The sequence below is a fragment of the Salvia miltiorrhiza genome, chromosome 5 (assembly GCF_028751815.1).
Source record: "Salvia miltiorrhiza cultivar Shanhuang (shh) chromosome 5, IMPLAD_Smil_shh, whole genome shotgun sequence".
In the NCBI taxonomy this organism is placed as follows: Eukaryota; Viridiplantae; Streptophyta; class Magnoliopsida; order Lamiales; family Lamiaceae; genus Salvia; species Salvia miltiorrhiza.
The window spans coordinates 45,995,344-46,059,182 of NC_080391.1; the positions used below are offsets into that span (position 1 = coordinate 45,995,344).

Consider the following 63,839-nt stretch of genomic DNA (forward strand, 5'->3'; position numbering starts at 1 on the left):
AGCCCAAATTAATTAGATAAATTAGGTCTATCATGTTTTTCTTTGAATAAGGCCCAAACAATTAAATTAAAATAGGCCCAAATAAGAAAGCCCAAAATTTTCGGCCCAAACCCGGCTCAAACCCGGCCCAAACCCGGCTGAAACCCGGCCCAAACCCGGCTCCCTTTTCTAACCTAAATATACACACACAAACACCTCCCAACACACACACAAGCTGCGCCTCTTCTTTCTCACTCTCTCTCTCTCTCGCTTAACAGCCGCTCGGCTCTCTCTCTCTCAATCAAGAAAGAACGCTGCAACATCTCTCTTTCTCTCGCTCGATTCCGGCCATCTCCTCCCCGCGTCCTGGCCGTTCCGGTCGCCAGCGAGGCCGCCGCGTGGAGCTGCTGCCGCTGACTGCTCGTGGAGCACCAAGGCGAGCTTCTCGCCTGAAACCGCCGACTGCTGCTGTTCACGGAGTCGCGCCGACCGCTGCTGTTCATGGAGTCGGGGCCTGGAGTTGCAGAGCTCCGAAATCCGGCGAATCAGCCTCTATCGCGCCGAGGTCCGGCGCCTCCTTCTCTCTTCCTCAATCTTGCTCTAATCTCTCCTAAATCAAACGCTCCCTTCGGTTCTCTCTCGATCTGTATCCAGCCGAAGAATCCACGCCGCTGCAACTGGATTCCGGCGAGCGTCGCGTCGCCTAACGCCGCCGAGTCAGCCGTCTGGAACTGCTGCTGCTCGCCTGGAGTCCGCTGTCGCCGCCTGGAGCTGCTGCTGTTCGCCCGGAGTCGCCGCTGGCTGGCCTGCGATCGACGGCCAGCAGCTCGCTGGAGGAGCGCCGCCGTCAGCCGCTGCCGTTGGCAGCAAGAATTCGGCAGCCGCCTCTCCTGGTGCCGCCGTCGCCATGGACAGCAGGGCTTCGACTTTCCACCGTATCTTCCCTCTCATTTTATCACTCGGTAGGTTCGTATATTAGAATTAATTTTCAGAAAACTCAACTTTGTATAAAGACTTGATTTTGGAATGAAAACTTGGTTTTCTGTATTCTTATTTTCCTAGTGGTGAAAGAGTGCAGCCTGTTCTTGCTTTGCATAAGAGTTATTGGTGTTTGCAATATAAAGAGTGTAACTTTGCTAAGTTCATTATGCCTACAATGGTTTTCTATCATTGTGAAACTGATCATGCTTTGGTATGAATGCTTTACTGGAATGGATATTTGAGATAGAATCAATACCTTGAATGTTTGTGTTGGTTGTTGAATGAACTGAGATAATCTGGCAGTTTGGCAGAGTAATGAATAAACGATCTCTCTCTCACTTCTTCAAGTGTTAAGGTGTTACTGGAATGGCTTGAGGATACTTGGCAGAGCACCGAATGAAGAGCAGTGCAGTGTGGAATGGGAATGAAATGAAGATTAATAGCTGCTGAAATCTGAAACCACATGAAGGTGTTCGGGTGTGAAAATTTTACAAATATGCTGCTGGAGCTGGAGTCAAAGAATAATATTACATAGGCGTGGAGCTGGAGTCAAAAAAATGTCTAGAATAGATGGCTGAGCATGCGCTTAAGGGATAGCTGCAGATTTCTTTCACACACATACACTATTCCCTTTTTTTTTTAAGTGTTGGTAGATAGATAGAAAAATAGGGGTTTGTAAAGTGAAGTATAAACAGAAGCAATAATTCTTGTCTTGGAATTTCTATATCTGTAATATTGTATTGCATTTTTTTTTTAAATAAAATCCAACTACCGGGTTTTGTTAATATCGCGTGTTTATGAAACTACTCGATATCTGCTTCCTTTCTTAGCTAGAATAAATTCTAAATTAAATCCGTAGATTTAATTCTTCATAAACCGGAATAAATCACGACTCAAGAAATAATAATAGAAAAATAATTCTATTGTGATTAATAAATAACATGACTTAACTAAGTCAGTTATGAATCTGAAATAAATAATTATTGGCTTACTCAATAATTCTCATCGCGGTTTTATTTACGCGAAGCTACTGACTTGGTAATAAAATAATAATCCTGCTTAATTAGAATATAATCCAGTGTCATAAGTTGAATTTAAATAATAAATAATTACTGGGTTTAAATATAATAAAAGAGCGGGTTGTTACAAATATTCACTTAATTAATATCTCATAGTTTCCTTTAGTTACTTTTCTTTTATTTTAGTGTCTTTTCCGTTTCTTTTTCTTCTTCTTGTTTTTAATTCTTTTCTTTTCTTTCATTTTAGTATCTTTTCCGTTTCTTTTTCTTCTTTTTTTTTTTATTCTTTTCGATTTGTTTCCTTTTTGTTCCGACAAAATACTTTTCCTTTCATTTTTTTCTTTTCTTTTTCATTTTCTTCTTCTTTTTCTTCTTCTTTTTTCTTTTTTTCTTTTCTTTTTAATTATATTTTTATTTCAATCTTTTCTTCTTTGTGATAAATAATATTATTTCTCTTAGTAAATGACATTATTTTTCTTGATAAATGACACCATCGGTATTAATAAATAATATTATATTTATATTACAAATAACACATTTAATATATTTAAATGACACTACTTTTCTTAGTAAATGACACTTTTAATATATATCTAAAAATGATATTATTTCTTTATTAAATAACGCTAGTTTTTTAGTAAATAACATTTTTAATATATTCAAAAGAAACTATGTCATTTTGAAATGAAACTTTAAGATTTTCAATGACACTGCAAGATTTCAAAAGACACTATGATATTTTGAATGATACTACAAGAATTCAAATGACACTACAAGATTTTGAAATGAAACTTTAAAATTTTAAATGACACTACTTCGATATACAAATGACATTATAACATTTCAAATAACACTACTCCGATATACAAATGACACTTTAACATTTCGAATAACACTACAATATTTTAAATGACCATTTAATATTTCAAATGACACTTTAGTATTTCAAATGACACTACTCCGACATACAAATGACACTACAAGATTTGGAACGACACTATAACATTTCGAATGATACTATGACGTTTCAAATGACACTATGAGATTTCGAATGACACTATAATATTTGTAATGACACTATACCATTTTGAAAGATACTTTAACATTTCGAATAACACTTTAAGATTTCGAATGAAACTTTAACATTTGAAATAACACTTTAACATTTCAAAATGATACTTTAAGATTTTGAAATAACACTATGAGATTTCGAATGACATTACATGATTTCGAATGACACTATAACATTTTGAAAGACACTTTAAGATTTTGCATGAAACATTAACATTTGAAATGATACTTTAGCATATCAAAATGACACTTTAAGATTTTGAAATAACACTATTAGATTTCGAATGATATTACATGATTTCGAATAACACTATAAAATTTCGAATGACACTACATGATTTCGAATGACACTATAATATTTTGAATGACACTATAATATTTTGAAAGACACTTTAACATTTCAAATGACACTTTAACATTTCAAATGAAACTTTAACATTTCAAATAACACTATAATATTTGGAACGACACTTTAACATTCCGAATGACACTACATGATTTCGAATGACACTATAACATTTCGAATGAACGACACTTTAACATTGCGAATGACACTATGAAATTTTGAAAGACACTATAACATTTCGAATGACACTATAACGTTTTGAATGACACTATGAGATTTCGAATGACACTATAAGATTTCAAATGACACTATGACATTTCAAAGACACTTCGAATGACACTATGACATTTCACATGATACTATGACAGTTCAAATGACATTATTACAATTCAAAATGACACTATGACTGTCATAGTGTCATTCGAAATGTCATAGTGCCATTTCTTAGTGTCATAATGTTTAGGGTTTAGGGTTTAGTGTCACACCCCAATTCTTGAATGAATAAATATAATCGAGGTGCAACTAATTCATAGAAATAAACAAGGAACAACCTTGTAAAAATCCGAAATAGGATAGAAAGTCGGGCTATGCCCCTTTGGATCACAAGTTTTGTTTCATGTTTCTGACAACCAACATTCATTAGCATAAAACTAGAATTTCAAATTTAAGCTCGACATGAAGTCATCTTAAGTTGAGAAAACAAAAGATGTATAAGAGTAATTGCTACAGCGGAAGTCTAACATATGAATTTTAACTCTAGCCTCAGCTCCGTCCCGTCAGCACCAGCCAGCCAACCTGAAAACATTTGAAAGTATTTTTGGGCTAAGTACTAATGTACTTAGTGGGCATGCATTTTCATAAACATTTCATTATTTTCTTAAAGACAGTTTATCCAATCATACTTGACATGACTTAGAAGGTTTTAAATTGAAAGAAGTACTTCTAAGCATGTTAAAACATTTTCTTTCATTTGTGCGCACATGTCACACTCCCTTTCTGTTACTCGCTGTGATCCCGGACCTCTAGCCACCGACGGATCCATTTCTCCCATTGCACTTGCCCTGAGGACGTAACTCAGACAAGTTGAATTGACCTCGGGACGCTAACCAGGCAGGCCTTACATGATACATGCTCCGGAACACATCCAGCCAAGCACCCTTATAACGCCTCTTACATGAATTAGTGCCCGATGGAGATCAACCCACCGAAACAACTAACAAGTGTACACAATTCTCAAATAACGTGTTAGGCCATAAGAGAACCTCGATCGATCCATGAATTGCGAGCCTTAAACAGAGCAGAGTGCACATAAACATTTTATTGGATAAACAGTTTTCATTATATTAAATAAACAATTTGCATTTCATTGAAACATTTAGAGCTTAATAACTCAATCATACTTTGTACATTTGGAAAGTAAGCCCACCTGGTTAGGCAAAGCCTGAAGATCATAATCACATATAAACCTGTCTTGGGAAAGCAGCGCTAATCCCCTGGTCACAAAGCCTACAAGAAATTCTATTCTTAATAGGTCTCGTGAAGCTAATCTTAAGTCATGGTGTAGTGCTTAATATTCTATGATTCACTTAGCCGGGTTTTTAAACTTTAATGAATAAATAATTGAAAACATTTCTCTTGAGTTAAGAACACCAACAATATTCTTACTCATCTTTCTTTAATAATTGGAATTATAAATAAAACCAATTAAATCTTAAATACTCTTATTGCAAAAATATAATGCAAATTCATGTCATGCTTGGCATATAATAAGAAATTACTTAAAATATGCGTATAATAATAATTTAATATTATTATGAAAATTAAAAAAAATAATTAATCAAACTTAAAGAAGTCTAATTAATTTAATAGTGCAGTCCATTTAAAAAAAAACAAATCTGCATAGCTTAACTAAATAAAAAATGGATTGGGCTCAATAATTCAATTAATAGTCAACTCAAGGTTTTTTTTAAAAAATTTTCCTAGCCCATTTTAGATAAAAATCGGCCCAACTCCCATGGCCCAATCCTAAGCTAAGCCCTAGCCCATTTCTCCTCCCCCCTTTCCCATATCAAACACACGCACACACACATTCAGAAACACACACACACATGCAGCTGCTGCTGCTGCGCAGCAGCCTTCCCCTCCTCGCCTTCTTCTCTCCTCCGGCGGACGGTAGCAGCGCCGGCCGCCGCCGCCGCCATCCCTGACTTCCCTATCCCTCGCCCTTGCTCTCTCTTTCTTCCTCACCTCTCTCGACTGCTCTCTCGCCGCGGATGCTCGCCGGAGCGAGCGGCGACAACCAATGCCCCTCGGTTCTCCCTTCTCTCGGTTCAAAACAGAGGATCACCGCCTCCGTCCATCTCTCTCTCACCGTGGTTGGAAGGTAGCGGCAGAGCCGCCGTGCCCTATCCCCCTTCTCTCTGACTTCCGCCAGACCCCATTGCCGCTGCTACTCCATCGTGCCCGGCGACGAGCGCCGCTCCGGCTACTTCTCCCTCGAACCCCCCTGTCACTCCCCCTGCTCCCTCTCCTCCTTGACGACGACGGACGCCGCCGCCTGAAGCTCTAGGCTAAGCCTCCCCCGACTGACCCCCCATACCGACACCCTTCCCTTCAATATCCGGCGACCACAGCGGCTGCCATGGCCGCCTCTCCCTCACCATTCCGGCCGACAGCAGCAGGAGAACCACCGCCGCCGACCGCATCTGCCACCACCATTACTCCCCTGCCAGACTTTACACTTACAACCATACAGCCCACACCCGACAAAGCTCAAGACTCAAGTTTGATTCATATAGCATACAAAACATTTCTCTATTTCCCTTTTTATGGATCCATTGTAAAAGCAGTACATGAATTTATACTGTATGCATCATCAAGTAAAGTTCACATTTTTTTTTATCATGCTTATAAAAAATGAAATCTTATGCAGTTTAATGCTCATAAAAATTTGGTGAATTGCTAAAACGAAACTAGTTGAGTAGAATAGGCAAGGGAGTACATAGATGAACCTTTAGAAGTTTTTAGTTGAGCCGTTGAAATCTGAAATGGTTCGATTGCTTGATTTGCGAGGAGAATGAATTGCTTTCTGTCTCAACTTGGCTCAGAAAAATAATTTGTATAAATTGAGTAAAGGAGAGCTTGGATATGGTATACTTATGGATGCAGAGGAGTTATGGAGCACTTGATTGCGTTAAAGTGGTGGTAGTAGGAGTTATGGAGCACTTGATTGCTTTAAAGTGGTGGTAGTGGGTGACAGCTTATTTTGAGGGAGGTAAGTGGTGTATGTTAGGTGAGTAGTAGGTGGGAGTAGTGGAAGTAGTGTAGTCAAAAGTGGCTAGTGAAAAGACATTGAGTGTGAGTGAGTTGAATCATTGATTGGACAATTAAAATTTGTCAGGGTTGAATTATCGGGACTGTAAAAATCTTTCAAGGTTCGGTAAATAAATGGTTCATGTAAATAAAACTATATGAAATGCATATGAATTTAAATAACTCAATGAAATTAAATAACTCAAATTTTCAAAACTTTTAAAAATCATTTTTGTTGGAATTAAAATAAATCGTTTTTTTTTTTATTCGGCGTGAATCAATCTGATTCTAAGTTCAAAATAATTCTAAATTTAGCTAAGAAATAACGGGGTGTTACATTTAGTGTCATTTCAAATGTAGTGACATTTGAAATGTCGTAGTGTCATTTGAAATCTTGTAGTGTCCTTTGAAATGTCATAGTGTTATTTGAAATCTTGTAGTATCATTCAATTGTTGAAGTTTCATTTGAAATGTCATAGTGTCATTTGAAATCTTGTAGTGTCATTTGGAATCTTGTAGAGTCATTTGAATTGTTGAAGTGTCATTTGAAATGGTATAATGTCATTTGAAATGTCATAGTGTCATTTGAAATCTTGTACGTAGTATCATTTAAAATCTTCTAGTGTCATTTGAATTGTTGAAGTGTAATTTGAAATGGCGTAGTGACATTCGAAATGTCATAGTGTCATTTGAAATCTTGTAGTGTCATTTCAATGTCATAGTGTCATTTTTAAATCTTGTAGTGTCATTTGAAATGTCATAGTGTCATTTGAAATCTCGTAGTGTCATTTGAAATGTCATAATGTCATTTAAAATGTCATAGTGTCATTTGAAATCTTGTAGTGTCATTTGAAATATCATAGTGTCATTTAAAATCTTGTAGTATCATTTAAAAGGTCATAGTCTCATTTGAAATATCGTAGTGTGATTTGAAAGTTTGTAATGTCATTCGGAATGTCATAGTGTCATTTGAAATCTCGTAGTGTCTTTTGAAATGTCATTTGAAATCTTGTAGTGTCATTTAAAAGGTCATAGTGTCATTTGAAATATCGTAGTGTCATTTAAATGTCATAGTGTCATTTGAAATGTCATAGTATCATTTGAAATATCATAGTGTCATTTGAAATCTTGTAGTGTCATTTAAAAGGTCGTAGTGTCATTTGAAATGTCGTAGTGTCATTTGAAATCTTGTAGTGTCATTTATATACTACATACTTAAAAGAAAGAAACTACAAGTATTAAAAGAAAGAAACTATATATTTAAAAGAAAGAAACTATAGAAAAAAAATAAAGAAACTATAGAAATGAAATGATAAAAATAAAGAAACTATATAATTTAAAACTGAAAAAACAAAAAGAAAGAGAAAAAATGTGTATATATATGTCAAAAAAGTGAGAAAAATGTTAAATGAAGAAAGAAACTACATACTTAAAAGAAAGAAACTACAAGTATTAGAAAAAAGAAAAACACTACATACTTAAAAGAAAGAAACTACAAGTATTAAAAGATAAAAAACTACATACTTAAAAGAAAGAAACTATAGAAACTTATAAAAGAAAGAAACTACAAGTAAAAAGAAAGAAACTATATACTTAAAAGAAAGAAACTATAGAAATAAAATAAAAAAATAATAATTAAAAAATTGAAACGAAAAAGAAAAAAGAAGAAGACACTATATTTATATCTAAAGGACACTTTTAATATATCTAAATGATACTATTTTTCTTGGTAAATGACACCATTAATATGTAAAAAATACTTTAAACACAAAGAATAAAAATATTAAAAATCATGTTTGTCGAAAAGAAATTACACTATTTTTGTTAATAAAAAACACTTTAAAAATACTATAACAGTGACACTATTTTTATTACTAAAAAACACTTCAAAACAAAGAATGAAAATATTAAAAATAATGTGTAGGGAGCTGGGATTTCGAACCCACAACCCAGTGCCTACACATAGGCCCAGCCGCCCAAACCACTACGCTACCTCCTCAATTGTTAATAATTTCATTTACATTTTATAAAATTAGTAATAAAGTCATTGCAATTTTTTTTTAAAATATAAATTGGAGCCGGATCTCGGGTCCGACCCGACCCAGACCCGCGCTCACATACTGCGCGCAGAAATAAGCCGGCGCTCATGTAAGTGCTTCTCTTAATTTATTTGCGTACAAAAGATAATTTATGTTGTTTTTATCTTCGTTTAAGAGAAAAATTATACGATAGAACTCCAATCTAATTTTTGCATCATAGAACTCTAAAAAAAATCCAAACTTAAAAAAATGAGGAAAGCAATTAATCAATAGTTCATTTCATATAGTAGTTCTAAAAACTTTGCATTGAGGACTATACAATTATTTGTGGGATTTTCATGTGCATAAACATGTTTCTTTATCATATTACGATAGATGGTTATAAGTATTTTTCATATTACGATAGATGGTTATTATAAATTTAATTTAATTTGAGATTTTTATAATAAAAAATAATAAAATTTTAATTATTTATAAGTATTATTTTAAATAAAATCAGTCATCCTCAATTTAATAAAGAGGCTTAGCTTTACACGCAAGCCGAGGGAAAAAAATGAAAATTTAATGGGCAACAAAATCAGAAAACATTAACATCACATAAAATTAGAGTGTTAAGGAAATAAAAGTCATCCAATAAGCAACGTGTTCTCTCAGTCTCCACAAAATCCAACTCTTATGCCTGTCTTCCCAGTTCGAAAATGGACCATTGGGAAACACAATACCACAAACATATTTAAGGCCACAAAAACATTATAAACAATAATACTAGCAAGATAGATAAACAATACAACAAGTAATAATGAAGATAAAGGCCTCTACCATCCCACCACACAGTCACAAACACTTCCCCTTTCCCTCCAAAAATCGCACGCCACAATGGGGTGCACCTCATCCAAGCGAATCGAGGTCGCCGTCGACGCCTACCGCCCCCCGCCGTCGAGCTTCGCCGTCTTCGACGTCAACGCCATCGAGGAGCCCTGGCTCAAGGACGGCAGCGACGCCGACCGGGACGACGAGAAGCCTCCGCCCGTGCCGCCCCCACTCCTCGACAAGCTCAACGGCGCCATCGACGCCGCCCCCCGCACCTGGGATGAAGTCAGCAAGGCGCTCGAGGATCTCAAGCCCAAACTCGCAGCCGCGGCCCTGCCGCCGCCGCCGCCGAATCCAGTTGAGGCAGAATCGCCTGCAGCGGCGCCCCAGGCGATGCGTAAGAACTTCTCCTTCCACACCCTAGAAGAGCTGGAGACGAAAGTTGCAGCCAAACCAGTAAGCGAGAAGAAGCGAGTGGAGCCAGCAGCAGCGGTAGTAGCCGTGGCGAGATCGCTGAAAGACAACATCTTCATACAGAAGGACAGGGAGGAGAGGGAGAAGGAGGGGCGGGGGGCGGGGTTCGTGAGGCGGGACCCGCTGGGGGACTTCGAGGCGATCTGCCCGCCGGGAGGGGAGGATGCGGTGGTGGTGTACACGACGTCGCTGGGCGGGGTGCGGCGGACGTACGAGGACTGCAACCGCGTGCGGCAGCTCATGGAGACGTACCAGGTGGTGTTCGACGAGCGGGACGTGGCGCTGGACGGGGGCTTCCGGGGGGAGCTGCGGGGGCTGGTGGGGGAGGGGGCGGCCGTGCCGCGGGTGTTCGTCAAGGGGAGGTATATAGGCGGGGCGGAGGAGGTGGTGGGGCTCAACGAGACGGGGCGGCTCAGCCGGATACTCAACTGGGCCAAGGTGGAGAGGGGGGCCGGGAGGCTGGGCTGCAGGGGCTGTGGGGGGGCGAGGTTTGTGCCGTGTTTGGGGTGTGGGGGCAGTTGCAAGATACTTGTGGGGGGCGTCAAAGAGAGGTGTGGAGAGTGTAATGAGAATGGTTTGGTTCATTGCCCCATTTGTGTTTGATCAATTAGTGCTTTTCCTTTTTGCTTTTCAGATATAATTGTTTGTGGGAATTTCAGGTATGTGTTTAGTATATTACTGCACACCCATGGTTTTGTTAATAGTGAGTTTTTTGTTGTCTTTGTATTTTATCCTTGTGAATAAAATGAGATGATGAGTGTAGAATGGTGTCAAGAAATTGGGTTTATGAGATGATTGTAGAATGGTGTCAAATTTGGAAGGAAATTTTTTTTTGTTGAAATTCGAATAAGATGATGAGTGTAGAATGGTGTGAAGAAATTGGGTTTATGAGATGAGCATAGAATGGTGTCAAAATTAGAAGGAAAAAAGAAATTGTTGAAATTTATATAAAATTAAAAATATTTAAAAATAGGGCCCAACCGGGTTCGAACCGGTGACCTCTTGATCTGCAGTCAAATGCTCTACCACTGAGCTATGGACCCTTGTTAAAATAATTTAAAATCTAAGTTTATTAATCAGGTAACTCTTTAGTACTTTTTTATTAGATATTAATAGTACTAAATAAAGTAAATTTAAAGGCCGCGTTATGATGAATTCGAACCCAAGACGTTAGGTCTTAGACATCAACCATTTTACCCGTTTGACTAATACACGCATACAAAGAAGTATATTAAGCACTCAAGAAGTAGATGGATGTGGTACTACCATTATTGATGTTTCTTATGATCTTATCCAATACAAACATAGAAATTCAAAACTATTTCATTCATGTTCTTTAGTTTAGTTAAATTATTCATTAATGTATATAAATATTTCAACAATATTATTTTGATTCTTGTTCTCACTAATGTTTTTATCTTTAGGGTAAATTGCAAAATAAGTCACGAACTTTGACCCATTTTTCAATTTCAACATCACTTTTAAATCTTTGCAAATAAATACATATTCTTTTCAATTTTTGCAATTGAAGCTTCGACTTAAATTTCAGGCAACCGAAAAAATGACATGGCATCTCGTTGCCACAGTGAACCGAAATAAAATCACGTCATTCTCTCAACGTGAGAGAAACGACATCGTTCAAACAAATCGAATATATTAAAAATAAATTAGGATTCACATATTGAAAATTTCCCCTATCCCCTGGGCGATATAAACGCTCATGTTTCTGTTGCAGCAAATCACATATATCATTGTGTATATGATTCTTAAGTTTTTGTTGAGGAAATACAATATAAACCCCGAAGGAACTCTGCTTTGTAACCTCAAAACAGCCGGATTCATTTCTTAAGTACTTTGAAGGGAGAAAAAGATTTAATACGAGAATCTTTTTTCCTCTTTTTGGTGACAGCAGCGATTCCTTCGAAATCGTCCAGGGGATAGTGAAAATTTTCAATATGTGAACCCTAATTTATTTTTAATATATGCTATTTGTTTGAACAATATCTCACGTGGAGAGAATGACGTGGTTTTATTTCGGTCCAATGTGGCAACGAGATGTCATGTCATTTTTCCGATTGCCTGAAATTTAATTAAGTTGAAGTCTCACTTGCAAAAATTGAAAAGAATATGTATTTATTTGCAAAGATTTAAAAGTGACGTTGAAATTGAAAAATGGGTCAAAGTTCGTGACTTATTTTGCAATTTACCCTTATCTTTATTTCAATTAGGTAGTCTTTATTAGTCGTTGAACTACGTCAAATCATTAAGAAACAAGAAAAATCAAAGTTGGCAATGGCTCCTCCGTCTCTCGACTATCTCTGAATCACTCAAGCTTAGTATCCCACTTTATCTAATACTACTATAAACATTATATGACTACCGATTAAAGAATATGTACATGACAGTAATCCCAAAATTGACAGTAATCCCAAAATTGACATAAACAATTAAAAAAACATTGGGAAACGAAGCTCTAATTTGTGATTTCGTTTTAAAGCCAAAGTGGTAATTAGTTTATACGACTTCACAGAATAGACGATGCAATTTATATCGAAATAGCATTAAGTATTTAGACATGTGAAAAAAGTGAGCTCATTAAATCCAAAGCCACTACTCATTTCCAAACAATACTAAAACAGAAACAGGTATGAAGCACTTTAGTTACAAAGTAGTATCTAGCAGATCTATCTCATCAAACATGCCAATAATAGAAGGCAGATGTGGCCATTTGTTGAGCTAATGTAACACAGTACCAGTGCAAATACTGAAAGGTTTCCAATAGCATGAGTGCCTACAATATCCAAAGCAATGCAAAATTAAATATATACTCCATATATAAATGATGAGTTTATATATATATATATACCTGAGACACACTCAACTCTTGATGATATCTGTTAGCAGCAGAGTGTCCGACTAATGATCTGAACACGGCACGGTTTAGAGGCGGGCAGGCCATCCTGCATCGTACACGAACCTGCAGCATTGCCAATTAAACCCTCCTCTCAATCATCCTAAGATTAAAAACAGAATTGAATGCGTAGCTACCTGAGCAGGATAGAATGATCTGCCCGGAATCTCAGGGTGCGGCCAAGCTTCTGGATCGATATTCATGCCTCCAAAGCTTACTGCCTGCTCATCATCATCACATTAATTTGGAATTTGGAGAAGAAGAGGCACACAAATTAAATCTACCTCGAAAATTCCATGCAGTAGTCTAGTGCTATAATTATAGAGGAAGACAGGTGTTCCAGGCCTTATTGCTCTAACCGATTCTCCAAAACGATCAGGGAGTCCTGCTCAATCGAAAACATCCACTTATTACAACTTCAACACTCAAATTCATCACAAACTATAATCAGATTCATTCAGTTATGGGTTTAGAGAAACAAAAAGAGGGGAAATTACTCATCATGCATCATCATCATTTCGTATTTTGATGGAAACATTAAAGAATTATATATCAATGCAAGTTGCAACGCAGGATTAAATCTTTTTCGTCGTCGGAAATTTCTGGAATATATATTCTCATCTTGCAACTACACCCAAAATACCAAATTTCTGCAATTAATCCACGCAATGCGCAAAGGGTTTTGAGTGGAAAACGAAAAGAAAGTAAAACAAGTATGTATGAATTCAAGAAAGAGAGAAAATAATTTTGTCGAACCGAATATATTTCGCCGGAGACAGTCGAGAATGGTCCCATTATTGCAGACGAAGATATAGCCGCCGAGAGCCTCACCCAGCGGCAAGAACTCCGAGTATGCCCGCCGCTTCCGCGCCACCGCCTTCACCTTTCTCTTCTGAGTCTCCTCCGCCTTTCTCTGCTGAGTCTCCTCCATCGCTTTCTTGTTCTCGCCATTACCATCTAACCCAAGCTCCTCCTTTTATAATCGCTCAAATGTTCAGTTGCGATTTCCGTTAATTAATTTTATATTTACTTATTTTTCAGATGAAAATTCCGTTGGGCGGTATTGTTAAACCAACTAACTAAATCGTTTAAGTTTGAGGGAAAAAAATAATTACATTTATTCTTTTTCACTTCGATGTACATATACTTTGAATGAGTTGCATTGCTAAAAAGAAAAATGTTAGAGCACTCCCAGCAGAAATCCCAAAATTATGCTCCTATATTCCTCCCTAAAGCTTCCCTATTTAATTTTAGGATCTCGATTTTATAAATGCATACATCAAATCTCCTATTTTCTACATAAAAATAATAATTATGTGTGGGCCCTACTAATTATAAGCTTAAAATAAATTTAGGGTGGATGTAAATTTAAGATTGAATTTAGGTAGGTGTAAAATTTTTTGTGGACCCCATCTAATTTAGGGGATCTGCTGGATGCATTTTTTATCTCATTTTCAATTATTTTAGCCTAAATTTAGAGTTAGTGATGCATTTAGGTGATCTGCTGGGAGTGCTCGTATTAAACCATGTAAATAACTTGAGTTGACTTAGAGTCAAACTCGAGCATTAATCGTGTATTAATCGTGCGAGTTTGAGCTACCTTTTTTAGATGATTCTTTAAATTTGGTTAAATTTATTTATATTTTTTAAACACTTCACTCGAGTAGAAAAGATTCAAGTTCTATGAAATGAAGAAAGAGTTATTTCTCGAATCTCAAATAAAAGGATAATATTAGATTGATATAAATGAATCGAGTCCGAGCCTTAATCGTGCGAGTTCGAGCGAGGTGTTACCATGGCATGCAAAATCCTATGCAATTTATTATGCTGATTAAAACTATTTCGAGCCTATAGTAAATGTGTGTAGAGGAATATTCTACATCTTATTTATACTCATTAATACTATTATGAGCCTATAATATATAGGTTTCGAGAGTACCGAATCTTTTGTCATGAGTGTACGTAGTATTTTAAATTATCCTATAACTTTTAATAATCGGATAAAACTGAATTAATTTTAAAATTAATTATATAAATAAGTTAAAACAAAAATTCAAATAACTAAATATAAACACTATAGCTTGCTTCATAATTAACAAAACACTGTATTAGTACAAATAGTAAATTTTTGTGATTCGGTTTTTGAAGCAACATATATTGTAACAGTGTATAGATGTAAAGCTTGAGCCCAATCGTGCGAGTTCGAGTGAGTTTTCTTTCAAGTGGTTTGTAAAATCTGACTTAACTTATTTATACTCATTATATATAATATTGTTACTCGAAAACTATAATTAATTATGAGTTTACTAGATAAGTCTAAAGGATTCAAGTCGAGCTCAATTGAGTGGAACTTGAGTCATAATCGTGCTGAATTGTAGCGAGTTCTTTCTAAACACCATGGGTTATGTTAGACGAGCGAAGATACTAATCTAATGATGATGTTTGCCTTCTTCAATGTCTCGTTGATGAGATCCATCCTCCTCGATTTCTCCAACATAAGCTCAATGCAGTGTGAAGCACACACCGATTGTCTGGTAACCGGCCTAGCTAGCCTCCTTCATGAAGGCCGAGGTGGAGTATGTGATGGGGCATATAGCTCGCCTAATTAATCATTATTCGTGCATGTCCAAGTGTTAATTAGACGAGGATCATGAGCGTGGGTGAAGAAGAGAGCCGTATAATTCTTATTGCTAAATCCAATGTTTGAGCTTCTGTGGTGCTCCCAACTACCGCAAATTCTTGAATTGAAGCCTCTTTCTTTGTATAGCACTCACCCTTTTCTGTTGAAGACTCTATGTCATAACCTTACAGCATATTATTGCATGCCATTATTTATACTATTTTGAGCATATACTAAATGTGTGTAGAGGAATGTTCTGCATCTTATTTATACACATCAATATATTGCCACCCCTCAAACTGTTTTTTGTGATTCAAAGTATATGTAACTATAATTATTTAAAGGGGTTATTGCCGAAAAATACATGTAGTTTGTCAATTTTCTGGTTTATAACATGACTTTATAATTTGACCAGAAAATACATCAATTTTCAATTTAATCGCAATTATAACATGACTTTATAGCACAAAGTTTCAATTTATTCTCAATTATAACATGACATTGTAATTAATTTAGTATAATAATATCAAATTTTAATACATTAAATATTTTTAATTTTCTTTTCATCTCACAATATACTATATTTGATAAATATACATCTATATGTAAATAATATATAATATTATTTACTTTTTAACATAGTTTCTATTATATATGTACCTAAATTATTTATTGGTCCTAATATTTTATAATTTCATAATTTAAATAAATAAATACTTATTATATATGTAATATATTAATAGAATATTAAAATCAAATTTATATATATATATATATAGAGGTGTCAATATATAAAAGTATCCACTTTCATATTGTAAAATTAAAATCTAGCCTATGAAATAAAAACATAAAATTTTAGCCAGTTTTTGCGTGAAAAGACTAAAATGCCCCTCCTTAAATATTTGCAATTTCTCTTTCTCTGTCATTAGCACTCTCTTCTCTCTCTCTCTCTCGGCGATTCACCGGCTTCTCTCTTCTCTCTCTCTCTCGGCGATTCACCGCCAGATTTCCGCCCATTCCTTCACCGCCATTCACCTCCGTGAAGACTATGGTTATTTGCGCCCCGCCGCCGCCTTCGTCTTCATCGTCGTCCGCAACAGAGTTGGCGATTCCGGCGGCGTGGTGGTCGCAACACCACCGCTGGCGAAGATCTCCCATTTTCTCTCTCTGGCGAACAGATCGAAGTTGCACCGATCTGTTGGACGGATAGCAAGCCCCTCCCCAGCCGAAGTGCCTCTATGGCAAGGAGGCGGCGGCGGACGAGGGTACGGCGGCGTGGTGGCCGCAGCACCACCGCTGGCGAAGCTAGATCTAGCTCCTCCGCCTTGGTCTCTCTCTTCACCCTCTGCCGCGAAGCGCCGCCGCCCCCAGCCTCGTCGCCTTTGCCATCTTCTGCTTCACCCCCCACCGCGAAGCGCCGCCGCCCAGGCCTCGTCGTCTCTGCCCCGGCCTCGTCGCCTCCGCCATCTCCGACGTCAGGTAGGGGCGGCGCTCCTTCGGCTTCTTCTTCTCCTCCTCTTTCACGGTACAACATCGACTGCAATTTCTCTTCGTTTTGAGCCATTGCCGAGTAATTTTGGGGATTTTTCAGGCAAAAAAAACCCTAGTTCCATATCTGAGTAATTTTGGGGATTTTTGTTTTAATTCCTTGAAAAAAAAGTTTAGATCTGATACGTCTGTGAATGATTTTCGTTCTAAGATCTGTTGATTCGGATATTGAATGTTGAGATTGTTGATTCGAAGGAATTGTTGTATTTTAATTGTAGATTGAATTGATTTGAATAATATTTTGTTGTATTTTTATTGTTGATTTAGAGGAATTGATGTATTTTGATGGTAGATTGAGTTGTTGTATTTTGGTGTTGTACAGCAATTTGATTGAGCTGTATAATTATTTTTTTAATATTCTTAAATTCACAACCAAATTTATGAATTCACAATTTAATGTTCTTGAATTCACGACCATATTTATGAATTCACAACTAGATTTAAGAATTCACAACTAGATTTAAGAATTCACAATCAGGTCGATGAATTCACAACTTAATGTTCTTGAATTCACAACTAGCTCGATGAATTCACAACTTAATATTCTTGAATTTACAACCAAATCTATAAATTCACAATCAAAATAAATTACAGTTTTAATTGTGAATTCAAACTTTAAAAACTCAAATTCACAACTACTTTAATTAACAATCAAAATAAATTCTAATTGTGAATTAAATTCAGGTTGTGAATTCGACTGATTGTGAATTCACAACCAACATAAATCTGGTTGTGAATTAAATTTTGGTTGTGAATTCGTTTGTTGTGAATTCACAACCAAAAAATTCTAGTTGTGAATTAATTTTTTGTTGTGAATTCGACTGGTTGTGAATTAAAATTTGGCTGTGAATTCGACTAGTTGTGAATTCACAAACAAAAAATTCTGGTTGTGAATTCGACTGGTTGTGAATTCTCAATTCACAACCAGTGTGAATTCACAACCAAAAAATTTTGGTTGTGAATTCACACTGGTTGTGAATTGCGGGATTTTTTAAAGGGGTGGTGTAAAGTGGCCATTTTTTTAATTTTTAATGTGGAAGGGTATTTTGGTAACAGTGGCCATTTTTTTATGTTTTTATTTCATAGGCTAGATTTTAATTTTACAATATGAAAGTGGCCATTTTCAAAATCCACTCTATATAGAGGTTCAAATAAGAACCACTAATAAAATAAGAACGGAGAACCATTTTAAGCCATTCGATCATCAAGATCTACGGTAGATGCATCATCTTGGTGGATGGATGCAGGTGCTGGGTTCGAATCCTGAAGGGAGCAAAAAAATTATTTTTTTCAGATGCATTAAATTTAATAGCGGATGCATTAATTTGTATAGCAGATGCAGTAATTTTATTGGTTCTTATGTTCTCACGATAATTGTGGTTCTCACTATAACCGCACCCTATATAGGGATATATATATATATATATATATATATATATATATATATATATATATATAGGGTTAGGCTAAAATAAGAACTAGTTTTAGGATATAAATTAAGAACCAATATAAACCATTAGATCTTCAATTTTGGACGGTTAGATAGTGCCCATAATTAGGTGATCAATCACACGCTGATTACATATTAGGGGTGAAAGGTAATTTCATTTTTTGGTGTAATTATTCTTTCCTTAATTTAACGAATCGTGGGATACACTTCCGAAAACAAATTTGATCTCAATTCTTTTCTATCGTTCATAAACAATTTATATGAAGAACTTAAAAAAAAAAAAAAGACCTGTCTATGCAATACGATAGCATACGGTAGCAATCTTAATATTGTGATTATCTACACTGAACTATTCATGCAAACTGACAAAAATATTCATGCAAACTGACAAAACAATTCGTGCTCATTATACATACTGCTTGATTCACATACGGTAGTAATCTTAATATTGCGATTATCTACACTGAATGGTTCACGTTTTCATTCCGAGATATAAAGATTGTACATGGTGTGTTGAAAGTTTAGTCTGTATTTTTTAAAATTATACTATTCAATCATAAGTTATTTCATAGGTACATGCAACATCAATCGCATAACTTCAAATAGTATGTATACTTCAATAAAATTCATGCTCATATACGGCTTAATTCACATACGATAGCATTCTATTCACGTAGAGTTATAAAGATTACACATGGATCTCTTCTGTAATTAAATTCTCGTGGATAGCACACTCAAATGACATACATAGTTGAACAATTAGGGAAATTAGTAAAAACACGAAAAGAAAGCTGGATTACATAAATGCATAAAAAAAGTTCTGTAATTGTGGTTTCATATTGATTTTGAACATAAATGACACGAGAAAAAAAATACATTATACATGCATAAATGAATAAAACACATATTGGTTTCATAATAATATCATGAGCATAAGTTAATTCAGTGGTACATAAAAAATCAATCACGTAGCTTCAAGTAATGCATCCTATATTCATGTCGAGCTATGAAGATTTTACATGTTGAGCTAAAAAAAATATATGTCGATCTTTTTAAATTTATAATGGCATCCAATTCATGTGCATAACATTAATTATTCATATATTTATGCATTTTATTAATGCGCATACATTAATTATTTATATACTATATACATTCTATTCATACAATATATTATTCACATACTAATGTATCATATTCATGCGCATTTTTGAATAATTCATGTGCGATTGCATCATCTTCATGTCAAAGACTGTGAAACTATTTCATACATGATTTGTGAACCCTACTAATTCACGCAAATATACGATTGATATAAATATAAATTAATCTCAATCACATCAAATAATTATTCCAATTAAATATGGCGTCGTTTTCGGAAATGCGCTACGGATGCCAAAATTACCCTCCGGGTGAAATCAGGCGTGAATTGATTTGTAAAATAAAATGAATTAGTGGGAATCTTCAAAAGTTGATCCCAACCGTTAGATACGAAAGATCTAAGGCTAATATTAGGTCTTAATTTATATACTAAGAGGGGTTTGTGGCTCCAATGAGACCCCCTAATTTTAGTGAGATCTAAGGGCACGATCTGGTGCGTTTATTTTATCAATCCTATGGCTGATATTGTATCTGGAGGGTGATTTTTTTTTTTGCAGAGTTCGAATCCTGGAGGAAGCAGAATATTTTAAATTTTGTTATTCATCAATATATACTGCATTGTTCATCAGTATATACGACCCTGTTCATCAGTATATATGTCTTATTCATTACGAATTTTTTAAATTTTATTTTTCATCAGTATATACATCTTGTTCATTAGATATACGTTTTGTTCATTAGTATTATATGTCTTATTCATTGTACTCATATTACACGAAAAATAGGGGGTCTCACTGGAGCGCGCCCCTATATATATATATATATATATATATATGTGTGTGTGTGCATTTGTGTGTTGAAAATGTAGATATATATATATATATATATATATATATATATATATTATGAAATAATTAATCATTTAACTTAATTTTTATAAAAATTAATCAATTAATTAACAATATTTTATACATAACAATTTAATATAAATACAATAAATATTAATACATCTATGATGAAAAATAATCTAAATAGGGTCATGTTATAATTGAGAATAAATTGAAACTTGGTGAATTTTCTTGTCAGACTATAAAGTCATGTTATAATTGCGATTAAATTGAAAATTGATGTATTTTCTGGTCAAATTATAAAGTCATGTTATAAACTAGAAAATTGATAAACTACATGTATTTTCCGACAATAACCCCTTATTTAAATATGTTTGAATCCAACAGAGATGATGATGATGATCTGCAGGCACACGTAGTAAGCTTTGGAGGCAGTAAGTTTCTGGGTAGATCATTCTTTAATTCCAGCTGAGGTTCGTATACGATGCAGATATCGCAAAGAGTTGAGTGTGCCTCAGCTAAATTAAGGTCTGCCGCATCAATTAATTAGGCCAACACATTTAATCCATTGCTTTGGATATTGCTGCAGGCACTTGAGTTGTTAAGAGATAATCGACACTTTTTCTTATTTCTTAATGATTAAACAATGTAAATTATTCGAGTCGCGCGAGTTGAGTCAAACTTAAGTGTTGGAGTATTCTTTCTACATACTCTAAAGGTGATATCGTCATTGTGTAACTCAAAACATGTTTCTTTGGATGTCTCTCTTGAGTCTCTTGTTGGGTTTCTTGTTCGGTTGCAAGGTTATTTCTGGTTTGTTTCCTTGCGGGTTTTTTGAAGCTTTTTGGTAAGATATCTTTAAGATATTGCTTTTGCTTGAAGAGTTCGTTTCTTAAGGGTATCTTTGTACCCTAGGACTCGCAGCCTTATAAAAACCCTACATGGGCCCTGCGTTGGTCTGGTCTAGCAGTTCATGGGCTCTCTACTTCTTGGCAAGGGTTTTCATATTTAAAGAGTGCTTGACGATCATAGGCTGCTGCTGCTTTTCCGTTTATTCTCTTTACTTTGTGAGAGTATTTTTCGTGCATCCAGAGAGCATACCATTGGTGAGTGTGTGCTGTTGTTTTACACTTTACTTCTTTGGAAGCGTGAGTTGGTTTGATGTTCGTTGATCTGTACTCCAGCGTATTGGAGTGTTTATTGTCGTTGGTTTGAATGTGGATTGAGAGGCAATCACGTTTGTTGAGAGTAAGTTCTATCTTGCTCTCGGTAGTTCACGTAAGTGACGATTTGGGAAGATATAGTGGTTGGGAAGATATAGTGGCTAGGAAGATCGAGTCTTCGCTGTAAGTCCGTTGTATATCTTATATCCTCACTAGTGAACAGTTTGAACTGGGCGAGGCCCTCCAGACGTAGGTGTTTTATCACCGAACTGGGTAACCATTGTTGGTGTCTTGTGTTCTTTACTTTCCGCTTGATTTTCTTTGAATATTGCTGCTTACTCTACTTTGTGTGTAGCCGAGACAATTGATTATTGGATAGGTACAATTTCATTAAGCCTTAATCGTGCGAGTTTGAGCGAAGTATAAAATCTGGTTGAATTTATTTATACTCATTTATACTATTCCGAGCCTATAACAAATTAAAATAAGGCATGTCGAGCAATGCAGTGGTTTGTGACTAATTGATTTAATTTGTGAGAAATTTTATATGACTGATCAATGGTTAATATGTTATTGTTAGGTATTGATTTTCTTGTTTCCTATTTCGTTGTGCACCGCTCAATCTTATATAGATATATAGGAAAAAGGTTTGCCCTACGGGAAATACGCCCCCTGATGGTCTCACATCAAGACCAGAAGGTCCATCTTCATCCATGAAGCAACATTCCTTGATTTATTCACAATCCAATCATCGATAAACACTCCAGTTGAGTAGAAAAGATTTGGGTTCAAGTAGTAAGGTGCGGAGTGAAGAAGACTTTAATCATGTGAGTTCAAGCGAGATGTTACCCATGGCATGCAAAATCCTATCCAATTTACTTACACTCATTAATACTATTTTGAGTGCCACAAATAAGGGGAATATAGCTCAGCTCGCCTAATCATGAGCATGGGTGAAGAAGAGAGCCGTATAATTCTTATTGCTAAATCCAATGTTTCAGTTGTGTGGTACCCAACTATCGCAAATTCTTGAATTGAACCCTCTTTCTTTGTATAGCTATCACCCTTTATTTGTGTAGATTACATCTTATTTATACACATCAATACTATTGCCACCCCTCAAACTGTTTTTTGTGATTCGGTTTATGAAGTAACATTGTAACGGTGCATTAGCTAGGCATAAAAGATTCGTCCCGATTCCAGTAGAGTTGAGTCAAACTTGAGCCCAATTCGAGCAAATTTTCTTTCAAGTGACTTGTAAAAGCCGACTTATACTCACTAATATTGTTACTTGGAGACTATAATATTTAATGTATTTACTAAATAAGTGTAAAGCATCCAAGTCGAGCTGGTACGAGTGGAACTTTGAGTCATAATCGTTGGAGCGAATTTTTTCTAAACACAATGAATTATATCAGACGAGCAAAGATACACACTCTACCTTTGGGAACTAAATTTGTAAATATCTCGTTGATGAGATCCATCCTCCCCGATTTCTACAATGCAGTGGGAAGCACACATCAATTGGCCTAGACTCCTTCATGAAGGCCGAGGTCGAGTCTGCATCGCAACATTCACCAAACTCAGCATCATCTACTCGTTCCTTCATTTCCTTAATTACATCTTTCAAGATTCATCCTCTTAAAAGACTTCCGTTTAGAAGGTGTTAAATAATGGGAGACCGACTCAAATAAAGTGCGAGAGTTTTCAGTGGCACTCAAAATCCGATCTGGCCTTATTTGGTTACACTCGCTAATATTATTTCTAGCCTATGATAAATATGTACATCTTTAATCAGGGTGTGCTGAATTTTTTATATTTGCTTTTTAATTAATTGAACTAGCATAACATTGTACGCATAATTAAACTATTTTCATTCACGTTGTTTTGTTTAGTTAAACTATTCATTAATGTATATAAATATTTCAACAATATTATTTTAAAACTTATTCTAAAAATATTTTTATCTTTATTTTAATTAGCTAGTCTTTATTAGTCTTTGAACTACGTCATGCATATATATATATATATATATATATATATCATTAAGAAATAAGAAAAATATATCAAAGTAAGCTGACTATCAATATTTGCACCATGCATCTCATAGCATTGAGTATTTACATATGTGAAGAAAGTAAGTCAGTTTGAACATTATTAAGTCCAAAGCCACTACTCACTTAGCACTACTCCATTTCCAACCAAACAATACCAAAACAGGTATCAAACATTCAAATATCAGGCAATGCAATTGCGGCTGCTATAACTTCTCGAGCTAATGCAACACAGTAGCAGTGCAAATACTCATAGATGTCCAATAGATTGAGTGCCTGCAGCAATATCCAAAGCAATGGATTAATTAAATATGATTATGATTATGATGATTGGCCTAATTGATGCATGCAATTGCAGCAGAGCTCTAATTAATTTGTTTACCTGAGTCACACTCAACCTTCTACGATATCTGATAGGGACTCCGACTATTAGCCTGAAGATGGAATCGTTTAGAGGCGGCCGGATCACCCTGCATCGTACACGAACCTGAGCAGGATACGCTGATCTTCCCGGAAAGTTAGGGTCCGGCCAAGCCAATGGATCGATATTCATGCCTCCAAAGCTTACTGCCTGCAGATCATCATCATCATCACATTAATGTATATATATATATCCAACATATATATTTAATTTGGAGAAGAAGAAATATAATCTACCTCGAAAATTCCATACAGTAGTCCAGTGTTAAAATTATAGAGAAAGATAGGCATTCCAGGCCTTATTTCGCTAACCGACTCTCTATTACGAGCAGGGAGTCCTGCACAAATTCATTTATCACAAAATTGATTCATTCATTCATTTTCCCACTCACAAACTATAATCAGATTCATTAGCTTATATGCATACAAATTAAGGGTTTAGAGAAACAAACAGATGGGAAAACAAAGAAACTCATCATCATCATCTTTTCGTATTTTGATGCAAGGCAACATGATTAAAGAATTAATGAAATCTTTTTCGTCGTCGGAAGCTTCTGGAACATTCTCACCCTGCAACTACTACTTCCTACACCCAAAATACTATCAAATTTCTAATGCGCGCGCGATGGGTTTTCAGAGGAAAACGATATTAAAGAAAAGAAAATAAAAGAAGAACGTCTGAATTCAAGAAAGAGAGGAAATGATTTTGTCGAACCGAATATCCGTCGCCGGAAACAGTCGGGCATGGTCACATTATTGCAGACGAAGATATAGCCGCCGAGAGCCTCTCCCTGCGGCGAGTATTCCGGGTTCCGCGCCATCACCGCCCCTTTCTCTGCTCCAGCGGTGTCAACTAACTCAGCTTGTCGCCATTGCCATCCAACCCAAGCTCCTCCTTTTATAATCGCTGAAAACTTCAGTTGCGATTTCCGTTAATTAATTTTAACACTTTATTTTATTTACTTATTTTCCAGATGAAAACTCCGTTTAACGGTATTGTTAAACCAACTGACTAAATCGTTTAAGTTTGAGGGGAAAAAATAATAACTGCATTTATTCTTTTTTCACTTCGATGTACATATACTTTGAATGAGTTGCATTGCTAATTAAAAAGAAAAATATTTGTATTAAACAATGTAAATAATCCGAGTAGAGTTGAGTCAAACTCGAGCCTTAATCGTGCGAGTTTGAGCGAGCTTTTTTCAAGTAATTCTTAAAGTTTGGTTGAGTTTATTTATATTTATACTCGTTAATAATATTATGAGCCTATAACAAATAAGGCATGTCGAGCAATGTACACCTTTTGTCAATCAGCTACTCCATTCCAAGTAAGTGGTTTGTGACTTAATTTTCTGAAAAATTTATGTGACTGATCAATTGTTAATTAATATGTTAGTTATTGATTTTATTTCCTATTTCATTGTACACCGCTCAATCTTAATATAATATGATATCCTCATTATAAGTAAAATAACACGAGAGCAAGAATATAATATCTCCTCTACAAAAACAAACAGTCTATCATAACAACAAAACAAATGAATTATATATATATATATATATATATATATATATATATATATATATATATATAGGGAGCGGTTATTCAATAAACCACTCTTATTTTAAGAATTGCGAACCAGCCAAAATGCATGAATTTTATGCATAACATGCATGAATAAACTGTATAAAGGTACGAATTGCGAAAAATAATTTTTTGCTACCTTTGAGATTCGAACTCAGGACCATGAATTTATCCAACAAGGTGATGAATCAACCGTAGATCTTGATGATCTAAGAGCTGAAAATGGTTCCTAATTTATATTTTAAGAAGCATTCTTATTTTAGCCTCCCCCTATATATATATATATAGGGTTGAGTTCAATAGAGAATTATCTTTTTCGAGAGAACGAACAAATCTATATATTTTACGAACAGATCAACATAAGTAATGAACAGACATATTTAATAAAAATATAGAAAAACTCGCCACCATCAGGATTCGAACCCGGGGCAAATTGTTGTTCATGCGGTACATTGATCTGTTCATTAAAACTATAGAGCTGTTCGTTTTTATTTTGCGAATTCTCTATTCTCCACAATATTTAGCTTCTCTGTTGAACCCTTCTCTATATATATATATTTATGACCAAAATATACACGAACTTTGGAAAAAGTTGTACTTTTCATCTGAACTTTTAATTAAGTAAAAAAATACATTAATTAATATTTTTATTACAATTTTCACATGAATTTGACTTTCGAAGAAATTAGTGCTTAGTTGGCAGTCGGAAGTTGGCCTAATGTTGGTCTAACTTCTGATGATTAGGAGTATTTAAAAGCTTGTAGGTCTAAAAAGAAAAAAACTAATATATTTGACTTAATTTCGACTGTCAACTAAGCTCTAATTTTATTGGGTTACAATGATTTTATTGTTAGTGTAATTTTATATTTCAACAATTTATAATATATTTAATTAAGATTTTTAGATCATACGTGTAGTATTTTAAATTATCCTATAACTTTTAATAATCGGATAAAATTGAATTAATTTTAAAAATAATTTATAAATAAATTAAAACAAAAATTCAAGCAACTAAATTTAAACATTGTAGTTGGCTCCACAATTAAGACAACACTAGTACAAAATGATTTTTGTGATTCAGTTTATAAAGTAACATATATTGTAACAGTGTATTAGATGTAAGACTTGAGCCCCGCCAATCGTGCGAGTTCGTGCGAGTTTTCTTTCAAGTGGCTTGTAAGATCCGACTCAACTTATTTATACTCATTATATATAATATTAATACTTGGAGACTATAATTAATGAGTTTACCAAATAAGTTTAGAAGATTCAAGTCGAGCTCAGTGAGTGGAACTTGAGTTATAATCGTGCTGAGTTGAAGCAAGTTTCTTCTAAACACAATGAGTTATGTTAGACGAGCGAAGATACTAATCTTATGATGATGTTTGCCTTCTTCAATGTCTCCTTGATGAGATCCATTCTCCCCGATTTCTCCAACATAAGCTCAATGCAGTGGGAAGTACACACTGATTGGCCGGTAAACGGACTAGCCTCCTTCATGAAGGCCGAGGTGGAGTATGTGATGATCTGCATGCAACATTCACCAAACTCAGCATGATGGGCATATAGCTCGCCTAATTAATCATTCTTGAGGATCATGAGTGTGCGTGAAGAAGAGAGCCGTATAATTCTTATCGCTAAATCCAATGTTTCAGCTTGTGTGGTACTCCCAACTGTCGCAAATTCTTGAATTGAAGCCTTTTTTTTTGTATAGCACTCACCCTTTTCTCTTGAAGACTTTATGTCATAACCTTACAACATTATTGCATGCCATTATCATTACTATTTCGAGCATATACTAAATGTGTGTACACTGTAAGAAACAGTGTCGGACACCGACGGAATCAGCGACGGAAATATGTCCGTTGTTAAATAACGACGGAATCGCCGATCGAAAACGACGGTTATAGTAGCTCCGATTCACCGTCAAATTTAACGACGGAATATTTTTACGACGGACGGATTCCGTAGTTAAAGATGTTTTTTTATTTATTTTTTAATTTTTTTTCCAATTAACGTCGGAATAGTGATCCGTCGGTATTTTGCGACGGACATCTCCGTCGTTGTTTAAGCGGTTGAATTTAGAAATTTTTTAATTATTGATTTTGCCTACGGAATGGGCCTCCGTCGGTGAGCCCTAAATATTATTTCACGGGAATCACTTAGTCCGGCCTCACTTTCACAAAATTCCTTCTTCTAATTTTCTTCCTCCTTCAAATCCCTCCTCCGCGTTCCCCCCCTCCGATTGCCAATCACCGGCGTCCGGGCCGTCTCCACCGTCACCCGCGTTCGCCCCCTCCGCCTCCCACGTATCCCTGCCTTAGAAAGCCATCACCGAAGCTCTGCCTCCGCCGGAAACGACGACGCTGCCTTCGCCGCTCTGCCTCCGCCGGAAACTACGCCGCCTTCCTTCGCCGCTCTGCTGCGCTGCCGGAAACGACATCGCGAAGCCTTCGCCTCCGCTTCCGTTGTGACTATACGCCACTGCTGGAGAAGGTCAACCCCCGGAACTACGCCGCTGTCAAATCCGCCGTCGATCGGAGCCTGCCGCCGCGAGAGAAGGTCCGCTCCTGCCGCCGCCACTGAAGAAGCTCAGTCGCTGCTGCCGATTATTCCTCTTCGCCGCTGAAGAAGGTTAGTGGTATAGTTCTTCAAAATATGTGCAGACTTAGAAAAGATTTAAATGAAGGTATGAATTGAGGTTTAAATTCGCGAACCTTCAATTTTGTTGGTTGGCAATTGAATTAGGGATTGGATATTTTTTCACAAAAAAATGTGTTCAATCGACTTGATTTTCTGACCTTATTCTCTTGCTCTAACTTTCTAAAAGTTTATTAATATATCTTGATTAAATATTTGATTGTGTGAATCCACTCTTGACAGAGAGAGGATCAGCTTAAAAAGAAGAGTCGAAATCATAATAGTAATAATAAGGAACAGTGTGTTTGCATTTGCATGTTTGGGTTCCACAAATTAAATAGTAGGAGATTAATTAGTTTTATTAAATTAGTTAGTATTGTTGGTGTGATGTGGAGTAATTGTAAAGGATGAGGGGTGGTGAACAGAAAACGTGCACGCTTAGATTTGTTTGGATTTTGGAAGAAGCAAAGGAGAAGCAGAGAGGTTTGTTGATACTCTGGAACCAATACTAATTGGATAAACTGTAGAAAATATTTCTTACTTGACCATATATTTTTGTGCTTAAAAAGTAAATTCTTTGAAAGAAGCATCAATTATTCATATAATCTAATACGTATATGACTTATTAATTTTTAATTAATACTTGTCTTTTAATATTCAGCTATATTTATTTCTCTCTTATTTGAACTATTGTTTTTGGATCGTCTGTGTATAATTGGCATTTAACAAATATGTTCTATAAACTTGAATATTTTGAGTTCCATAATATGCTATGTCCATATTATTCACATTCCTCTATGCATCGAAATAAGCAGGGTGTGAATAATAAAAAAACACAAATTTTAGTGCGTGCATTGCGATTGTGTGTAACATTTTGCAAAATTATAGTTCATGGCGAAAAGCTCTAGAGTGAAGAAACAATGTATAAAAAATTTGATCATCGCTCTTCTCATATGTTTTAATCAGTTCGTTAATATCCATTTACTCTAAAAAAATTAGATAATTTCTAGACACACAACGTTGGTTTCTCAGAGCAACTGCAGCGCCTGTGTCGAAGCCGGGATCGACCCGCGTCAAAGGAGACGGCCGCGCGCTGGAGACGCGGCCAGATGCGAGGCGAGGTCGAAGCCTGGACCCGGGGCGAGAGAGGAGAGAGTATGGCGCGTCCGCGCCCAATTTTTTTTTTTAAAAAAAAACAAAAATCGTTAATTTTGAATTAATTCGACCGTTTGCTATTTTTTTTTTTTTAAATCGACCGTTGATTTCAACGGCTATTTTGAATTTATTTTTTTTTTCCTTTTTTTCCCCTTCTATAAATACCACTCTTCCACTCTTTCAAATTCACCAATATCTTCAACTACAATTCTCTCTTTTACATTTCCACCTAAGACACAATGCATTGGAGAGGGGTGTGTCTTAGGTGGGGCCCACTCCTAAAACACCCCTCTAAGCAACAAGCATTGTGGATGCTCTCAATAATATACGCTACTAAATATAAATAGGCTACTAAATCTTAAAGCTTTGATTTTTTGTAAAGTTGAATTAAATGCTTCGTCCCCCAATTTGATAAATTGTTTATTTTGTTAAATTATAATTTTATATACTTTGGTTCTTGTAAATAATTATCAATCTTGAATAATTATTTATTTTTTAAATTTTTGTTTTGCTTTGGATTAATGGATGGGATTATCCTTGTGGTCATGCACGAAAACTTATTTGACAGCCGCTAAATATAAATTAGACTAAGTAATGTTTGTTATCATTGTTAGGGGTCATTCTTGATTTGTGAGAAAGAAAGGAAGAAGTCAAGGAGAACAAAAAAGACGAAGGAGGAAAAAAACAAGTAAGTTTTCACTGCATTATCTTTTGCTACTATGGCTCAAATGGTAGCCATAGTCATAATTTTAAAATTTAGATGAGCATGTATCTAGGTTTTTATTTTTTATTTTTATTTTTGGTATATATTAGATGAGCATGTATCTAGGTAGTAAACGGAGATTAGGTTGGGGGATGGCTGTGTTTCATCCCATTTTGTTGCTGTGGTGATGGCTTGGAGCCGCGTACGTGTTTTTGTGTTTGATTTATAGAATTTGTGTTGAACATGTGTTATAATATCATAGTATCTTTTGATGTTCTATAGACTTAAAGATTATTAAAACTTTAAATATCAGTAGATATAAAATTGCTAACACGCTTAAATGAACCAAAATTGTAGAAATGAGTGAAAATCGTGAGTGGATGTATCAACGTTTTCTACCTGATGGAGCTTTGAATCCTGATTTTCAAAGAGGTCTTCAAGGTTTCATTGATTACACTAGCAGTAGACGAGATTTAATGGATGGAGAAAAAATTAGGTGCCCGTGTAGGAGATGCGATAATATACGTTTCCATACTAGAAACAATGTTCAATATCACATTGCGAAGAATGAATTTGTGGGGGATTACTATATTTGGAGGTTTCATGGGGAAATTGAAATGGCCACGACTGAATATCATAACTTGGAAGAACAAGAGGCCTTCTTTTATTCACGAGGATCACTGGCCTAATTGGCTTAAGTACTGGGACTCTGATGAATTCAAAGCCAAATCAGAGATAGCAAAAAAGTGTAGGATGTCTGAGCCTTTAGGTCCTGGAACTGGTCAAGTGAAGCACAAGGGAGGTTCGAGGTCTATTCTTCAGTATGCTGAAGAAGTGGTACGTTGAAAATGTATTCATATTATTTTTTTCATTGAAATTCATATTAATAATATTTATATTTGTTATATTTTTTAATAGGCTAAAAGGAAAGGAGTGGAGCCGACTGAATGTTTCTACGATGCTTATCAGATCCTTCATAAGAACAAGGATGATACTTATAGGGGTGAGCATTCGGGCGGGTTGGGTTGAAACCGAACCGAAATACCCAACCCGAAACTCAAACCACCTAAAAAATTTTGAACCAAACCAAACCGTTTGACTGGTCAAAACCGAACCAAACCGAACCGTAAATTTTCGGTTCGGTTCGGTTTGGCCAAAACCGTTTTTTTTTTTTAAAGCTATAAGCAAAAATTAAAGTACTATGAATAAGCAAAAATTACCACGTCTAGATAAGTCCATTTACTTCTACAATCAAGAGTTTGTAAAAATTAAAGAACAAGCACAGAATAAAAATCTTATGTACTTTTGAATTTAATGTAAAGTGTAAAATTCTAAATTTAATTTTTAACTATTTATTAATTAATTATTTAAAAATAAATATTTATTAATTATATTTAAATCGGGCGGGTTCGGTTTATAAACCAAACCGTTTTTCTCAAACCGAACCCGAACCGTTTTCTGGCGGTTTGAAAATTTTCAAACCAAACCGAACCGTTTTCTCTACATAAACCGAACCAAACCGCCCGGTTTGGTTCGGTTCGGTTCGGTTTGGCGGTTCCGGTTTGGTTTTGCTCAGCCCTAGGTACTTATACAGACGAGAAGTCTAGACAGATTGGAGTACGTAGTAAAATATTAAGTACTTGTTTAAGTATTATTTTTATTGCTCTAATTCTTAAGTATAACTCATTTTTTATATATATTATATTGTAGGAAAGAATGGATGAATTAGTTGCTTCTCAGAGTCAGCCTGTGGATGATGATTCTGATCCGCTAGAGATCGATATGAACAAGGTGTACGTGGAGGCTGTTGGTGGACTCGACAAAAAGAAGAGAATGTTTGGAGTTGGTGGACTTGCAGCCAGCTATAGGAGTAGTGAGCGGTCGAGTGGTACATCTCAGTTTCAGGGCCCCACTGTCGATCCACAACGACTTGTGGATGTGGAGTTGCAGGATGCCTTAGCGGCGATAGAACGTCAGAAAGAGGAGATGAGGCTGAAAGATGAGCAGACCGAGCCTCGATTTGAGGCTCAGCAACGTATGTTCGAGCAGATATTGGCTAGGCTTCCACCTGGACCGACTCCACCCTCTGGACCATCATCTTGACTATTATGTTTGTGTTTTTGTATTTTGAATACTTGAATGTTTCTATTATGTTTTTGAACAGTTGGATATTTTATGTTATGTTATGAAGATTTGAATGCTAGTTTAAATTTTAATATTTTACATATTTGGTGTTTTGGAGATTGATATATTGATAATAATAGGACGTCGATAACTAGGAATGGTAAATTATATATTTTTTTTAATTTTTAGTGACGGAATCGTGGTCCGTAGCTAATTGTAGAGCGGCCGAATAGCGACGGAATTGTAATCTGTCGTTAGCGTTGGGAAGCTGAATAGCGATGGAAATTTCGTCCGTCCCTAATTTACCATTCCTAGTTATCGAGGTCCTGTTATTATCAATATATCAATCTCCAAAACACCAAATATGTAAAATATTAAAATTTAAACTAGCATTCAAATCTTCATAACATAAAATCTCCAACTGTTCAAAAACATAATAGAAACATTCAAGTATTCAAAATACAAAAACACAAACATAATAGTCAAGATGATGGAGTCGGTCCAGGTGGAAGCCTAGCCAATATCTGCTCGAACTGTAATACCCGGGCTTTTGATGACGTGTTTAATTTCTTGAGTTTGAGTAATTAGGGTTTAGATCCCTTGTTTGATTTACTTTGTAAAGAGATGAAGAGTTATATGAAGTTTTGTTGTTATATTTTAAAAATGTTGAGATGTTCTTTTGATGATGTGAGAATGATGTGGGATTTTATATCCGTATTTGAGTTTGAGTATTCAAATAATTCTAGATAATTATTTGAATGAGAACGGTGAACTCGGAAGTGAAATCTGAGTCCGTTAAGACGTTTTTGAAATTTTTGACTTTTTGACGATGAATAGTAAAATACGGCTATTTCGTCTTTTTGTCGACTTTCAAAATCTTACGTGCACGTCGTCGAGAAATATTCTTAGTTTTTCGATACGAGTCCAATAATGAAAGTTTTTATTTTTGGACGACGAGTGATTAGTAAACCGGGATTTCTCGATAAACGAACTGAGCTCGTTTATCAGAATTTCGAGAACGAGCTTGCGTTTTCTATATTTATATGGAATTACGAGTGTAATGAAAGTGAGTAGAGGTTGAGAGGGCGAGTAACGAAGAGTATGGGTTGTTAGTCGTTAAAACGAGACGAGACGAGACGAGACGAGACGAGACGAGACGAGATATTTAACGACTAAATATCTGTCACAGCCCGCCCTAACTAGGGATAGTTAGGCCGAGTGATCCACGACTAGGGATGGGGTTAAAGAAGAAGGGGAAGAAAAGGGGCGTCATTTATAGCCGTAAAACTTACTCATCTTAATAAAACTCGTATTTTTTTTTTATTCATTAATACTCAATTGAAAACAGTCTATGAAAGACAGCATAAAACTTAATTAATATCATTAATCAAGTTATACATCGTATGAAACCATTCTCTTAAGACTCAAAGTATGACATAACATACTATAACATCAACAACATCTTGCAGCGGAAAGTAGCTAGACATATGTATGAAGACATATTCTAGACAGGTTAACTATTTATTAACAACCCTGGAGACTCCGCTCATTGCAGCACCATCATCACATCAGCTCAACCTGCACATTTAGAAAACATATGCAGGGCTGAGTACAAAAGCACTCAGTGGGCACATATGCCTAGGTATAAAAATACATGCTTCAAAACTATAAATTGTCATGCCATCATAATCAGTACAGCAAGGGAGTTTTTCGCTAAAAAGGCCCAAGCTTACTAAGTTCATTTGTGATTCTTAAAGTTCGTCTGATCAGACTAAGTTCTTTTGTAATCTATCATATCTGAAACTGTGTGCCGGAGAGGTGGCCACCTCTCACGGTCACTTGACCGGCCAACCCGCTAGATGACTCACGGTCACTGGTGTACACTAGCCCTGGCAGGATAGCTATCAACTGCTCAGGACCCGAATTCGATTGCATCATTGGCAAAGCCAAAGCAGATAGATATCATACTAAAATTTAAACATTTTATGGCAAGACAATACTTGAAATAACTTTAACTCAAATATTTTGTAACGAAATAACTTGCTCAAATGTAACATTAAACTCATTTGATAGATATATATAAAACTGAAATTAACAGTTAAATCATCTCATGCATTCATTCGTATAAGAGGCCTACGACACGCAGGGGATCTCTATATACGTATAGTAAAAGTAATGCCCACCTCGTTGTGTCTCTGTATCAATGAGTAACGTCACTCTCTCCCTCAAGTCGTTACTTCCCAAAAGGACCTTCATCGTTATGAAGAATTGGTGAGAAGTTATAAAAGAAACCTCGATTAATAATCTAATTTCTTTTATGAAACATTAGTATCTCTAATGTTCATCTCTCTTGATTGTTAATCAATATAACAATTATTATCTCTCGTCATTACTCATTAATTATAACATCCTTATGTTATAATTAGCAGCGCTTCAATTAAAAGAAATATTTAACACATCGAAAAGTCCACTTTCTTAGCAGATCTATTCGCTCTCATCTCGTCTAATTAACCAATTAGAAAGTTAAACTTTCCATTAGGCATGTATTTGAGTCACGGGTCAACAAGAATCGACTATGCTCAAATTCTAATTTCACTAAAAATTTCGGCATGACCTATTCATATATAATGTCAGCCACGAGATTTCAACGCGTGAATCTCACTACGTGAACTCGTCTCTCGACTCAAAACTTAACATCTTGACATCTTTTCAACGCAAACCAAACAATTCAAAATCATCAAAACTCTTTATCAGTAAACTATCATTTATACTCGACACCAATTGTTCGAGTGTCAGATACCAACATTTATGTGCGTTAATCATAACTCTCACAACTCACACCATTTAGTCATATCGTATCATCCATCAAAACAAATATAATCAAGTTGTTTTCTAGAAAGTTTTGCTGTTTTTGTGTCATCTTTAAAAATTCATAACAACCAACTCAATCATCATAAACTATCATACCAATTGATCTCAAAAACTTCATGAAGTGTAGTTCACTCTAAAAATGGTAGTTAACCAAAAAGGTTAAAGGTTTTTGGAGATATTGCTCTTTTAGTGCAGGCTGTCAAAGATTGACAGTTTCTGCCAATTTTGTTTAGGCCATTAGAAACCAAGGCAAACCTTAATAAAATTCCATCAAATTTAATCATCCAAAACTAAAGGTATCCTTGAAGATTTGGTTAAATTTTCACAAGAGAAAACGTTCATATGATCTGCCAAATAAACAATGAAACTCATACACTTTTACTGTTGGACAAATATGACAGCAGAACAGGGCATTTTTGAAATAATAAACTGCTCTGTTTCAGAGGTCATAAAAATCGAAATCTTATGTTTTTAGAAAATTATTGAAGTCTAGTTTCGTTTAAAAAAAACGGTGATGCAAAATCCTTCATGGATTAATAGATATAAACGTTTTTGTGAAGTCTACCAATAGTTGACAGATTCTGTCAAGGATTTTTTCAAAATATCTTTAAAATAGCAAACATCATCCAAAAGACATGAAATTTTGCAGAAACGAAATACACATATCATAGATAAACATACTAAAATTTCAGAGCCATCAAGCAATGAAAACTCATCGAAACATAAGCTTGAAACTGCTGTAAAATTTTGACAGAATTCCAGTTTTAATCTCGTTCAACAATTATCATCCATAAATTGTAAATCAATTAGCATGCTCATGTGATATCGTAGAACACATATACGCAATAATATTCATTATGCAACGTCTCAAACTTCACGAATTTAAATAATCATACTCTAAAAATTTATACAATTTTCGTGCTTGGAAAAATACGAATTTAATATATATCGATTCTAGCATACCCCTAAGCACAAATATCAAGTCAAAACGATCAAACAAAAATCGAAAGACAAGCTAATATGTGAAAAACGGGGCTGCCCTCATGGGTTTCATAGCTACGGTTCGTTCCGTTCTTACTCCCTTCATTAAACATGCTCAACATCTACCCAAGAACAACATACTAAAATTTCACGACGATCCGACGTCGTTTCAAAATAAAGTCGAGAATCGACGTTTTTCGACGTCGACGAAAATCGAAAAGAAAACCATCAAAACGTAGGTAGAGATCTTACCTACTTAGATACGTGATCGAAAAGATGATCGGCGCTCGTCTCGGTGCTCAAATCGGAAGTCAAAAGCTCTAAGCTAATGTTTTCGTATATTTTCATATATCGATTCGTAAGACCAAGCTCCCTTATTTATAAGCGAAGAAGACAATTCTAAATTGTCTTGTCTTCCTTAGTCAACAATTACGACTAAGGAATTCACACTTGAGTCAACAATTACGACTAAGGAATTCACACTTGAACTGTCTTACTTAGTATTAGAATATATCAAATATATCCTAATCTAGTCCATAATATCTTTCAGTTTTGGTGGGGTAGCCTTAGATATTTAAGATATTAACCCGTTAGTCGTTAAATATCCCGTTTCGTCTCGTTTTAACGACTAATTACCCACATTCTTCGTTACTCACCCTCTTAACTCCTACTCACTTTCATTACACTCGTAATTCTATATAAATATAGAAAACGCAAGCTCGTTCTCGAAATTCTGATAAACGAGCTCGGTTCGTTTATCGAGAAATCCCGATTTACTATTCACTCGTCGTCCAAAAATAAAAACTTTCATTATTGGACTCGTATCGAAAAATTAAGAATATTTCTCGACGACATGCACGTAAGATTTTGAAAGTCGACAAAAAGACGAAATAGCAGTATTTTACTATTCATCGTCAAAAAGTCAAAAATTTCAAAAACGTCTTAACGGACTCAGATCTCACTTCCGAGTTCACCGTTCTCATTCAAATAATTATCTCGAATTATTCAAATACTCAAACTCAAATACGGATATAAAATCCCACATCATTCTCACATCATCGAAAGAACATCTCAACATCTTAAAAAAATAACAAGAAAACTTCATATAACTCCTCATCTATTTACAAAGTAAATCAAACAAGGGATCTAAACCCTAATTACTCAAACTCAAGCAATTAAACACGTCATCAAAAGCCCGGGTGTTACAATATCTAACCCTACCCCACCAAAACCACCCCCCAACCGCCCAAGTTCAGTCAAACACTCTTAACTCACGTTGATTTTCAGCCCACACACAACTCACACACACTAACACCTAAAACACACACACCATTCACGCATATACCATTTTTAGCTTGAGCTCAAGCTTTTGAGCTCCGATTTGAGCACCGAGATGAACGCCGATCATCTTTTCGATCACGTATCTAAGTAGGTAAGATCTCTACCTACGTTTTGATGGTTTTCTTTTCGATTTTCGTCGACGTCGAAAAACGTCGATTCTCGACTTTATTTTGAAACGACGTCGGATCGTCGTGAAATTTTAGTATGTTGTTCTTGGGTAGATGTTGAGCATGTTTAATGAAGGGAGTAAGAACGGAACGAACCGTAGCTATGAAACCCATGAGGGCAGCCCCGTTTTTCACATATTAGCTTGTCTTTCGATTTTTGTTTGATCGTTTTGACTTGATATTTGTGCTTAGGGGTATGCTAGAATCGATATATATTAAATTCGTATTTTTCCAAGCACGAAAATTGCATAAATTTTTAGAGTATGATTATTTAAATTCGTGAAGTTAGAGACGTTGCATAATGAATATTATTGCGTATATGTGTTCTACGATATCACATGAGCATGCTAATTGATTTACAATTTATGGATGATAATTGTTGAACGAAATTAAAACTGGAATTCTGTCAAAATTTTACAGCAGTTTCAAGCTTATGTTTCGATGAGTTTTCATTGCTTGATGGCTCTGAAATTTTAGTATGTTTATCTATGATATGTGTATTTCGTTGCTGCAAAATTTCATGTCTTTTGGATGATGTTTGCTATTTTAAAGATATTTTGAAAAATCCTTGACAGAATCTGTCAACTATTGGTAGACTTCACAAAAACGTTTATATCTATTAATCCATGAAGGATTTTGCATCACCGTTTTTTTTAAACGAAACTAGACTTCAATACTTTTCTAAAAACATAAGATTTCAATTTTTATGACCTCTGAAACAGAGCAGTTTATTATTTCAAAAATGCCCTGTTCTGCTGTCATATTTGTCCAACAGTAAAAGTGTATGAGTTTCATTGTTTATTTGGCAGATCATATGAACGTTTTCTCTTGTGAAATTTTAACCAAATCTTCAAGGATACCTTTAGTTTTGGATGATTAAATTTGATGGAATTTTATTAAGGTTTGCCTTGGTTTCTAATGGCCTAAACAAAATTGGCAGAAACTGTCAATCTTTGACAGCCTGCACTAAAAGAGCAATATCTCCAAAAACCTTTAACCTTTTTGGTTAACTACCATTTTTAGAGTGAACTACACTTCATGAAGTTTTTGAGATCAATTGGTATGAGAGTTTATGATGATTGAGTTGGTTGTTATGAATTTTTAAAGATGACACAAAAACAGCAAAACGTTCTAGAAAATAACTTGATTATATTTGTTTTGATGGATGATACGATATGACTAAATGGTGTGAGTTGTGAGAGTTATGATTAACGCACATAAATGTTGGTATCTGACACTCGAACAATTGGTGTCGAGTATAAATGATAGTTTACTGATAAAGAGTTTTGATGATTTTGAATTGTTTGGTTTGCGTTGAAAAGATGTCAAGATGTTAAGTTTTGAGTCGAGAGACGAGTTCACGTAGTGAGATTCACGCGTTGAAATCTCATGGTTGACATTATATATGAATAGGTCATGCCGAAATTTTTAGTGAAATTAGGATTTGAGCATAGTCAATTCTTGTTGACCCGTGACTCAAATACATGCCTAATGGATAGTTTAACTTCTAATTGGTTAATTAGACGAGATGAGAGCGAATAGATCTGCTAAGAAAGTGGACTTTTCGATGTGTTAAATATTTCTTTTAATTGAAGAGCTGCTAATTATAACATAAGGATGTTATAATTAATGAGTAATGACGAGAGATAATAATTGTTATATTGATTAACAATCAAGAGAGATGAACATTAGAGATACTAATGTTTCATAAAAGAGATTAGATTATTGATCGAGGTTTCTTTTATAACTTCTCATCAATTCTTCATAACAATGAAGGTCCTTTTGGGAAGTAACGACTTGAGGGAGAGAGTGACGTTACTCATTGATACAGAGACACAACGAGGTGGGCATTACTTTTACTATACGTATATAGAGATCCCCTGCGTGTCGTAGGCCTCTTATACGAATGAATGCATGAGATGATTTAACTGTTAATTTCAGTTTTATATATCTATCAAATGAGTTTAATGTTACATTTGAGCAAGTTATTTCGTTACAAAATATTTGAGTTAAAGTTATTTCAAGTATTGTCTTGCCATAAAATGTTTAAATTTTAGTATGATATCTATCTGCTTTGGCTTTGCCAATGATGAAATCGAATTCGGGTCCTGAGCAGTTGATAGCTATCCTGCCAGGGCTAGTGTACACCAGTGACCGTGAGTCATCTAGCGGGTTGGCCGGTCAAGTGACCGTGAGAGGTGGCCACCTCTCCGGCACAAAGTTCCAGATATGATAGATTACAAAAGAACTTAGTCTGATCAGACGAACTTTAAGAATCACAAATGAACTTAGTAAGCTTGGGCATTTTTAGCGAAAAACTCCCTTGCTGTACTGATTATGATGGCATGACAATTTACAGTTTTGAAGCATGTATTTTTATACCTAGGCATACGTGCCCACTGAGTGCTTTTGTACTCAGCCCTGCATATGTTTTCTAAATGTGCAGGTTGAGCTGATGTGATGATGGTGCTGCAATGAGCGGAGTCTCCAGGGTTGTTAATAAATAGTTAACCTGTCTAGAATATGTCTTCATACATATGTCTAGCTACTTTCCGCTGCAAGATGTTGTTGATGTTATAGTATGTTATGTCATACTTTGAGTCTTAAGAGAATGGTTTCATACGATGTATAACTTGATTAATGATATTAATTAAGTTTTATGCTGTCTTTCATAGACTGTTTTCAATTGAGTATTAATGAATAAAAATGACGAGTTTTATTAAGATGAGTAAGTTTTACGGCTATAAATGACGCCCCTTTTCTTTCCCTTCTTCTTTAACCCCATCCCTAGTCGTGGATCACTCGGCCTAACTATCCATAGTTAGGGCGGGCTGTGACAGAGTGGTATCAGAGCGAAGGAAAGCTCTGAATTAGAAGTCTTGAGTTTAGTCTAGAATGAGTCACTAGACTAATAGTTATTAACAACCGTGAGCTCAGCGCACCATCACACCAGGCTCAACGAGGTATGTAAAATTTCAAAGTTTATTTGACGTTAAATTTTGAAGAGCACGATGTTGAGGTTATATGATGAGTTATGATGTTATGCTTTGAAGATGCATAGTTTGAGTTTGAGGATGACAACATGATTAATAATGAGTTATTATGTTGTAAGAGCATATGTTGACGTTACATGATGAATCATGAGAGCGTTTATATCATATGATGTTATATGATTGAAGATGCATAATTATGAGTTATGATGTGATGTATTTGAGATGTTTTGTGATGAGAATTGTTTGAGCAGTTGTGATAAGTCACGATGATTTAGATGAAGGAATCTAATGTCATTGTTAAGAGATATTTTCTACTAAGTAGAAGGATGAAATGAGAACTTAGAGCTAAAGCTTGAGAGAATTAGCAATTGCTTTAAGTACTTGTTGGTTTGAGTTATGAGTTTGAGTTATGAGCTTGAGTATAATAGCATGATTAATGATGAGTTATTAGCATGCTGCAATGAGATATTGTACGATATGTTGAGTTGTTTGGTGACGCGAGTTTTGCTCACGCAACCTTAATGGTACTTGAGGAGGTATCATGAGCCATAGTCTTTGGAGATGGCTTTGAGAGAGAATTGTTGAGTTGTCTTACTGAGTCACGATGATTTAGATTAAGGGATCTAATATCATTGTTTAGAGAGATTCCCTACTAAGTAAAGATGGGACGAGATGAGAATTTAGATGTTTTGAGCTTGAGTTTTAAGATAACAGTACTACTTAATAGGAGTTTTGCTAAGTTATGTTTTGTTTATTTCTGTTGCTGGAGCCAAGTAGAGTTAGTTCCTAGAGTCACCTTTAAGTTCTCCTTATAGGTTGGCCAGCACTGTTGGCACTGCACGAAAGTGGACTGTTGTGAGATCGAACTCAGGAAAGATCGGATACGAGGACGAGGCGTACAGTATGTGGTACAGAGATACCCTAGCAGATTTTCAAACACATGTTCATAGACTATGAAAGGATGAAAGCCTTATGGTTGTTACTAGACTGGATGGCATCGTGCACCTAGTCCCCGTGCTACCAATCGAGTGGTAGGATTGAGCAAGGAAGAAAGCCACTCAATATGATGGGACATGTCGTCTTGAGCATTGGACCCACAGGAGATGGGATTTGTTACAGATACCCAGATTTTCTATGCGGATCTACTGACCGGATGCTTGTTTTCTACCAGGGACTCTAGAAGAGTGTAGTAGATATCGAGTCGATCCTTGAGTATCAGTTACCAAAGATGATAAAATGATAAACGATAATGAGGATGAGAAGTAGCCGAGGAGGGCTAGAGTTGATGAGGATGAGAAGAGAAGTCGATGTAGGCTAGAGCTAAGGATGATCTTGAGAGTATGCGCGGTACACCCTCGTTTTTGATTAGTTGCAATTACATTGCGATGTATATAACTTACTTAGGAGATACTGGTACTTGAGATTTTGACATGATGATAGATAAGCATGCGAATTTAGTACCCTACTGATGTTAAATAGATGGATGTTCCTAGTGTGCTAAAGTAGCAACTAGATGAGTTAACTGGTAGCAATTACCGTAGGAGGTCCAGACCGAGACATAGTACTATTAATGGTGTCGGTTTAGAAGGGACATCACGATAGATACTATGGTTTTCGTAGGGTTTAAATAACCCCTTTATGTAAGCCCTCTAAAAAGAGGCATTCTACTAATGGATATATTAGGTTGACCAGAGTGGTCTTTTTGTTAGCATTTCGTGAGTGCTTATTGCCTTACAGATGAATGTTAAGGTGACCGTGAGGGTTTCCTTAAAGTTGAGTTAGTAAATTGAACTTGAGTTTCGAGGATGCTTAGAGCGTTGGTCGAGTTGAGTTTTCCTTTTGTGATTTCAAAAATGCCTCAAAGATGTCATCAAGAGTGTGATGTGAAGGATAGGCGGGATAATACTCCGCCACCACCACCGCAACATGAGAGGAGAGTAAAAAAATATTGAACTTTCGAAACAAGCGTCTAGAACATAGGACCCTGAGTTTAAGCTTTTAGCTTGCTGGTGTGAACTTAAGTTTTGTTATGTATAGTATGTTGAGGGTTTAGAAGACACAGAATTTCCAAGTTCGGGATAGTATATCCCGTGTGACTGGGGAGTGATTATGTTGGACCTGGCCAGTCCGCATGATCCAAATCTCAGTAGACGTGTTTTGGGTTTATAAACCCACGTGTTTCAACTTTTGGTTGAAAAGCCAGATGGGTTCTTACTCTAGGTTATTTTTGTTCGACCTGGTAGTTACTTCATTCTACCCTCGGGTCATTCATTTGAGTCTCTTGAACAATTTGTTTTGATGTCATTCTAGGGTTGAACCCTTACAACTTTTGAGTTATCCTAGTAGATTCTTTTGATGTATAAGACTAGTGAGAGGCACGTCAGAGGACTTTAACACCCGAGCAACTGGTAAACTACACCTGAGAACAATTGAAGACTACTCTTGAGAAGTATGTACCGAGGAGTACACTAAGCAGCGAGAGGCTGATTATCGAAGTTTGATGCAAGGAAAGAAATCGGTTGTAGAGTATAATCGAGAATTCTGTGAGCTATCACGATATGCTCATCAGAAGATGGATACTGATGATGAGATGTCTGAGTTTTATGTGCCAGTTTAAGGCAGAACTTTAAGGTAGTATGGGCAAGTTATTGGATGCACCAGTTAGAATCCTGTTTAATACAGGAGCCTCGCATTCTTTAAGTGTTTGAAGCATGTTACCTTCAAACTCGAACCAAAACGAGCTAGTCCCAAGTTGAGAGTAATCACTCCTGTAGGAAGAGCTACTACAGTTTCTCACATGATTTCTAACTTAGAGCTTGAGTTAGGACCACTAAAGATGAAAGCAAGAACCTTGCACTTAATGCCTATGTGGAACGTAGACATTATTCTAAGGATGGACTGGTTAGCAGAAAACTTTGCCCCGATTGATTGTAAGAAGAGACAGATAACTTTCCAACCACCTGGGAAGGAACAGACATGTTTTCACGACATTGATAGAAAGAAGAGAATTCCAATCATTTCGGCACTTCAGGCGTCGAAATTGGTAAAGAAGAAAGGAGCACAAGCTTACCTAGTTTACTTGAATGATGAAGGAGAATCAAGTAAAAACTTTGAGGATGTAGTAGTGGTAAGGGAATATAGAGATGTATTTCCCGAGGTCTTACCAGGATTGCCACCAACAAGATAGTTGGAGTTCACTATCGACCTAGAACCTGGATCAGCACTAGTGTCGAAGGCACCCTATAGAATGGCGCCTAAGGAGCTACAAGAGCTGAAGATTCAGCTACAAGAATTGCTCGAGTTAGGTTTTATTAGACGTCGTGTATCCCCGTGGGGAGCACCAGTCTTTTTGTCAAAAGAAGGATGACACGTTGAGAATGTGCATAGATTATCGAGAGCTGAATAAATTGACACTCAAGAACAAATATCCTTTGCCGATGATAGATGACTTGTTTGATCAATTACGAGGAGCGAGTTTTTCTTGAAAGTTGACTTGAGATCATAATACCACTAGTTCAAATTTTGACAGGAGGATACACCTAAGACAGCTTTTCAAATGAGGTATGAGCACTATGAGTTCATAGTTATGCCATTCGGTTTGACGAAGGCACCAGTAGTTTTCATGGATCACATGAATCGAGTGTTCCATCAATAACTGGATAAATTTATCCTAGTTTTCATAGATGATATTCTCATCTATTCGAAGAATGAGCAGGAGCGCCAAAACATTTGAGAACGATGTTGGAAACGCTAAGAGTTGAGAAGTTTTTTTTGCCAAATTCACCAAGTGCGAGTTTTGGTTGAACGAAGTAACTTTTCTAGGACATATTGTATCATCCGAAAGAATTAAAGTTGACCCCGTCAAGGTACAAGTTGTACATGAGTGGAGATCACCAACTACGCCTAACGAGATTCGCAACTTTTTAGGTTTAGCAGGATACTATCAGAGGTTTATTAAAGGATTTTCCATGATAGCAAGACCGAGAAAAGAAGTTAAGTACAATTGGAAAGAGGAGTGTAAAGAGAGTTTTTAAGAGCTTAAAGGAAATTGACTACAGCACCAGTGCTGCTAGTCCCGGAAATGGATAAAGAGTATACCATCTACACAGATGCGTCAAAGAATGGGCTAGGATGTGTTTTGATGCAAGAAGGAAGAGTTATAGTCTATGCATCACGACAACTTAGATCCCACGAGATAAATTATCCAATGCATGATTTAGAGCTTGCAGCCGTTGTGCATGCCCAAAAAAAAAAAAAAAAAAAAAAATTTGGAGACATCATCTCTACGGAGTTAGATGTGAGATTTTCACGGACCACAAAACTTTGAAATACTTTTTCAAGCATAAGGATATTAACATGAGGCAAATGAGATGGCTCGAATTAGTAAAGGATGTTAACTGCGACATTAATTATCACTCTAGCAAGGCCAATGTAGTAGCCGATGCATTGAGCCGAAAAGTCTCGTCAAAGTTAGGATGTCTTCTCACGAGAGAGGATGAGCTTATAAAGGACTTTGACAAGATGAGGATAGAGATGATAAAACCACCAGGGACGATAGCGAGTATTGTTGAGACGATGCCTAGTTTGAGGAAAATGGTGATTGAAGCACAAGGAAAGATGAGACAATGAACAAGTTACGAGAAAGGATAAGAGCAGGAGATCTCAAGAGTTACAAAAAAAAAAAAAAAAAAAATCAGACAATGCTATCTTATTTGAGGGGAGAAGATGCATTCCCCGCGATGATGAACTTAAGAATACGATCATGAGTGAGACTCATGACACGCCTTACACCGCCCACCCAGGAGGCACACAGATGTATCAGGTTGTGGAAAAAAAAAAGAGATTTTTGTGGGACGGAATGAAACGAGACATAGCTTTGTTTGTAGAGCGATGCTTAGCTTGTCAGCAAGTGAAAGTATTACACCAACGACCCTATGGGAAGTTAAAACCGTTGGAGATTCCCGAGTAGAAATGGGATCACATAACGATGGATTTTGTGACAGCTTTACCCAAAAGTCAAAGAGAAAATACAGCAATTTGGGTGATTGTAGATCGACTAACAAAATCTGCACATTTCATACCGATCCTAATCGCGTATGGACCAGATAAGTTAGCACAATTGTACGTTCGTGAGATTTTAAGATTGCTTTGAGTACCGGTGTAGATCACCTCAGAGAGAGATCCAAAAAAAAAAAAAATCATCACGTTTATGGATGAGTTACAGAAAGAGTTGGGTACAAGGATGAATTTTAGCATAGCAAACGATAGAAGATATGATAAGAACTACTATCCTTGATAGAGGAGTACATCGGGAGAATGTGTTGCCACTAATTGAGTTTGCCTATAAGATGTGAGACAAAGTATCGAGATAGGAGACGAAGTTTTCTTGAAGGTTTCACCCTCAAAGGGGATGAATAGATTTGGAGTTAAAGGACAGCTTAGACCCAGAGTTATAAGTCCTTACGAGACATTGCAAAAGATAGGTCCAATAGCGTATAGGTTAGCTTTGCCACCTAGCTTTGGAAATGTGCATAACGCGTTTCACGTGTCACAATTGAGAGGATATATATTTTCGACTCAAACCATGTGGTTTACTAAGAAGAAATGATCTTAGAACCAGACTTGAGTTATGAAGAGAGACCTCAGATGATGCTAGATCATAAAATTCGGCAATTGAGTAATAAGTCGATTGCATTGGATAAGGTCCAATGGAGATATGATAGTTAGAAAAAAGTGGAAAGAGAGCTTGAGGATAAGATGTGAGAGAAGTACCCGAAACATTTACAAGAGGTACAAATTTCGGGACGAAATTTATTTTAAGGGGGAGGGTATGTAATACCCGGGCTTTTGATGACGTGTTTAATTTCTTGAGTTTGAGTAATTAGGGTTTAGATCCCTTGTTTGATTTACTTTGTAAAGAGATGAAGAGTTATATGAAGTTTTGTTGTTATATTTTAAAAATGTTGAGATGTTCTTTTGATGATGTGAGAATGATGTGGGATTTTATATCCGTATTTGAGTTTGAGTATTCAAATAATTCTAGATAATTATTTGAATGAGAACGGTGAACTCGGAAGTGAAATCTGAGTCCGTTAAGACGTTTTTGAAATTTTTGACTTTTTGACGATGAATAGTAAAATACGGCTATTTCGTCTTTTTGTCGACTTTCAAAATCTTACGTGCACGTCGTCGAGAAATATTCTTAGTTTTTCGATACGAGTCCAATAATGAAAGTTTTTATTTTTGGACGACGAGTGATTAGTAAACCGGGATTTCTCGATAAACGAACCGAGCTCGTTTATCAGAATTTCGAGAACGAGCTTGCGTTTTCTATATTTATATGGAATTACGAGTGTAATGAAAGTGAGTAGAGGTTGAGAGGGCGAGTAACGAAGAGTATGGGTTGTTAGTCGTTAAAACGAGACGAGACGAGACGAGACGAGACGAGACGAGACGAGATATTTAACGACTAAATATCTAACCCTACCCCACCAAAACCACCCCCCAACCGCCCAAGTTCAGTCAAACACTCTTAACTCACGTTGATTTTCAGCCCACACACAACTCACACACACTAACACCTAAAACACACACACCATTCACGCATATACCATTTTTAGCTTGAGCTCAAGCTTTTGAGCTCCGATTTGAGCACCGAGATGAACGCCGATCATCTTTTCGATCACGTATCTAAGTAGGTAAGATCTCTACCTACGTTTTGATGGTTTTCTTTTCGATTTTCGTCGACGTCGAAAAACGTCGATTCTCGACTTTATTTTGAAACGACGTCGGATCGTCGTGAAATTTTAGTATGTTGTTCTTGGGTAGATGTTGAGCATGTTTAATGAAGGGAGTAAGAACGGAACGAACCGTAGCTATGAAACCCATGAGGGCAGCCCCGTTTTTCACATATTAGCTTGTCTTTCGATTTTTGTTTGATCGTTTTGACTTGATATTTGTGCTTAGGGGTATGCTAGAATCGATATATATTAAATTCGTATTTTTCCAAGCACGAAAATTGCATAAATTTTTAGAGTATGATTATTTAAATTCGTGAAGTTAGAGACGTTGCATAATGAATATTATTGCGTATATGTGTTCTACGATATCACATGAGCATGCTAATTGATTTACAATTTATGGATGATAATTGTTGAACGAAATTAAAACTGGAATTCTGTCAAAATTTTACAGCAGTTTCAAGCTTATGTTTCGATGAGTTTTCATTGCTTGATGGCTCTGAAATTTTAGTATGTTTATCTATGATATGTGTATTTCGTTGCTGCAAAATTTCATGTCTTTTGGATGATGTTTGCTATTTTAAAGATATTTTGAAAAATCCTTGACAGAATCTGTCAACTATTGGTAGACTTCACAAAAACGTTTATATCTATTAATCCATGAAGGATTTTGCATCACCGTTTTTTTTAAACGAAACTAGACTTCAATACTTTTCTAAAAACATAAGATTTCAATTTTTATGACCTCTGAAACAGAGCAGTTTATTATTTCAAAAATGCCCTGTTCTGCTGTCATATTTGTCCAACAGTAAAAGTGTATGAGTTTCATTGTTTATTTGGCAGATCATATGAACGTTTTCTCTTGTGAAATTTTAACCAAATCTTCAAGGATACCTTTAGTTTTGGATGATTAAATTTGATGGAATTTTATTAAGGTTTGCCTTGGTTTCTAATGGCCTAAACAAAATTGGCAGAAACTGTCAATCTTTGACAGCCTGCACTAAAAGAGCAATATCTCCAAAAACCTTTAACCTTTTTGGTTAACTACCATTTTTAGAGTGAACTACACTTCATGAAGTTTTTGAGATCAATTGGTATGAGAGTTTATGATGATTGAGTTGGTTGTTATGAATTTTTAAAGATGACACAAAAACAGCAAAACGTTCTAGAAAATAACTTGATTATATTTGTTTTGATGGATGATACGATATGACTAAATGGTGTGAGTTGTGAGAGTTATGATTAACGCACATAAATGTTGGTATCTGACACTCGAACAATTGGTGTCGAGTATAAATGATAGTTTACTGATAAAGAGTTTTGATGATTTTGAATTGTTTGGTTTGCGTTGAAAAGATGTCAAGATGTTAAGTTTTGAGTCGAGAGACGAGTTCACGTAGTGAGATTCACGCGTTGAAATCTCATGGTTGACATTATATATGAATAGGTCATGCCGAAATTTTTAGTGAAATTAGGATTTGAGCATAGTCAATTCTTGTTGACCCGTGACTCAAATACATGCCTAATGGATAGTTTAACTTCTAATTGGTTAATTAGACGAGATGAGAGCGAATAGATCTGCTAAGAAAGTGGACTTTTCGATGTGTTAAATATTTCTTTTAATTGAAGAGCTGCTAATTATAACATAAGGATGTTATAATTAATGAGTAATGACGAGAGATAATAATTGTTATATTGATTAACAATCAAGAGAGATGAACATTAGAGATACTAATGTTTCATAAAAGAGATTAGATTATTGATCGAGGTTTCTTTTATAACTTCTCATCAATTCTTCATAACAATGAAGGTCCTTTTGGGAAGTAACGACTTGAGGGAGAGAGTGACGTTACTCATTGATACAGAGACACAACGAGGTGGGCATTACTTTTACTATACGTATATAGAGATCCCCTGCGTGTCGTAGGCCTCTTATACGAATGAATGCATGAGATGATTTAACTGTTAATTTCAGTTTTATATATCTATCAAATGAGTTTAATGTTACATTTGAGCAAGTTATTTCGTTACAAAATATTTGAGTTAAAGTTATTTCAAGTATTGTCTTGCCATAAAATGTTTAAATTTTAGTATGATATCTATCTGCTTTGGCTTTGCCAATGATGAAATCGAATTCGGGTCCTGAGCAGTTGATAGCTATCCTGCCAGGGCTAGTGTACACCAGTGACCGTGAGTCATCTAGCGGGTTGGCCGGTCAAGTGACCGTGAGAGGTGGCCACCTCTCCGGCACAAAGTTCCAGATATGATAGATTACAAAAGAACTTAGTCTGATCAGACGAACTTTAAGAATCACAAATGAACTTAGTAAGCTTGGGCATTTTTAGCGAAAAACTCCCTTGCTGTACTGATTATGATGGCATGACAATTTACAGTTTTGAAGCATGTATTTTTATACCTAGGCATACGTGCCCACTGAGTGCTTTTGTACTCAGCCCTGCATATGTTTTCTAAATGTGCAGGTTGAGCTGATGTGATGATGGTGCTGCAATGAGCGGAGTCTCCAGGGTTGTTAATAAATAGTTAACCTGTCTAGAATATGTCTTCATACATATGTCTAGCTACTTTCCGCTGCAAGATGTTGTTGATGTTATAGTATGTTATGTCATACTTTGAGTCTTAAGAGAATGGTTTCATACGATGTATAACTTGATTAATGATATTAATTAAGTTTTATGCTGTCTTTCATAGACTGTTTTCAATTGAGTATTAATGAATAAAAATGACGAGTTTTATTAAGATGAGTAAGTTTTACGGCTATAAATGACGCCCCTTTTCTTTCCCTTCTTCTTTAACCCCATCCCTAGTCGTGGATCACTCGGCCTAACTATCCATAGTTAGGGCGGGCTGTGACACGAACATACGCTGCTGAGCATCAAATCAAGCCTCGATCTGCTCATCTTTCAGCCTCATCTTCTCTTTCTGACGTTCTATCGCCGCTAAGGCATCCTGCAACTCCACATCCACAAGTCGTTGTGGATCGACAGTAGAGCCCTGAAACTGAGATGTACCACTCGACTGCTCACTACTCCTATAGCTGGCTTGCAAGTCCACCAACTCCAAACATTCTCTTCTTTTTGTCGAGTCCACCAACAGCCTCCATGTACACCTTGTTCATATCGATCTCTGGCGGATCAGAATCATCATCCACAGGCTGACTCTGAGAAGCAACTAATTCATCCATTCTTTCCTACAATATAATATATATATAAAAAATGAGTTATACTTAAGAATTAGAGCAATAAAAATAATACTTAAACAAGTACTTAATATTTTACTACGTACTCCAATATGTCTAGACTTCTCGTCTGTATAAGTACCATCCTTGTTCTTATGAAGGATCTGATAAGCATCGTAGAAACATTCAGTCGGCTCCACTCTTTTCCTTTTAGCCTATTAAAAAACTATAACAAATATAAATATTATTAATATGAATTTCAATGAAAAAAATAATATGAATACATTTTCAACGTACCACTTCTTCAGCATACTGAAGAATAGACCTCGAACCTCCCTTGTGCTTCACTTGACCAGTTCCAGGACCTAAAGGCTCAGACATCCTACACTTTTTTGCTATCTCTGATTTGGCTTTGAATTCATCAGAGTCCCAGTACTTAAGCCAATTAGGCCAGTGATCCTCGTGAATAAAAGAAGGCCTCTTGTTCTTCCAAGTTATGATATTCAGTCGTAGCCATTTCAATTTCCCCATGAAACCTCCAAATATAGTAATCCCCCACAAATCCATTCTTCGCAATGTGATATTGAACATTGTTTCTAGTATGGAAACGTATATTATCGCATCTCCTACACGGGCACCTAATTTTTTCCCCATCCATTAAATCTCGTCTACTGCTAGCCTAATCAATGAAACGTTGAAGACCTCTTTGAAAATCAGGATTCAAAGCTCCATCAGGTAGAAAACGTTGATACATCCACTCACGATTTTCACTCATTTTTACAATTTTGGTTCATTTAAGCGTGTTAGCAATTTTATATTTACTGATATTTAGAGTTTTAATAATCTTTAAGTCTATAGAACATCAAAAGATGTAGGGAACCTTGTGGAATATCCTAACCTTTGTTTTGATGATACCAAAATTCATAGGTCTTAACTGTAATAGACTAGAATCGTTTTTGAACTCAAGTGTTAGAGTTCGTTTCTAGTTTAGCTTGCGGTGTCGAAGACTGAAGACTGAAGGACTGAAGACTGCAGATACCAACTGAAGTATCAGTTGAAGAATCAGTTGAAGACTGATTGCTTAATGCGCGCAATGGACTGATACTAAAGTCAAGTATCAGTTGAATATTCCTTCTCGGACTGATCTTCCAACGTTCAGAGGAAGCTACGTACTCACAAAGTACAGCCGCATTAAATGCAGAGATCTCAGGATCTTATCTCTGCAGAGGTCATTCCTATCTGGTGGTTACTTTTCAGAGACGTCACATCTCCTGTCCATCAAAGAGAGTCGTTTCCACCCAGACAAGGAACCTCGAAGTTTGAAGCCTCAGCCCAAATTCGAATTGCTCTCCAACGGAAGAAATTGCTACCCAGCCTAAAGTTTAACCTCCCCAAAGCTTGAATCGAAGAAGAGAATTCCAAAGCCAAAATCAGTCAATGCTGATTACACACATTCTCTTAGACCTTAGGCAAACCTCTGTTTACCCAGAAGCCAAAGGTCAAACTTGCTTCAAAGAACTTGTTCTTTGTAAGTATAGTTGGCACTCGTTCAAACCTCCTTTCCAAAAGAAAGATTTGAGTGTTTTGAGTGATTCGGAGGTCAGAAGGGTTTTCTGTCTCTGAGAGTCTTAGCGCGGGTTGTGCTAAGCAAGAGAAATCCGACGCGAGTGAAGCGTGAGTACTGAAGAAGGGTTTTCTTCAGTGGTACGGTTGTGTGCACCCGGCAAGCACACGGTTCGATTTGCAATGCACCTGTTAAACACTTGCGGAGTGGATTGTTGGTCTGATCAACCAACCGTGGATGTAGGAAAGGGTTTTTCCGAACCACGTAAAAGTCTCTGTGTTGTTTACAGTTTTTAGCTTACATTCTTACTTGTGTTATTTCATTTGATAAACTGAATACTGATTAACTGCAAAGAGAAACCTAATAACCAACAACGTGCTCCACCGAGGCTATTGCGAAACTAAGTTTAATTTCCGCTGCGTATGATATCAGTCTGACTGATCTATCTTTTGATAGTCAGGAAGAGTGTTATCATCTTTGTCTTAGCAAACTCGACTGAAGCCCTTACTTGCATCAGTTAAGTTCCAGCAACTTAACTGATAACTCTTTACTGAAGAGCTTTCAGTATCAGTCGTCAACCCTGTTTGGTCAAAACTGTTTTCAGTAAAACAGGAGTCTTTGTTTGCATGTAAAGTTTCGTTTTGATCTCTGTCTGAGATCCCTCTGATTGAGGATTTGTTTAAAATAGCCCATAGGTGTATTCCCCCCCATACACCTATTCGAGACCCTCAGGACCTAACAAAAGATACTATGATAATATAACACAAATTCTATAACTACGGAGGCCCATTCCTTAGGTAAAATCAATAATTAAAAAATTTCTAAATTCAACAACGGACATATTTCCGTCGGCGATTATGTCGTTATTTAACAACGGACATATTTCCGTCGCTGATTCTGTCGGTGTCCGACACTGTTTCTTGTAGTGTACAATATCAGTCATAGGATTGATAAAATAAACGTATGAGATTGTGTCTAAAATCTTACTAAAAATAAGGGGTCTCATTGGAGCGAATTTTATCTAGAACACGTATGAATTTATCCAACAGAAAAAACAAGCGAAATCCTTGAAAGCACGAATATGTTAACTAAGAGCCAAAACTCATTAAAACCTCCTTAAATAATGAGGGAAAAAGAGTGTCAGTTAGAGAACCATGTACAAAGCAAAAAGTAAGAAAATGTGTTCCGAGCTTCGTACTAACCATAAGCCACTTATAGAGTAATTTAGACATACATACATAAATGGATTCCATTGCATCAAATCCGACATAAAAGAGTTTTGGTGATTAAATTCGAGTGATATCAATCTCTACTTCATCTGCTGGTCTGGGATAAGGAATATACAACACCTTCTCGTTCGGATTCACCAATCTCCATCTAAAAATCCCATAATTCAAAGCTTAATTAGTCTCTACATCGATTAACCAGCAGAAAATGAAAAAGTATATAGATACATATATTTGGTAATTACCTGTATCTTAAAACGAGATGATGAACAAGAAGAGTAATTTGTAATCGAGCAAACATGTTTCCAGCACACACTCTTACTCCACCTCCAAACACTAAGTTTGATCCTGCCTTTGGCGCCTCCTGAACAGATTTAAAAAGAAATATATATATGTTTCACTTCAACAATACACGATGATATGAGAGGAGCCTCTTTCACATTAATTTCCGTATAAATTAATCTATTTCTCTTACGTTCCATCTCTCTGGATTAAAGCTCATGGGATCCTTGAAATGTTCTGGATTCGTATGAAGGTAACGAAACCAACATGCGACCTTCCAACCTTTTGGAATCCTATATCCTGTTTTGAACAACAATTATTCTTCTTAGATGTATTAAAGTTTAATTTCATATAGAATTTAGATCACAAATTGAGGTTGATCGATCATCATAAGAAAGATGGATTGTTTGCACCTCTGTAGTCGACATCTTTCTTAGCAGTCCGGACCATAAATGTTGTTGTGCTGCCCATTCTAAGTATCTCTTCCACCACCTAATTAATCATGTAAGAGATGTTACTTGTCTGATAACACAAGAATACAAAGACTACATATTTAGCCTTTCGTCACATTATATTTCAAGGTTAGTGCATAGTAACAGAGCCGGCTGGACTGTGAGGCGATCCCACAAATTTGAAACCCCAATGCATACATATATGTGGTGATATACATATTACTATATAGGCCATATAATCGAAAAACCTTTAAAAAGATGAAAAACGATAAGGTAATCGAAAAAACTTAGTACAATATTTTGGACATACCAAAAGAAAATTTATAAAGCTACTCATATATACCAAAGTTATAAAAAAATGTACTCCCTACGTCCCATTTAAGATGACTCATTTATCATTTTGAATTGTCCCATCACAGATCACCCATTCCTAAAAATGAAGCTCCTTTATCTCACAAAAAATTGTGGGTTCCATCACTTTCTATTACTTTTAACTCTTAATCACTTTTTTTTCTTAATAATCGTGCTCAAAAGTAAAAAGACACTTAATGAGACAGAGGGAGTAGAATATTACCACAATAGAAAAGAAAATGCCTTCAAATTAATTTGAGGTAGAATTTTTCAAAATAAAACCATAATCTTTAATATTGCAAACATTGTTGCCTTAATTGCTTTACAATGATTTTCTACTATAGGTCCGTTTGTTTGGCGCAAATTCTGCTAGGTGAAAATAATCTGATTTCAAAATATTAAATTTATGTATTTGATTACATTTTTATTAATCATGAAAAGTAATAAAAATCTTGAAAACAAAGAAAATAATACAATTTTCCAAAATTCTTATTCACATGTGGTGTGGATGAGAAGATACAAGTTTTAAGAAAATATTAAAAGATGCGTATAAAGTGGAGAAAAGTTAAAGACCCCACAAAAATTGATTAGTTAGGTAATTAATAAATGATTTGTGATATGAATTTTTGTAATTATAATGTGTGAATGATGGGGTAAAAGTATAAATTATACTTCCCCGTCCCAATTTAATAGGTCACATTTTCTTATTTGAACGTCCTATTTTAATATGACACATCCTAAAATGAAAAGTCAATGCATAACAAATATATCTACATAACTCATTATTTATATCATATGCAATTGTCACTCACACATAATTATCTCTCTTTTCATTTAAAAATAATTTCTTCATTTCTTTTTCTCTTAATTTTTGAACAAAAATGTACTAAAAAAATTACTTTCTCAATCTTATTTAGTTTTCTTCTTAATTACAACTCACACACTATCAATTGAGTTGTACTTCCCCGTATTAATAATTTTAGTTTCAGTTGGAATTTTGTGTCTGTTCTTATGATAGATCAAATATTTGTTAAATTTATCAAATTAATGACTTTTGATTTATGGGAACATGAAAACAATACACCAATGATAAATTATTATATAAAAAGTTAGTAATTCCTTGAATGCATGTATTGCTTGTAGAATATTATCAACTATACATATATTTCTTATAAAATGTTGAGATTCATGTTCACATTCTTGCATGGGTTCAATCCTAAAAATGAAAAAAACTAGAAAATATAAGAAAATTGCACACGTACGGGTGAAAGAACAGTTAAATAAAAAATAAAAAATTAATCACAATCGCACATAAAGTTGATAACTGAATGAACAATTGACAATATTGGCGGTGCACAGTAATGAATATGTACCTACCTTACTTGTATATTTCCAAGACGTAATGTCTTCGTATGTGAGCATGTCTCCTAGTTTCTTGCTTACCAGCATGTGTTCTTCCTGCAATTCTAACTCATTATAAATCATACGTACTTAAATCAAATTAATAACTAGATAACGGAGCACAACTCAGTTGGAAAGACGCGTACAAAATAAACATACCCGAAGCTTTAGCAGAACATCTGAATGCTTGGCGAGATAATAAAAAGTCCACATGATAGAAATAGAAGTAGTCTCGTACCCTGCTGCAAACAAGGCCATCATATTATCAACAATCTCATCTTCACTTAATCTCTTACCCTCTTGCTCCTTCATTTGCATCAGTGCTTCCATAACATCGTTTTTTGGCTCTGAAGCATCACATTTTCTCTTCTCCAACTCTTGTCTAAATATTGCTTTTAATTTCCCACTACACTGCACAATTAATTCCATCACACATGCCCAAATTAATATTGGTGATAATTAGTGAGTATATATATACACACCTGGAACGAATAATACAAAGCAGTTCCTGGAAAATTGATAGGAAAAGCTCTGAGGCCACCAAGCATGCCCTTAACCAAATCATCAATGGTTTCCATAGCATGCTCTGTCTCAATGCTTGCAAAACACTTGCCAATGTTTCCAAGTATTGCCTGTAACATATTGTCAGAAGAAGAACTGAAGTCGCAACAGTAAGAGGGTGTATAAGCTCTTTAAAACGGCTTATAAGTTGTTTAGGAGCTCCCCAAAAAATAACTTAATCTACCCCAACTTATTTTCTCATTATCTTATAAGCAAAACTCATTTTACAAAATAACTCAACTACGATTTTTTATTTTCATGATATATCATTTTAATTTCATTTTTTTTCGATTTTCTCTCTCTAACAAAGATTTTCTCTCATTAACTAAAAATTTTCTCTCTAGCTTATAAGCTCAATTACCCAAACTCTTTGACAACTTATACTCTTAAGAAATTACATCTTATAAGCTCTTGAAGTATCTTATAAGCTCCAAGAGTTTATATATAAGCTCTCTAAAATAAGCTTAACCAAACACCCACTATCCACTAAGTGTTACTAGCTAACTAACATTATCAAGATTTACTTACCTTGTTGGCTTCCTTATAGACTGTGATTCTACCTTTACGCGACCATGATTCGAGGGAAGCCGCTATTCGAGTTTGCAGCAGTGGAGTGAACTTGCGGAGTGCATCAGGTTGATTGACAGCCCTTACCAGAAAGGCTTTCACTTTGCTATGTGCAGCGCCTTCCACGGCTCCGACGCCCGTTGCTCCGATCAACATCAGTTGCGTGTAGTTCCACGGGACGCCAAAGCTGGATTCATCTTGCAGCACCAGCTTGTTGGCGGATGGACTGCAAGCTATTATTGTTGGAGATCCCAACAAGTATGTTCTATACAATCCTACTCCATCACCGTACCTACATGTCGTATCATTATACTCCCTCTGTCTCACTTATAATGGCACAATAGAAATGGACACCCAGATTAAGAATAAAATGTTATGAGTGTAAAGTGGGTATTGTTAAAAGTAGGGATCGCTTACTATTTTTAAAACACAGCTTGGAGGTGGAGGAACGTACCTGCGGCGTTTAGCATTGATGAAGTCATCCGGGCGGCGAAGCACCTTGAAGTACCACAGAAACGCCGGCAACTCCCCGAGAAACGGTATTCCCATGTAGCCGGGAGGGAGCTTGGCGCTGCCGCGGCCGTGGAGGCGAAAGGGCAGAGCATGCCAGTAGTCATTCCACCACCAAAACAACCCTGCCAACGGCACCATGCCCACCGCCACTGCCACCCAAAAACCTGCTGTCGCATCCATTTCTACGTTCAGATTAATGCAGTCCGTGCTGATTATATACACAAACTCCGTTTTTAAAAATAATTATCTGCCATCGTTGGCGGATCAAGTCTGAACTAGCTTTAATTACAAACAACTTAAGTAAACGATTGTGAATTGATGTTTCGGCAAATAAGTTGACCTCGATTTGATCAAACCGTGGGATCTCAGTAATTAGCCGATAATTAGTTGATTTTTTTTGTTACTTTAGCGATGGATTTGATTCTTAAACAAACGCCTTTCACCACTTGAATATCCCTCGCCGAACAATAATTATTTACAAACAAAATAATTCAACAATAAATTATCTAATATTTCAATATTTTTAAAAATTTGTTGAGATGCTATATTTATTTAATGAGTTGGTCTTGCATGCGGTTGACCGCATAGCATGCGGACGGTTACTTTTAATAGCATAAGATATACATTTGTTCGCACAAATGTATACTTACATTTTATGTAATAGTACAAGCTCTCATAAATAAAAGTAAAACTTTTGGTGAATAAATATAATAGTTTAGAAATATTACATTTCATTGTAATAATAATTACTACTTTTTATTACGACAATGATTATTTGACCAAATAGTTAAGAATAAAGATAAAAGATAATAATGAGTGAAAATAACTAAAAGTAAAAATTCTTATGAATAAAAGTAAATATTGTTGTGAAGAAATGTAAACTTTCAAACCGTTAGCATACTATGCGGTTAACCGCACCCAATAATTTGCCTTATTTAATTAGTAAAAGGAAATGCAGACAATAAAATTAACAATATGATATGAGAGATCAAATCAATGGACTTGGAAAACATTCAATTCAATTTTGTGCATTAGTAGCACTGTAACAGCATTCGCTCGTTAATGAGCAAGACCACATCCAAATTATTGTAGATCGCGCTATGTTTATTATATGTGTACTCCCTCTAGGGCTGAGACGGTGTATATCTCGATCCCAACAACTTGCAATAATATTTTATAACAAGATAACAATGATCACAAACTCCTGTACTAACAAGGACATGTGCGGATGAATCAAGAGAGAAAATCAATAATAAAATAATCGGTAATCTCGATATATATATATATATATATATATATATATATATATATATATATATATATAAACACAGAGCACAAAACCGTCTGCAAAGCTAGAATTGTAATACCGTTGGGTGCCAGCGATCGCTGGCTTCCTCGAGCCGCGGCCACTGGAACCCAGCCGACGCTGAAATCTGAAGGTTTCAGAAATCTCGTGGTCTGAGGTCAGATTTGTTCATGTGTATTTTTTGAATAAAATCAATGAAAATCAGTCAAATTTTAAAATTCATAGATTTTTAAATATCTCTAGATTTTCATAGATTTTTAAAAGTCTGAAACAAATACCTCTGAATGTTTATAGAATTTTAAAAGTCTTGAACGAATACCTCTAGATTTTCATAGACTTTTAAAAGTGTAGTGACCCGCTCTTTTATATATTTTAAATCCAGTAATGAGTGTTTATTTTTGTTCATCAGTGAATGAAAACGGTTATTATCCTGATATGAATTCAGCTTATGATCCTGAATTCATATTATTAAAACAGTCAATGATATTATTTCAGAGTTATAACTGACTTAGCAAAGTCACATTATTATTTTTAAGCGAGATGGAATTAGATTTTATTTTTACTCAAATCGTGGATTATTTCTGACTCGTGAGTTAATTAAATCTGCGGATTTAATTTAAATATTAGAAAAACAAACGAATTAAATCTACGGATTTAATTTAGATTCATTTTATAACTTATCGATTTTAGAGAGATATCACATGTCGAAATCGATATTTATGTAAAAATACAGTATCAAACAGAATCGAAGCCAGTATTTTATTACAGTTACAGAATCATCGAGACATAGAAAATACATCATTAATCTTTTACTACATTTTTTTTTATTCTTTCTTTTCTTTCCACTACTTTTGCTCCCCACTTCATTTTGCCACTAACTCCACTTTTTCACTATCACCATTATCATCAATCTTCCCACTAAACTTTGTTTCCATTTTCTTTAAACCACAATCATCTCCACCATTATCATCAGTCAAGCAACGTCAACCAATGTATCAGCCAACATTATAATCTTCACTCATTTCTTTAACACCAGAACCAGAAAAATTGAAGGAGATAAAGTTGTAAAATTTCTGCCAACTTCAAAAGAGGTAAGCTTTGGCTTGAACTTCTCCATCTTTTTCCATGATTTAACCTGCAATTACTGAAACAACAATACCAATTTTCAGCTCAATTCATTCAACTCAACAACAACAAACCAACAAGATACTCAAGGTATTAATTCTATACCAAATATCCATTTCAGTTCATTGCTAAACATTGTAGACATTTCAGTTCGCTCCATTTCAGTTCGCATGATCAGTATCTTATGATAAAAAAAAAAAAAACCATTGTAGACATAATGGACTTAGCAAGCTGCATTCTTTATAGTACAAACACCAACTACATCATGATTCATCCATTGCTACTTCACGCCCTTGAACTTAGCAGAATCACCAAATATGCTTTCAAGAGCAAGTGACAGTTTATATGTAGTTTTAAACCGCGTTTTAAACGAGCATTAGGTGTAAACAAAACGAGAAATATTGCACCTTATTTTAATCCTTTATGAATCGACAAAAAGAAGAATGACTAGAGAACTTAGCTTAAGAAATGGGTGACTGCCCTATTCAGCCGAGACGAGACGAAGATTTTGACAATAGCTCTTGCTGCCGATCGGAGTCAAAACGGTAGCAGCGGTTAGCGGCGGTGCTCGCCGATTCTGGAGTGCAGCGGCACGGTGAAGCCGAAGATTCCAGTAGTAGCAACGGCGTCGGGGTTCGGAGAATCGACGGAGACAGCAGACTTTCGACGGCAAGAAAAGCTAGGGCTCGGTTTTGAGAAAGGAGGATTAGAGTTCACATCTTGGGGCAACCTCCCCTGACTTTGAGAGACGGTCGACGCTCGTCGGTCGCCGGATTCCAGAGTGGCGGCGACGGGCTCCTCGGCGGAGGACAGATCAAGAGAAGAGAAGGCTGCGATGCGTGAATTCTCTACGACTAACGGCGACGGCGGCTCCGGGAAAGGCGGCTGCCGGACCCTTGCTGTCAACAGCAGCGGCCGACGACGGCACTCCCCAGCAGGCCGCGACTCCGGCGAAACAGCAGCAGTCGGCGGTGACACCAGGAGACGCAGCAGCCGCTCCAGACGGCAGCGTCTGGTTCGAGTTTTGAGAGAGGAAAAGGATCGTGAAGCTGAGAACGGCGGCCGATCGTCGGATTCACAGCAGGAGCAGCGGTGGAGCTCACGAGGCAGCCATGAATCGAGAAAGAGAGAGAGCTTGATTGGATCTTGAGCAAGAGAGAGAGAGAGACGAACAGATCGAGAGAGAGAGAGGAAGGGGCTGAGTGGTTCTTGATTTTGAGAGAGAGAGCTCGACTGATTTTAAGGGAGAGTTCGACTGATTCTGGGAGATGGAGCTCACAACTGTTCTGAGAGTTTGAGAATGAGAGACGAGAATTGAGTTGAAAGGGAGAGAAAGAGATGTGCGTTCATTTGTGTGTGTGCGTGAATTTGTAGGGTAAAAGAGAGAACCGAGAATGAGTTTGTGGATGGGCTCCCATTTAATTGAGTTGGGCTGGATTATTTATTAATTTGGGCCTCGTTTGATTTATTTAATTAAGCCCAGTTAATCAAATTATTTATTTATTTATTGGGCCAAGATTTATTTAATTACTTGAGCCGATGAATTATTTCAATTGGGCCTCTCATGTTAATTATTCAAGCTCACTTCTATTTAATTAATTATTAGGCTGCCTTATGTTGAGCCTTTTAATTATTTGAAATTATATTATTATTTCCATTCATATTTGATAAGCCCGATAAATTCCTACGAGGTTATGTAATGAATAAGCCGAGTTAGTTCACATAGAGCGGGATTATTTAATCAGTGGAGTATAACATCCTGAAGAGAATAGATTAATTTTAGTTAATTATCCGGCTTCATGAGACGAGACTTAGCTTTTGTTTAAATCCGATAGCCTGGATTAACAATAGAAATTCCCTAATTATTATTTCAGAATAATAATTCATGCATAAGAATCATGCATCATTACTTCTGTATTCTCAATAATTGAGGATTTTACTCGAGCAGATCTTATTTATATTCTCGTAATAAAGGTCAAGCACGAGACTAATAATCAGTTAAGGAGCTACTGTACCACAGAAAGTTTCTAACAGGTGGGCATTACTTTCATATATATCAAATGAGTTTAAATATTACGTTCAAGCAAGTTATTTCATGACTAAATTAATTGAAGTTATTTCAAATATTGTCTTGCCATAAAATATTTAAATTTCAGTATGATATCTATCTGATGTGACTTTTATCATGTAATCGAATTCGGGTCTTGAGCAGTTGATAGCTATCCTGCCAGGGCTAGTGTACACCAGTGGCCGTGAGTCATCTAGCGGGTTGGCCGGTCAAGTGACCGTGAGAGGTGGCCACCTCTCCGGCACAAAGTTCCAGATATGATAGATTACAAGAGAACTTAGACTGCAGTCGAACTTTAAGAATCACAAATGAATTTAGTAAGCTTGGGCCTTTTAGCGAAAAACTCCCTTGCTGTACTGTTTATTATGGCATGACAATTTACAGTTTTGAAGCATGTATTTTATACTTAGGCATACGTGCCCACTGAGTACTTTTGTACTCAAGCCCTGCATATATTTCTAAATGTGCAGGTTGAGCAGCTGCCGATGGTGATGAAGTGACGAGCAGGATTCTTTTGTCTTATTATGTATTAATGAACTCTAGGGTTACATGTCTTCATACATGTAATCAGAACCTTATTCCGCTGCGTACTCAGAAGTTTTATGTTTATTCGGCTAAGTCAGAGATATCTGAACTTACTAGTTATTTGAGTCTATACGACTAAACTTCTGTTATATTATAAATATTCCTTTTGTTAAATGATGAAATGTGATCCTTTCTTGTTTGATTATTCCCCTTTCTACCCCGCTTCTAATCTCCCTCCATTAGTCATGGTTTCCCCGGCTTAATTATCCTTAATTAGGTCTGGTCGTGACAAAAAGTGTTGAACGAATACACCCAAATTTTAAAAGTCTGCAGAAATCTATTAAAATCCTGAACGAATACACCCCCCCCTAAATGGAACCATAAAATTGTAGTTCGGTTTGGCATAAATGTTTTAGAATATGTCAGTCACCATCGACATTTAACAAACATGTGATTCTATTCATAGTCCTCAATTTACTCCTCATAACCTCTTTTTAAAATATTAACAATAACTAATTAAAAATTTACTATTTTATCATTTATTTTATACTACAAAAAACAATTGATTACCGGCGGCGTCTGCCTTCGGTAATTTCGAGGCGGCCGCCGGAAAAGGGACTATCGGCGGCGCCGCCGGTAGATTCCTCGTCGGTAACACGATTACCGGCGGCAAACGCACGCTGCCGGCAATTACTGGCGGCGTCGCCGCCGTTAGCATTCGTCGGTGAACGGCGGAGAACTGGCCGCCGGTAATCACCGACGGAGACGAACTTTCCAGTCGGTCACCCATCTTAGTTGTGCTCTAAGTCAAGCACGCTTAACTTTGAAGTTCCTTTCGAATGGTCACCAGTACAGAACACTTGTATTATTGATATATCTAGTACCTATTAATTCATTTAAAGTCTACTTCAATATATAATATCATATATTCATAACCTTAGAATATGTCGAGATGATATCCATGAGATGCTGTTAATTACGGATCAGGCTCGTTTTCGTCCTTATTTTTATGTTGCAAAAATATTTATTTATTAATTTATTATTATTATTATTAATTTTTTTTATCAATATAGTTTATACCCCATAAGTATTTTAATTTGTTAATTGTAATGTATTTTGAATTTATTTCCATACGTCCTTATTTTTATACCCCATAAGTATTTTAATTTGTTATAAGATAAGTAATTTGAATTTATTTCCATACGTCCTTATTTTGAATTTATTACTTTGTTACGAAGTAAGTGCAATGTTGTTTG

General features: G+C 36.0%; 7 protein-coding genes, 3 long non-coding RNA genes and 1 other non-coding gene across 15 annotated transcripts; 5 read left to right on the forward strand and 6 right to left on the reverse strand.

Annotated features, from left to right (window-relative positions):
* Positions 1-3,966: 3,966 nt before the first annotated feature.
* On the reverse strand, positions 3,967-6,537 carry LOC131024575 (uncharacterized). Its single transcript, XR_009101928.1, has 3 exons — positions 6,408-6,537; positions 4,823-4,902; positions 3,967-4,191 (listed from the first exon to the last, which is right to left on the reverse strand). It is a non-coding gene; the product is annotated as an uncharacterized LOC131024575 (long non-coding RNA).
* A 2,921-nt stretch (positions 6,538-9,458) lies between these two features.
* LOC131024553 (uncharacterized) lies at positions 9,459-10,818 on the forward strand. The gene has a single exon (XM_057954069.1). It carries the CDS (start codon positions 9,624-9,626, stop codon positions 10,632-10,634), a length of 1,011 nt encoding a protein of 336 aa, XP_057810052.1. The 5' UTR covers positions 9,459-9,623; the 3' UTR covers positions 10,635-10,818.
* Positions 10,819-11,002: 184 nt separating this feature from the next.
* Positions 11,003-11,074, reverse strand: TRNAC-GCA (transfer RNA cysteine (anticodon GCA)). The gene has a single exon. It is a non-coding gene; the product is annotated as a tRNA-Cys (tRNA).
* A 1,483-nt stretch (positions 11,075-12,557) lies between these two features.
* LOC131024563 (DCD domain-containing protein NRP-B-like) lies at positions 12,558-13,983 on the reverse strand. The gene is made up of 5 exons (XM_057954078.1): positions 13,699-13,983; positions 13,227-13,327; positions 13,080-13,163; positions 12,898-13,008; positions 12,558-12,822 (listed from the first exon to the last, which is right to left on the reverse strand). Exons 1-5 carry the CDS (start codon positions 13,871-13,873, stop codon positions 12,724-12,726), a joined length of 570 nt encoding a protein of 189 aa, XP_057810061.1. The 5' UTR covers positions 13,874-13,983; the 3' UTR covers positions 12,558-12,723.
* Positions 13,984-23,738: 9,755 nt separating this feature from the next.
* On the reverse strand, positions 23,739-25,042 carry LOC131024565 (B2 protein-like). Its single transcript, XM_057954079.1, has 4 exons — positions 24,862-25,042; positions 24,384-24,484; positions 24,109-24,297; positions 23,739-24,002 (listed from the first exon to the last, which is right to left on the reverse strand). The coding sequence occupies exons 1-4, from the start codon at positions 24,965-24,967 to the stop codon at positions 23,904-23,906; spliced, it is 495 nt and encodes a 164-aa protein (XP_057810062.1). The 5' UTR covers positions 24,968-25,042; the 3' UTR covers positions 23,739-23,903.
* Positions 25,043-27,436: 2,394 nt separating this feature from the next.
* Positions 27,437-31,649, forward strand: LOC131024566 (uncharacterized). 5 transcript variants are annotated; one of them, XR_009101906.1, is made up of 5 exons: positions 27,437-28,365; positions 28,797-28,854; positions 30,141-30,214; positions 30,587-31,066; positions 31,148-31,649. XR_009101906.1 is itself a non-coding variant. In XM_057954080.1 (3 exons), exons 2-3 carry the CDS (start codon positions 30,710-30,712, stop codon positions 31,256-31,258), a joined length of 468 nt encoding a protein of 155 aa, XP_057810063.1. In that variant the 5' UTR covers positions 30,221-30,476; positions 30,520-30,709; the 3' UTR covers positions 31,259-31,649. The 5 variants fall into 5 exon arrangements, 1 of the variants encoding a protein (XP_057810063.1); XR_009101907.1 differs by lacking the exon at positions 30,587-31,066 and having other exon boundaries at positions 27,490-28,365; XR_009101905.1 differs by lacking the exon at positions 28,797-28,854 and having other exon boundaries at positions 27,490-28,365.
* Positions 31,650-31,816: 167 nt separating this feature from the next.
* Positions 31,817-32,454, forward strand: LOC131024568 (uncharacterized). Its single transcript, XM_057954089.1, has 2 exons — positions 31,817-31,846; positions 31,940-32,454. Exon 2 carries the CDS (start codon positions 31,946-31,948, stop codon positions 32,330-32,332), a length of 387 nt encoding a protein of 128 aa, XP_057810072.1. The 5' UTR covers positions 31,817-31,846; positions 31,940-31,945; the 3' UTR covers positions 32,333-32,454.
* A 5,005-nt stretch (positions 32,455-37,459) lies between these two features.
* LOC131024574 (uncharacterized) lies at positions 37,460-40,436 on the forward strand. The gene is made up of 3 exons (XR_009101927.1): positions 37,460-37,637; positions 39,490-39,556; positions 40,160-40,436. It is a non-coding gene; the product is annotated as an uncharacterized LOC131024574 (long non-coding RNA).
* A 6,787-nt stretch (positions 40,437-47,223) lies between these two features.
* Positions 47,224-50,203, forward strand: LOC131024573 (uncharacterized). Its single transcript, XR_009101926.1, has 3 exons — positions 47,224-47,404; positions 49,257-49,323; positions 49,927-50,203. It is a non-coding gene; the product is annotated as an uncharacterized LOC131024573 (long non-coding RNA).
* Positions 50,204-50,495: 292 nt separating this feature from the next.
* Positions 50,496-51,477, reverse strand: LOC131026002 (uncharacterized). The gene is made up of 3 exons (XM_057955783.1): positions 50,940-51,477; positions 50,750-50,857; positions 50,496-50,654 (listed from the first exon to the last, which is right to left on the reverse strand). The coding sequence occupies exons 1-3, from the start codon at positions 51,294-51,296 to the stop codon at positions 50,496-50,498; spliced, it is 624 nt and encodes a 207-aa protein (XP_057811766.1). The 5' UTR covers positions 51,297-51,477.
* A 1,796-nt stretch (positions 51,478-53,273) lies between these two features.
* On the reverse strand, positions 53,274-57,996 carry LOC131024550 (ent-kaurenoic acid oxidase 2-like). The gene is made up of 9 exons (XM_057954066.1): positions 57,501-57,996; positions 57,008-57,338; positions 56,401-56,550; positions 56,078-56,329; positions 55,895-55,975; positions 54,128-54,206; positions 53,908-54,014; positions 53,678-53,796; positions 53,274-53,583 (listed from the first exon to the last, which is right to left on the reverse strand). Exons 1-9 carry the CDS (start codon positions 57,737-57,739, stop codon positions 53,493-53,495), a joined length of 1,449 nt encoding a protein of 482 aa, XP_057810049.1. The 5' UTR covers positions 57,740-57,996; the 3' UTR covers positions 53,274-53,492.
* Between the last annotated feature and the right edge of the window lie 5,843 nt (positions 57,997-63,839).

Bases quoted from the DNA above. Each gene is read 5' to 3' on its own strand.
- LOC131024550 (XM_057954066.1), bottom strand. From the start codon at position 57,739: ATGGATGCGACAGCAGGTTTTTGGGTGGCAGTGGCGGTGGGCATGGTG. The intron at 56,330-56,400 runs GTGTGTATATAT...TTAATTGTGCAG, and splicing joins CTTTGTATTATTCGTTCCAG to TGTAGTGGGAAATTAAAAGC. The intron at 53,584-53,677 runs GTAATTACCAAA...TGGGATTTTTAG, and splicing joins CATCTCGTTTTAAGATACAG to ATGGAGATTGGTGAATCCGA.
- LOC131024563 (XM_057954078.1), bottom strand. From the start codon at position 13,873: ATGGAGGAGACTCAGCAGAGAAAGGCGGAGGAGACTCAGAAGAGAAAG. The intron at 13,164-13,226 runs GTAGATTTAATT...GATGATGAGCAG, and splicing joins TACTGCATGGAATTTTCGAG to GCAGTAAGCTTTGGAGGCAT. The intron at 12,823-12,897 runs GTATATATATAT...TGGATATTGTAG, and splicing joins AAGAGTTGAGTGTGTCTCAG to GCACTCATGCTATTGGAAAC.
- LOC131024553 (XM_057954069.1), top strand. From the start codon at position 9,624: ATGGGGTGCACCTCATCCAAGCGAATCGAGGTCGCCGTCGACGCCTAC.
- LOC131026002 (XM_057955783.1), bottom strand. From the start codon at position 51,296: ATGGGGAAAAAATTAGGTGCCCGTGTAGGAGATGCGATAATATACGTT. The intron at 50,858-50,939 runs GTACGTTGAAAA...GTTTTTTAATAG, and splicing joins TTCAGTATGCTGAAGAAGTG to GCTAAAAGGAAAAGAGTGGA. The intron at 50,655-50,749 runs GTACGTAGTAAA...ATTATATTGTAG, and splicing joins AGAAGTCTAGACATATTGGA to GAAAGAATGGATGAATTAGT.
- LOC131024565 (XM_057954079.1), bottom strand. From the start codon at position 24,967: ATGGCGCGGAACCCGGAATACTCGCCGCAGGGAGAGGCTCTCGGCGGC. The intron at 24,485-24,861 runs GTTCGACAAAAT...GAATTTGTGCAG, and splicing joins TTTCCGGCGACGGATATTCG to GACTCCCTGCTCGTAATAGA. The intron at 24,298-24,383 runs GTAGATTATATT...GATGATCTGCAG, and splicing joins TACTGTATGGAATTTTCGAG to GCAGTAAGCTTTGGAGGCAT.
- LOC131024566 (XM_057954080.1), top strand. From the start codon at position 30,710: ATGGAGAAAAAATTAGGTGCCCGTGTAGGAGATGCGATAATATACGTT. The intron at 31,067-31,147 runs GTACGTTGAAAA...ATTTTTTAATAG, and splicing joins TTCAGTATGCTGAAGAAGTG to GCTAAAAGGAAAGGAGTGGA.
- LOC131024568 (XM_057954089.1), top strand. From the start codon at position 31,946: ATGGATGAATTAGTTGCTTCTCAGAGTCAGCCTGTGGATGATGATTCT.